At 27.6% G+C, this 72,089-nt stretch overlaps 1 protein-coding gene across 1 annotated transcript; it reads left to right on the forward strand.

Annotated features, from left to right (window-relative positions):
* Nucleotides 1–14,970: 14,970 nt before the first annotated feature.
* LOC129983995 (TBC1 domain family member 9-like) lies at nucleotides 14,971–56,326 on the forward strand. Its single transcript, XM_056093738.1, has 28 exons — nucleotides 14,971–15,099; nucleotides 17,577–17,688; nucleotides 18,393–18,444; nucleotides 19,040–19,120; nucleotides 20,159–20,332; nucleotides 21,652–21,785; nucleotides 21,923–21,988; nucleotides 23,035–23,111; nucleotides 23,967–24,092; nucleotides 26,028–26,160; nucleotides 28,774–28,872; nucleotides 30,233–30,327; nucleotides 32,692–32,741; nucleotides 33,432–33,558; nucleotides 34,094–34,202; nucleotides 35,118–35,307; nucleotides 36,534–36,680; nucleotides 39,709–39,820; nucleotides 39,910–39,970; nucleotides 42,529–42,705; nucleotides 43,381–43,488; nucleotides 44,441–44,551; nucleotides 46,494–46,682; nucleotides 48,428–48,587; nucleotides 49,411–49,536; nucleotides 50,320–50,390; nucleotides 51,104–51,194; nucleotides 54,496–56,326. The coding sequence occupies exons 1-28, from the start codon at nucleotides 15,056–15,058 to the stop codon at nucleotides 54,891–54,893; spliced, it is 3,420 nt and encodes a 1,139-aa protein (XP_055949713.1). The 5' UTR covers nucleotides 14,971–15,055; the 3' UTR covers nucleotides 54,894–56,326.
* The last annotated feature ends 15,763 nt before the right edge of the window (nucleotides 56,327–72,089 follow it).

A 72,089-nucleotide genomic window follows, 5' to 3' on the forward strand; every position in this document is an offset into this window, starting at 1 on the left:
TAACCTTTGGCGGAAATTTAACATTTTTACTGAATCTAACGAGCGATCTTTGGCGATTAATTCCTGACATGCGGTTAATAGTATCCGAAAATCGAATCTGTGCTTCGGCATGTTTTTATCAATCGATTGAAACGAACATTTGGCACACAACTGCATTTGTAGTCGTAAAATTCTATATCTAATTCGAGATATTTAAGTCTTTGCGTTTTTGAATGATCACGTTTTCAAGTTTCTGAAAGTACAGACCGATAGACAATCAATCCATTGTTGGTCTGTGTAGCTGAGTGTGTGTGTTTAATCCAAGGAAAGAAGCTTTCTTGTCTTTTTCTTATTTATTTTCGCACACACACACACGCATATAAACAACACACATGGACGATGATCACACATATATAAGGAAACACATAACATATACATTTAAAATTAGAAACTGCCGCTAACAAAGAGCGAACGAATAATTTGGGTTCAAACTTTGGCAGGCGTCTATACCGGGAATAGACATTAAGTCAATCGCGATCGACCGGTGGACCACCAAGACATTTTGAGGTGACCACCTTTAATAAGACCTAAGATGCGCATTCTAAAAGAAACTAATAATTACATTCATGCATTATCCATTTGTACATGTTGATGTGGTTATGGTTATATATTAACGGCCCGTTTGAAGCAACACTAGGGCTATTTTGGGACGGACCTCGTAATTTTGAACCGCGGTCAGATGACGAGGACGACACCTGAGTTGGCACCCACCTCTCCACACCACACCATACCATACCAGAGGGAGGATGTTTGGTCATGACGGATTTAACGCGCAACAGACCCCCTTACACGACGGTTCATCAGTGGAATCGGGTCACGAACCTGAAACCCTCCGGTCCCGAAGCCGAGACCTTACCACCCGGCCACTGCGGCCCATGTTGATGTGGAAGAAATAACAGAAAATATAAATTATATATTCACTTTATCTCTTAAGGGAAATGAAGTTTTACTGCTTCAAAATGGCAAATTTTAAAAGCACGTAATTCAGAACCTAAGAAAAAACTTTTGGTATCTAATGGACGAAGCAAAATATCTTTATTTAAAAAAGCACACCATTTAACGTTGGTCTTTGGCTTTACCTACCTGCGTGAATCTGCATTTTCAACGATGAATATAATTAAGACAACATATAGTTCCCATCTCACAGACTACCATTTACAATCCAATGCAAGATTAGCAGTTAATAATTATATACCCAGATATTCAAAATTGACGGAAAGTATGCAGAATAAGTCTTTTACTGACTTTAACTACCAGAACTAACTTTAGATTAAAATTATTTATTTTGTAATGTATTTTGAATTGTCCGATATTAAATGTATTATTTGATATTATTATATTTGTGGCTATTATTATTATGTTTTTATCTTTTTATTATTATTATGTCTGTAGTTATGTAGGCAAATACATATTCCATGTTTATTATTAAGTTGTAATAAATATTGTAGACCATTTTTTTTTAACTCAACACATTTATGCCACTGGGTGTACCGCAATACCTTAAAAAAATTAGAAGTAGCCCGTATCCTGGAATAAACTGCCCACCCCTGGTCTACACTATAGATATAAATCTGTGTATAGAATCTTATCCTTCTAGCTCTAACTTATATTCGAACTGCCAGACAGACGGACTTCCTCTGAACAGATTTTACTCAAAATTTGATAGAAATCTGCAAATTTAGTGTAAAGACCGTATCTTGCTCAAAACGATTATGAGTTATCTTTGTCACAGAAGACAATCAAACATTTTCTAAAAAGTAAAGATTCGTCAAAATTTCCAGTTCGAAATTTTTTGACGATTATTTTATTTTCTACTAGTTGCCTTTGGCGACCAGCCTGTTCGCCAATCTTAATGCCCGTTAAATTTTTAATAATTAACTGTTTTATATAATTCCTACTTTAATAGCTTCTGCATTAAAATATTTTAAAACTTCAAATTTCAATTCACTCAGAATATTATAAAGGCCTTCAGTCATAACGTAATCTGTATCTCTCCAATTTTCTTTTAGCTCCCGTAGAATTTATGCTTTAAATTAAAGTGGAAATGATTAATCTGCAATTAATATAATAATATTTTTTAATGAAACAAAGCATTTTTTTTTTTTTTTGTGATATGATTACTGAGAACAGAGTCACTGAGCATTTAAACCTTATGGGCACTAAAGCATATCTTTCTTAATTTATGTAATATCTCAAGAATTTGTCAACAAAACTTTTTCAGATTCATCTTGAGCAGGTATATTAATTAACAATGTTTAATTTTAAATGCCTCAAACACTAAGAAAATAAACAAAATCGTTTAAAATAATCGGTCAAAAACAGGTTAAAAAATTACTTAAAAAGCGATGAAACTAACATAAATACAATTTAATTACAAAAGCATACAACTGACCTAAAAATAATTTAAATCGAGTCCGCTTCCGTTGAAATGTAAACAATCAGAATACAATGCGCATGCGTGAATTTTCAACGCCAGTTACGGTAAGGCAAATGCATGAATTTTTCCAGTTGGGGTAACGTTGTGTAGATACGAAATTTTTAATTTCCTTTAATCTGTTTAATTTTAATTCAAAAGTATTTCAGAATGAATCTGAAAGATCGATTCATTAACAATGTTTCATTTTAAATGCATAAAACATTAAGAAAATAAGCAGAATCGTTTGAAATAATCGGCCGAAAAATGTTAGCCCTAGCCTCATTGCTGTTGGAAAAAAAAAACTGAAGCCTTACTCATTTGGCGGTGGGGAAAATGAAAGAATTTTTTTGGCGGGAAAGTTAGTTTTTAATTAATAATTAAAATTTCCAAAAAAGGGACCCCAGGTGCGCATTCCCGACCTCCAAGGTATACACGTACCAAATTTGGTAGCTGTAGGTCAAATGGTCTTTTCTGTAGAGCACCAACACACACACACACATTGAGCTTTATATATAAGTATAGATATAGATTTACGACATATACGAAAAAGTAATAAAAAATTATAGCCCATAGTTAGATGTAGAGATGCAAGGATCAATGTAAAGCAAAACTACATTCAAAAGACAAGCCGATACAGTAACCGAAATATATTTTTAATTTAGGTCTAAAATTGTCTTTATGAAGCACATTTAAAATTTCTGATGTAATGCTACTATTAAATGAATTTATTCTATCGTTATTTTGTATCAATCCATTTCCAAATAAAATTCTCCATAAACAAAGTAATTGCGGATTTCTTCAGAAACGCGAAATACTTGTGATAAACATTTTCAAATAGTTTTTAACAATATTAAATAATGCTCAAAAATATATTTAGATTCAAAAGTCCTTACTTATTTGATTAATCAGTATAATGGAAAAATTAAGTTGAGCCCATCTGTGAGATTTGGCTGGTTAAAATTCGGTAGTTCTGAAACCTGCAGCCAGAACCCAAAAGTATATTTCTACTCTAGAGTATATAATAGAGTACAGTGGGAAAACAAGAAAATAACATCCCCTTATGAAGAAACCCAGATATAATATGCTTTTTCTTGTTCGAAAACTTTTTTTCCTGCTGTTGAATATGCAGTAGCTTACAATGGCATAGCGAAAGTAAATGGCGGCCCCCTGTAAGGATCCTGATACATGATAAGAATTTCTTCTTCCCCGCCCCGCCTCAAGTCGGGCTTTAAAAAGCATCATAAATGTACAGAGATTGTTTTCTCTAAGGTGATTCCGATCCTTACTTCAAAAATCGTGAAAACCATCATGAGTAAAAATCTGACATAATTTCAAATAAATTAAGATAATAATTTGAGATTCATACATAAATGCATATTTTTTTCGCATAAATGTAAATACTTTTTTTTTTTATAAGAGAGTGGTTTTCCGAATTTTTCTCAGATTCTCCTTGATAAATGTGTTATTCCCTCTGCCCCCCCCCCCGATAAAAATTCTGAATCTTAGACAAAGTCGGGAAATTTCACTGCCCAGATTTTTGTTTTGTTTATAATTTATTTAGTCTAGATTAGTACATGAGCATTTTGTTGCTGGTGTGACTTATGGCACTTTACAAGCCCGATGACATTATCTGTCAGCGATTTAAGCCGAGTGAGCGTCTCTTGTTTTTTCAGTAATGCCAACTAGGGCTAAGAGTACGACGACTTAGCTACCTCATGCGTCACATTCGCTTGCACAACCCCTTTTTATAGGGGGGGGAGGTACATTCACACACACCTCACAGATAGAACACAGAAGAAGAACAACTAAGCCCGAACCGGGACTCGAACCCGGGGCGCCCAGATCACGGGGAAGACGCGCTAATGAACCTTTTGTTCTTCATAGTATTCATAGTTTAGAGAGGAAAGCCGAATGGTTAATCTGTTCAATGTTCAATCTCTTCAATCTGTTTATTTCAAAATTTGAACAGCAATCTACATTTTAAATTTTGAAAACTATATGCCAAACTTTGTACATCTAACTTTTTGCGCATGGTATTGTGTTCTCCTGTACTCGGATATGCAAAGTTCTTACATATGATTTCCGTTTGAAATTTCACAAAAATTTGCAAATTTAGCATAATGCATTGAATTTATTGGAAGATATAAGAGAATATTTCCGGGAGACCACTTCTGTTAGTTAATATCTTACTCTTTTTTAAAATTAATTTTGATTTTAAGAAATGCTTATTGACGATATTGAAGAGGGTTGGTAAAAAGTAATATGAATGATTTTTCATATTACCTTTTAAGAACCGAATTTCAATATGAATTATATATATTATCAAACACTGGAAATGAAAAGCTTGTAACAGAAATAGAATAGCCCATAACATGTTAAAAATTTTGGTAACAAACTATCCCACAGGTGTTTATGAATAATTTTGAGGGAAATTCTCGTCCCTAAAAAACTTTATATATTGTTACGAAATTTCCGGGGTTCGTTTGGATAGTGGGAGTTATATGGTGTGGAGAACTCTCAATCAGCAAGCGGCAGTAGAAAAAAAAACGACGTTTATTAACACGAAGACACACAGGGCAGCACAAAGACGACAACTATATACAACATAGAACACGATTATCTTCAGCCGAGACGTGCAGCATACAACAGCATACACAGCAGCATACAACAAGATTCTACTGCAGACAGCAGCGCACAGCTTAGTTCAGCACTAGCTTGACTCCGTCGCTGCTCTGTTAATCCTTGGAAGACTAGTTCTTCACCGTCGATTCCGACTACTCTACCCTGTCGCTTCCGACTACTCTTCTCTGTCGCTTCCGACTACCCTTCTCTGTCGCTTCCGACTACTCTCCTCTGTCGCTTCCGACTACTCTTCACCGTCGATTCCGACTACTCTACTCTGGCAGCTGCGGCTGCCTCTTTTTATAGGTCTTAGGAAGCGGGGCTAGAGGCCTCTCAACCAATCAGGAACGTTCGAGACGTATCTCGGTTCCTAATGGATGGAACGAGAAAATTCTCGATGTTTCGGGTATAATCTATTTTGACGCCAAAGTCGCCAAATTCGTCGCCAAGCTCCGGGACCTCCGACTCGACACCCAGACTCCGTCCAATACAGATGAATGTAAAACAATCTTTCTGGTGATAAAAGCAACTATGCTGGGAAGCAGAATTGCAGGTTTGTAACAATATATATAATCTTGTGGTTCGCAGCCCAGTAACAAGACCACAATACAAAAGCAATCGCCCTTGTAGCGTAGCTGTTAACTGGCTTATAAGCTTTCACTACAAACTAATAAGAATACAAAGTATTTAAAAGTATATGCTCCATTAATATTCAAATTACACTATATTCTGTTTTAAAATCCACACAATTAATGCGTATTTGCTCTAAAATGAGATTTGGAAAGATAATGAGTTAAAATGTAAGGAATAAAATTTAGAAGAACTCGAAAGTAAATCATTCGAAATTCTGGATTACAATAACCCATTAATGGCTCCTTGGCCCCGAGGGAATCTATGTTCTCTTGCCTTGCACCTTTGCGCAGGAAGCTGAGGACAGGAGCCGTATGGAATAACATTTAAGCTGTATATATAGTCTACATTCTGAGACCCCCTCTTTTTATAATTTGGTCAATTCAATTTTATATTTATCACATTTTTACTTTCTCTTTTACATAGTGTAAAGAAAGTATAATAATCGTTAAAAAAAAAAATCGAACTCGAAATTGTGACAAATCTCCATATGAAGTTCGAGTTCTCACTGAGTTCGAAAAATACATTTTTGGAAAATGTCCTTCCGTCTGTCTGTGACAAATTAAAATTTAGATACGTTTTTTCACCACATTTGCAAATCTCTATCAAATTTTGAGAAAAATCTGTTCAGAGGAAGTAGTCTACCGAATATAAGTTAAAGAGATAACTACAAAAAGAGAGAGAGAGCTAGATAGATAAGATTCGGTACACAGATTTAAAATCTATTGTACAGATACATGTCAAAGTTTGAGACAAATCCAACAACGGATTGACTTTCTGTCGGTCTGGATTTTCAGAAACATTTTAATGCGATACTTCAAAAACGTAAAGACTTAAATAAATCGAAATTGGGTATGGGCTTTGATAACTACAAGTGCAGTTTTGTTTCAAATCTTTGTTTCAATCGATTGAAAAAAACTCAAACTTGATTCTACTCAAATAACTCAACAAACTCAAATCCGATTTTCGGATACTATTAACTGCATCGCCCAATGACTCGCCAAATATCGTACGATAGATTCAGTAAAAATGTTAAATTCACGCCAAAAGTTAATTTTTCATAACTGTTATATATGTTAACTTTCCAAAAATTTATTTGTTTCTATTTATCTGTTGTAATTCCAAACATTCACGTTTGCATCCTACATTATTGTCGAAAACATTCGGCACTTATGAATATTCTAATAACAAAATAAATATAATGAAACATATAGGAACCAGACCAATTATACTTGATAAAATGTTAATATTATTCTAATATTTTATAACCGATGTATTTTATATATTTAATTCATTTGGCATATACTAAAATATAGTTTTTTAATCAATCTACTTGCAGCTCTAGTCGTAAATCTACCAATGCGACTGATAATGGCAAGAAGTCAAAATATCAAATTATGGTCTGAGCACCATTAGCCCACATTACGCCACTGAGCTGAGGACATAATACAATTTTTTCGTCCCAAGTTATCATTAGTAGTTAGCAAAAGTAAATGACGTGGTATTATTTTCTCGGTTTCACACTATGTTTAGTTAATAAAAAATGGATAAACGAACTAATATTTTTTCCCTTGATATTCAACTCTCTATATCCCTATTGCTACGCCACTAGTTGGAGACACAAAAAAAACATACCCAGAGGCAATTTATTAATGAGGCCACTGGATGAAAAATATAAATATGCTTGGCGCTAGTTCTATAAGAGCCGTAGATAATTTTCGAGTTTATTAAATGTTTAAAAAAATATCAGGTTTCCATCTATTTTGCTATGCCGTTGGAAATATGTCTTTAATTTTCTTTTGAATGAACATAACTTGCCAAGCAAATATTTACAAATATTTTACACACATTAACAGATGTCCTTCTAATACCAGCAAAACAAAGTCTAGCCTCATTCTTTCAAGGCTAATATTCTCCGCAAATCAGGAGACGCGCTGTCTCTTTTCTCTTTTCTTTCCCCCAAACTTCCCCTCTCAATGGACGACTTGACGTCATCAGTGCGTTGCTTTGATGCGCAGTTCTGTTGGATGGTGTTTATACTGCGTTTTTAAATTTATTTATATTAAAAAAAAAACGAAGAAAATCAAAAATACAGATTATTTACAAAAAATATGCTGTTTCCTGAGAAATGGACTAATAATAACAAAATATAATAGATTCATCTATTGTCTATAGAAAATTTAATAGGATTGCCCAATATTGGATAGACTTTAGTAGACTCCTATATAATATGTTTGAAGAAGTTACACATTGTATGAGGTCATATTATAGAGAATCGCACAGTATGGCATACTTATTTACTACAAGAATATTTCTTGGCTTTTACAATGAAAAAAACTATTAAATATTTGATGAAAGAATAAAAAACAGCTTTAATTTCATTGTAATAATGAAATGTGTTGTTGCAAAATATGCATAACAATATTATTAAGGAATTGTCAAAATTAAGTTAAAAATTTTGCAATAAATAAATTGATTACAATAAAAATGCAATTTTTAAAATAGTGTAAAAATTCTTTTTAAGCAAAAATATTTTCGAATGGAAAGGGAAAACGTAAAATCAAGAGAATGTACAAAAATTTCAATTTTTTAATTAATAAAAAATGCAATGAGATCGGTTCAAGGTGCATATTTTCATTCTCCTTAAGTATATACGTGCCGAATTTGGTAACTGTAGAGGGGATTTTAGAGGTGAACTGCCAAACTTTGTTTTTAGACGAGTAGAGAGCAATGAACGCGAGAAATTTATATAGTATTGATAAATTTCTTGTACCAACGATTTTCTAGAATGCGTATTTACACAATGCTGAATTTATTGACCATGTAATACGGATGTTTATTGCATTCAAACATAAAAGAAAAAAACTGATCCAAGAAGTAATATAGCACTTTTCATAACGAGTAGTTTTATAACAAGCAACTCAAAATGTTTTTTTAAAAAAATCCTTCTCAATCGAGCGATGTTTCGCAGAACACGATGAGATACCATGACGTCACATGCAAGATTGGATCGCATTTCAGTTTTCAGTCTGTTTTGGGAGTTTATTTAAATCCTCATTTTTGCATGGAAGAAGTCTTCGCCAGATATCGTTGTCGAACGCTTTTCCGTTGAGTTTTTGTGAAACCTTAATCAATAAGATTGTGTCTAGCCAATTTAGAGATGGATAACAGTGACACTGAGCTTTTTGATCTGCATTCTGTATTACAGGAAAAGATTGGCGATGAGATTTGATCAGAAGTGAGGGAAATAATAATCTTAACAAAGCAGCAATCTACCAGTGAAATAAAGATGTTGAAAGCATGAGATACTTTTGCAAAATAGTTGCGAAATCAGGCTATAATATTGTGCTTCATTTTCATCAGATTTCGTAGTGAAGTTAAAGACAATAGTCTTTAGAAGACTTTTTTTTTTTTTTTTTTTGTAATAAAGAAATATAAATTACAAAAAATAAATTACATAATTATAAATTTGAGTATTATTTGGAATAGAATGTATTGTTGTATTTTACATGTATTTCTATGGAAATGATGGTTTTTCTTCACGAATAAGATTCCGGAACGAATTATGCTTGTTAAGTGAAATTCCACTGTATTGTAAAAGCTAAAGAAACGGAAAAGACATTTTGAGGAATAAAATTCATCTAATCTATATATAAAAAAATCAAATGTTCCATTTGTTTGAATCTTATACAATTCCATATTCCTTGACAAATTGAAATGAAATATGTCACATACTTTCCATAATATTTAAAGGGATTAAACGCGCCATTAAAATTTTGCTTGGAATGAAACTAGAAAGATCGTAAGTTTTCTCACCATAATTTCCGAACATACCATTGCAGATAAATTGTTTCTACATCATCTTAAAATTCAAAGACTCAGCTTTTCAATGCTTTTGATTTTATATGCATATAAATTTTACCCGCTTTTTAATCAGTTTTTCAAAATTAATTACATTTTTTTGCCACTTTTTTTTGTCGAAATACCAAACTTGTTTCATTGTATAATCACATTTATTCTATAGTTTACACACTTTTTCCAGTGTTAAATTACTTCCATCAAAAAGTTTCATTTATATCATAATGAATGAAAGCAAATATTTTAATATATACTAGCAGAAATTTACATTAAATAGTATTGTTAAATACTATTTTTGTAATTTTTTTTTGGTTGTTTGGTCTAATTTGATCTCATATTTTAGCACTTATGTACAGCCGACTACCTTGCTACCACTGAAAGAAGCAGTATCGACAAGATATTTTAGCACTATTAAGATTTTAATTCACCCAGTTGATATATCTTTTTTTTTTTTTTTTAGTTCAAGTTCATTGAAAAAAATTGTATTTCGTTTAACAAGTTTGCCAATATTTTAAAAAATGTATGTACGAACTTATCTTCTAAGTCAATTCCTTTTCTAATTATAGATTTTTAGCCTTCCTTTAACTGCGGAATATCTAGAACTGAAATGATGAAAACACGAGAAAAGATATCCATTTCCTTTATCTAAAATTCAGGCATCTCCCCCTTCCTGCCTTTTTCTGCAAACCAGTGTTGATATATCAAAATCTAAATGATAGGTTATAAATATTTCATTAAAAATTATACATAACTTGAACAGAAATCTCCTGAAATAGAACAGAAATGTATGCGATAATAAAAGTACAAAGTCAAAGATACTGCCACAAAAAAAAAAAAAAAAAACATAATTAAAAATATTTTCTAAATTTATGTTTACTTATAAGCGCGTTGCCATTCTTCAAAGCGCACGTTGTATTTTACTCTATGAAAATATTTGCTTGCGCAATTCTTATATTTGTAATTGCAGGAATTCTATTTTTCACACTTGAGTAAATATTTACTTGCGCAATATTTACATTTGTAATTGCAAGAATTCTATTTTTAGTAGCAGTTGGTATGGTGGAGTCATATCCATACTTTGAGTGGATTTTTATTGAAAATAGAATCTCGTACGATCAAAAAATTATCAAAATAGCAAAAACCAAGAAATACTAAGAGATATTATATACATCCTTTCTCATACCATATGGCTTAAAAATAGAAAAAAAAATGAATAACAGCATATCTAATTACCCGAATGATCATCACCTGAGCTTTACTGAATAAGTTTGGATTTCTGAATAAGTAAGGATTGGATTTGGATGACAGTTTCTCCTGCATCCAAGAAAATGACTCTTAACATATTCTTGTACGCTGTTTGAAGAATTCAATCGAAAGAACATACCTTTGGATAAGCTCACTTTTAATCACCAGGAAATTTCATCTCTTAAAGTTTTGATCCAAAAACCTATTTCACATAAGCGCTATCTACGAATTTTTCTTCGTTCACTGAAGCTTTTTCATATCTATTATCTGTGACTCTCTGGCCTGAGGAGATGTGACATTTATTGCTAAAAATCCCAGTTCAGCCATTTCAATCATAATAATAGCAGTTGATACTGTATGAATAGCTTATAAGCCAGTTACCAGCTAAACTACCCGAGCAATTACTTTTGTATCGTGGTCATGTTGCTGGACTGCGAACCATAAGATCTCAGGTTCTATCCTCGCCCATAACAAATCCGCGACATTGGTGACCTCGTACGATGATCCCTCAACCTTCGCACAGCTGTTGTGGCTCCATCTACCCACAGCAAACCAAAGTCATAAGATTCACTTGACACAGGAAATCAAAAGTCGTCAGATTCACTTGACGCAGCAACACAAAGTCGTCAGACTCATTTGACGCAGCAACAGCATCAGCAACCACTCACCCACACACGCTCGCCATAACGCTTGGCGCTACTCAAATGGGTACAGGCGCATTAGCATCAACAGCTAATACACCACCACTCGTTACAACAGCCATATCGTTCGTCTCACCTCCGACTCACTGGAGGGAGAGTCTGTGGTGAATTGTTTATAAGCCAGTTAACAGCTACGCTGCCCGATCAATTACTTTTGTATCGTGGTCATGTTGCTGGACTGCGAACCATAAGGTCCCAGGTTCTATCCTCGCCCACAACAAATCCGCCACAATGCTAAGATTTCTATGTGTGTTATAATATCATGTATTAAATCAAGGGACTATTATCTGATACTTTTAGTTGCTTCTTTTGACTTTGTTTATTTTTTAAAGAGGTCAGTATGAACTAAGAAATTCAATGTTCCTCCAATGGCTAACTACATGCCATTAACTCTAAGAAATCTTTATATACGTATTTGCGCCAAATTTGAGATTAAAACTGTCTTTCATCCGAAATCTTTTGATTAGAAATAATTGCGATCGAGTGTTTTAAAACTTCTCAAGGGGTTCAATATAAAAATTGTAGAGAATAAAGGCAGAAGTACTTTTTTTTTAATTATTTATTTATAAAACAGACAATCGCAAGCGAAGATGGGGATATAACGGTTAGTATCTATTAAATAATATCAATAGTTCAAAAGAAATTTCAAGCAAAACTTTTGTTTTATCCTGTAAAAGTTTAGCAATTGATGATTCGATTTAAAAAATATCATTTCATTTTTTTTTTTTTTTCATAAATGCATAAAATTAGTAGTAGTAGATTTGATAACATAATTCAGAGTACAGAAACGTTTTTTTTTTTTTTAATGTTTTGTATTATTTGTGATACTTTTCAACCTAATTTTGGAGATAAGGAAGTCACAAAATGGAAGTCAGTTCATATATTATAAAAATCAAATATGTCGTGCTGATTAGATTTTGGAATTCATTCAACGTCTTACAGTGTATAAAACAATGTGATATTGCAGTTCAGTGTATGATTACGTTCAATCAGATGACTTGCCCAATTGCATCTGCTTTGTGACTCTCAAGTCATGAGAGTTGATTTCATTCCACTTATTTAAACAATATATAAATAAAATATACAATAGTTAAAAAAAAAACTTTACATAATTTAATATTTTGCATATCTTTATTAAAATTAGTTCTCCCCCCCCCCAAAAAAAAAATGTTTAAATAAACTTGACATTTTTTACATTTTTTGGAACCGAAAATAGCATACCTATTTATAAACACAATGATGATCAATATATGTGGATAATTTAAACCAGGAGAACCAATATATATCAGAACATAAAATAAACTTAAAATTAGCTGCCCTCCAGTTCTTCCCTCGACTTTTTCGTAGATATTCAGCACTTTCTTTTCATTTCTTCATCCCCTGAAAGTATAGCATGTCGTGGAATTGTAGAGAGAAAAGTAGCAAACCTTCGAAAGTTACGGCAAAATCTGCAACTGCAAGTCCTCTCTTTGCCTTATTTGCTCATACAATAACTCACTATGTCAAGTTTTGTGCTTCGTAGTACTATAAATAAACCAAGTGTGAATTTTAGGCACCTACCTTTAAGTCGATTCAAACAAAATTTTAATTAAAAAAAAAAAAAAAACTGCAATTTCTGTTACAAAACAATGCACCAAATTTCACTTATTTCAGTCATTACGTTTTTGAATTATCATATTCATAAAAGTTCAGAAATTCAGACCAACAAATAATCCCGCTTCTGATATTTGATCTGTATTTATCCCAAATCTAATACAGCTCAATAATTCTGATGATAATTCTCTATACCAAATGTCATTCATGTACTATTTTGGATTTCTGAATTCACATGCATATGGATAGATTTCTCTCTGACTGATTTCATCTAAATTTAGATAGATATCTACAGTCTTAAGACCACATACCAAATTTCATTGCTCTAGACGATTATGTTTTTGAGTTATTTCACAGACACAATTTTAAAATAGATTTTTTTTTTAAGAACTCAGGTGGAAATAAAATGTGGAGACTTTCTTCTTCTTTTTTGAATTAAAAAAAAATTATTATATAAAGTACATCAGGGCAAAATATAATTTGCATTCATAAATAAAGGATGTATAGAAATAATAATAATAAAAAAAACTAAAATATATATATATATATATATGAGTAACATAAAATACCTTGCCTTCTTCAGTGAAACATTTCATTGATGTATTAATTTTTATTGTGTTTTAACTTCTTCCTCTGAGTGCATATTAAAATTGATATCAAGAGATTATGATCTCTTACTAGTGGTACAAAAGATTGGTGCAGAAACAACATTAATTAAATAGGAAAGATTACATTGTTGATAATTAAATTATGATATAATTAAACTTGCTTTCAGCAAAAAAAAAAAAAAAAAAATCATAAAAAGTTATTTTTGCATAAAGACAAAAAGGAAGAAATAATTTGGACATAATTTTATAAGCGTATTGGACTTTTTTTATTGCTATACAATTTTACTTTAATTCATTGGTACCATTAATTATTCAAAAAATTAATAATTGAAAAACAAGTGTAGCAAATTAGATTAATCATAACATATAATATATCAAATGCAATTCATATTGAAAACAATCGACAGATAATTACAGATTTTGAAATTACATTAAATTAACGGAAAAGATATACGTTGCATCAAAATTGTTAACACTTTTTCAAAAAAAAAAATCGCTTTTTGGTTTTGAATTTATTTCTATGTTATTCTGATAACTTTTGAGTAATAAAACTTGCCAGGAACTCTATTATATTCTATAAAAATCAAAACATAATTTTTGTCATGAAATTAACAATTCAAAAACACAATAAAAATAACAGAAATACTTCTATTTATATGAATAACCACCTTGAACAGAAATAAATAAATCATATTTTATCGCTGTTACAAATTTTTAACTACCAGCGTAGACTTAGTTCTAAATATTTTGTAAATAAAATTTTCACGTGATTCTTAACACCAAATTATTGTCCCTTCAATAAATTCTCACATATTGTTGAACAACGAGGGAAATTTAAATGGTCAATATGATACTGCTGCCAGATCTCCGACGAATGTTTCTATTAATTTCTTGACAAATATATTTATGCCATTTTTTTTCACCGTGTTTTGTTTCTTTCTAGTTTTAATATGAATCATGTTTCCTCTAAGAACTTCAAAAGTAAACTAGAATTATATTTTAAGGACAATTTAAAAAGAGAGTGGATAAATACTTATAATTTGATATCATTGCTTTATTTCTTCATCATCATTTTGCCACTATTTATAATTATTTTAGGACTCCAAAATTCATCAATAATTCAAGAAAAACGTAAATTTTTATTAAAAATATATTACAGTTGAGTCTTCTTAATTTTTAGAAATTAATCAATAACTGAAAGCTTTTTGTTATTTTTCCTTTTAAATTTGTGTGGGACGGCATCAGTAAAATTATCCTTGAAATATTGTAAACATTGACTGTAAATACAATTTTACGTATGTCACGAGATAGATTTACGGATTTTTCACAGTAATGTGACAACGATGTGGGTTAAACCTCAAGAAGTTGCTTTTGCAAGAACACTATGGTATTATTTGGAAATTAGGAAATTGAATTTCTCTATTAAATAAAATAAAATGTGTATTATTACAAAATGTTATAAATCCACAATAGCATATTCTCTTCCTTTCCCTTTTGAATCTTTTAAACTTTTACATTTTAGTAAAATAAGTATTTTATGTTCATGATGAACTGTCAAGTCTCTGTTGATATTCACTTTATTTAAAGTAGCTAAATAGACCTGCAAAGAAATTATTGTTATAATACATTATTTAAAATTAAATTAGTTTGATTAATTTAATGTTACAAACAAGTTTTATTATAATTTTAATTTTATTAATCATATTAATACAGTTATTTATCTTTTTTGCTGTAAACAATATACTTGAGGAATATTTCTGTATATAATATGAATTTTTAGAGTGCAGGAAAACTGTCTATAAATATTTCACTTAAAATGTTCTACATGATTTTTTAATCAGTAGTGCAGATTATTTACCCCTGCAGTTTTCTTTTGTGTGAAACTAGCTCCTATGGCAGCTAGTTACTTAACTAGAATAAATGATTGTTGAAAATTTCAATTAAGTATTTTAAGTGACTTGCTATTGATGGCTTTTTTTTTGCAAAGTATTTTTGTTAAATATGTAGTGCCTACTATTTTAAAAGCATTACCTCGTTCCATTCATTGTGCAATATATCTCATTAATTTTCTGTTATCTTATCTAAAATTTGAATGTTAAATAACTAAAATGTAGATTTCAAATGAAAGTGTAAATATTGCAAATTTCAAAATTGTTTCTAAACTACTTTTTAGATGAAACCAAGCATTTTTATTTTAAATTTAAAAATAGAAAGCGGAATCATTTAGCATTGAAATTTTCTGTGTACTTCTTAATATTATTTATAATTTGTAATAAGTTAGATGATTACTTAATAAAAATTACCTAGATTCAGCAAAGAAATTCAGTGCACTAAAATAAGAAAACAATTTTCAAGCAATAGGAAGGATATATATTTTTATTTATCCAAATATATCATTTTAAAAGGTAGTAGTATTTAACAATGAACACACTTGAAAAACATTTCGTCATTGCTTATTATCAAAATGAAACTTTAAATATAAATATAAAATTTTTTTAAAGTATATTAAAATCATACTTTAAATAAAAATAAAATCATTTTGAAAAATAAACCATAACTTCGTACTTTCATCTTCAACAATGCAAAAAGAAGTCAGACTGAGATATTAGTGGTAGCAATGAAAATTATTTAAGCTTTGCTTCAACAATGATGTATATTGTTGTAAATTATTAGAAATATTAAAAAAAATTAAAATAGGGAACAGGAAATAAATTATATGAGAAAAAATTATTGTAATTGAATTTTTTAAAAATTTTTTCTAACATGAACTAAAATTTATTATTGTAATGTAATATTTTTGGAAGTTATCATGAAAACGAATACTGAAATTTTACTTACTTTCTATTTAATTAAATTTTTTAAAGAAATTTGCTCTGAGTGTTAATTTTTAACCTCTAAAATATATATGTGCTAAATTTGATGATTCTAAGTCAAATAGTCTTGCCTGTAGAAAATCAACTCAAAACACATTCATCTTTATTATTAGTAAAAATATACGTGTTAATCAGGGAATGAAAAAAAAAAAAAAAATTGTACACGAGTGAATTAAAATTAAATTTTTAAATAGTAAGTTATATAAAGCAGAATCTCTCTATATATGAATGCTTCTGTATGATGCAGTAACTTCCAAAATCTTGTATGAAATATCAGGTGTTGGGTAAGAATTTAAACACTTCACAAACTCAGTTATATAATTTAATCTCACAAGATTTTTAATCTTAGTTCTTACTTTTTTTTGCTTTTAATTTTTGACCAGAGCATTGAAATTATTTTTTTTCACTATCTTATGTCTTAATGAAAACTTTTATTATGTCAAAATTTAAAAATAAGTCAAGAAATTCTTATATAATGAAAAAGAAAAAAAATTTATTACTTTACCAGCAAGTTACAATAAACCATTTTAAACCAAATGAATAAAAAACTTTAATCCTATTTCTACTGACATATTAAAGAATATGGCAAAGGAGACAATCTAGTAATAATTTTCTTGTCACTGCTTGTGGTCATGTATATATTGCATGGTATGAGATGACATATGTTTTGGTATTATTATTGTCATATATATTATATTAAAAATAACCCATAAATCAATTAGCAGTTCTAATTTAACTATTCAACTGGCTGGAACATAGAAAAATGCCACCACGAAATTTCCCAAATAGAATGTAGAAAGTTGTTATTTGTTCAATCGAGTATTGTCATTTTAGGGAGATTCAGGTACTAGATATTTGCAGGGTTAAAATGTAATTTTTTAAAATAATATTTGAATTGTTAGGGGAAATATTTATCCAATATTTATTGGAATTTTGCTATTAAAATGTATTAAGCATTTTTTAACTAAAATTAAATTGTTCGTACTTCTAGGGTTGTTGAACATGCAAATCCTTTCTTCATTCTTCAGCAGAGGAAAGGATATGGTACAAAAGGTTTAGCATCCCTTTTTGTGGGTACATTTGATAGTGTGTTTGATTCAAAGGTGAATATTTTTTCTGGATATAAATCACATGCAGAATTTTTGTGCTTAGTTATGCAAAAATCTTTTTCCTGTGATAACTTTGCTCTGATGGTTAAGTAATATTATTTCTAGGAAAGCATTTCTTTGTAAATATATCAACTTTTGTTTTTATATTTTAGATATACCTTCAAAGCAAATTATAAATCTTGATAGATTAAAAAAAAAGAAAAATCAAATGTTTTCCTAATTCATAAAATTATTTAGCTTTGTAGAGTGTTTTGTATATAAATGTTATTCCAAAAATATTAACATTTATTTCAAATTATCTTATATTAATATCTTAATTTTTTTCTTATTTTGTTATTAAAATGTTTATAATAATTTTTAAAATATTGAATGAAATATAATTAAGGATTTATAAAATTTTAAATATCTTTTATAATACTTTAATTAAGTTTGAATAATCTGATGATAAAAAGCTTAACATTTATAAAATTATGTTTAATAAAGAATTTTTTTTTTATTTACTTTGATGTATTATTTCTTAAACTTTTAAAAGAATGTACACTAAGAAAATATTTAAACATATTTAAAGTCACTGTGGAGAAATAGTTTCCTAGTTTTTCTGATTAAATGAATCTGTATATAAATTAAACATAATATTAAAAAGGATATCTCAAAAAACAGTAATATTCTTTTTATTAATTACTGATGATATTTTATAGCCCCTCCCTTTTCGAATTATCCTTCATTCTTCCTCTTCTGAGAAGAATCCTCGTAAGTAGTTATTGAATTATTAAGATATTGATTATTTTATATTATGAATATCTGGTTATTAATGTTAAATTTTTATAGCTGATGTTCTGTGCATTTTGAATGCATTATATATTTTTATTTCCTTTTGTGTTATTGCATGGTGATCTCGAGGCAATTTCATGCTTCATTTCTTACTGTTTAAATAGTAGATTTTTTTAAAAATCAGTGTTATTATACATAATTTTAATACAGAATGTGAAAGGTTTTAAATTCTTTTTCTGTCAAATTATGGAAAATATGTTTATATTAGTTCAGCTGTAGTTTTGCAAAGCATAAATATTAATGCTGAATGTCATTTTTCTGTTGGTAAAGCTTTCGAAAAATTCAGTATAAGTGTAGAGTTTTATGATATGATTACTAATTGCACTAGGCAGATTTTGTATGTATTTTGACCACAGAATGGAACTGTAATATGTTTGAGACAAAATATATATATTATGTGAGGCATTTACTAAGTTTTTTTCTTAGTTCTTTTTTTTTATATATATGTCTATGAAATTTTCAGACTTGAAAATGCAGATATTTTATTTAATATGAAAATTTAATTTCTTTTTAGTTATTGTAGCCAGTGCTTTTACTAAGAATGAGATAACAGACCATTGGGAGTGGTTAGAAAAGAATGTTGTTCCAACTTTGAGTAAGTTTCTTATTCTAATAAATATAAATTACTATTAATAATTTAAATTGATAATATTTTTTAAAAAAGTATTTGCAATTTCATGATGTAGAAAAGTTGAAATCATAAAAAGAATTAAATAATGTAAAAGGCTAAAAGGAGAGCTCAGTGAGAGAAGAACAGATGCAAGAGGGGGAGGGGTACTCAGAAGCTTTTTGATCCTAATTTGAAAGTAATGCTGCTAAAGGCTGATCAAAATTGAGAAGTTGATTGAGCTATATATGATTGTTTGATAAAAAAAAATTTAACAAAACATATTAGGTAAAAGAATTGAGTAAATTGGTTTATTAAATTGGCTTGTTTATCTTTTTGTGGTCTTGCATTTCTATCTCCTTAAAAAAAAAAAAACTGACCCTCCCCCAACCTTCATCAAAGAACAGTCATTTTGCTGTCGGTAACTATCATATAAAGTCACTGTTATGAACACTAAGTATAATAAATTTATTCTGTAAAATCTAATAAATGTACTGTAAAGCTAAGATGGCATGTCTAAAGTGTATTATATATTATCAAGGAAGGTGTAATATACTCTCTACATTATAAATATAGATTATTTCTGACAGAAGCTGGATCGGTTTATATTTATTTTTATTAGAGAATGATTATATATATAATGAAATGGCAACAATCAGATGATTGGAACCAAAAAAAAATTTATGATGTGTGCATGAAGTTACAAGTATGTTTCTTAATATCTAAAATATATGGTTAAGTATTTTAAAAAGAAATGTCATATGAATAGTTTAATTTAATAGCTGAGTATATGAAGAAGGTTAGGGAAAATAAAATATTTGCTTCAGGTACCATTTATCCTTCCTGTGGCATAGTTCTGTACATGTAAAAGATTAAAATATTAATTAACTTCAAAATGGTTTTAAAATACCTAAATTTCTTGCTTAAATAATTTTGTATTTGTGTCATATTTATTTGAAGTTGAAAGGAAATAAAACAATCTTGCTATTTTAAATTGTATAAAACAATGTTGTGTTTTTAATATAGGTGCTTTTGATAACACTGATGAAATGAGAAATTTTGTTGCCTGTAAAATTGAAAGTTTGGTTGCTCAGAGATCTTTCGACAGTACTCAAGACCCAGATAGTATGCAGTACAAAATAACATCTTTGAAATTCTCTCGCCTTTTTAATATGCCAAAAGAAGAGAAGTTAGTCAATTGTAAGTTGTATTTATATGTTTTTCTTTTATTTTAAAATTCATAATTTATATTTGTCTTGTATAAAGTGTAATAAGACATTATTATATTTTTTATTAGTCTGATGTAAAATGTACAAAATGGGAAAAGTGTAGATTTATATTTGATGTACCTAAATAATCTGAGAAATAAAATTCATTTATATTTGTTTGTTTTTGTAAATATGGCAAAATATAAATGATAATTTTTAGTAGATAATTGATTGGAATATGTATTTAAATTCTTTTTGCACAAATTCTCTTTACAAAAATGAATCTATTTATAAATAATTGAGCTAAATAATTACACACAACAAAAATTGATAATTTTTGTTATTGTTTCACTAATAAATTTGTTCATTTATAGCATTATCCTATTACAGTACGCTTCTAAGTATCCAACCTAATGTGGAGGACAGTTAGGCTGTATACCCCCCCCCCCCGGATAGACCAGAGTTCTATGAACTCATTTCTTTGACCGTCAATACCAAAACCAAAAAACTAAGTTTTTTATACCAAAACTCACTATTATAATACATATTTCCTCAATTCTTAGTGTGTGTACTAAGCTCTTCATTTATCTCAAGCCACGTAGAATGTGAACGCTTCCACAGTCCGATGAATCATAGAAGCAGTCGGCAATAATGTATAGAGTTGAAATAGAGGGCTCTGTACTTGCAGATTATGTACTACATTGCAGGTTTCAAAAATTGCATTTAGAAAAAAGTAGGTTAAAGGATATCAATTGTTCACATTTTAACATAAATTCTGCAATGTTTAACTTAAGTGCAGAAAACATAAACAAAACATTAAAGTAAATCATAGGCCTAATTCTTTAAAAAATTGACTCAAACTGATAAATGATTACACTGAAAGGTAACCTTAAAATAAGAGTCAAAACTTACATTATTTATTTTTTGAAAAGTCCTTAATAGATGACTGCTTCTGCATTTTAGCCCACTTCCAATGCAATGCCTTGCCTTCCTCATTTAATTACGATAAAAGAAAACTAGGCCAGATAGTCGCTAACTGGATACTCGGGAGTGCACTGTATATGCATTTTGGGAGTAAACAAAAGTAAATATGTTAGTCAAAACAGAATGAAGCTGGTTTTTTAAGACTGAATATTCCTCCATCATCGTTAAAAATACTTGTAATGAATATTTATGTATTTAAAAAATTCTCTATTACTGTATTTTAATTTATATTGTTTTTGAAATACTTTTATTTATATATATATATATATATATATATATATATATATATATGAAAATTTTTAATAAAATATTCTTCCCTTTCTCTAGACTATTCTTGTTGTTTTTGGAAGAAAAATTTGCCTTATCAAGGATGGTTATACCTCAGTGTAAATCACATGTGCTTTTACTCTCAGATATTTAAAAAAGAATTCAAGTTGATCATCAGATGGGTTGAAGTTACAGTAAGATTTCAAATTATTTCATCTAAATATGTAATAATAAGAAAAAATATCTTAGTTCTATTCTTTCTTTTTATATGTTTGTCAAGATTATTTTATAAAACAGTTAATCTAAACATTGTTACTTATATTTTTTTAAGCAAATTGAGAAGAATGATTCCTTAGTTTTTCCTGACAGTATTAGTGTACATACTCGAACCAAAAAGGTAATAACTTAAAGCACTATCACAATATTTCTTAATATTATGTTTTAGTTTATTTTTTACATGCTTTAACAACTACAGTAAAATGAATGACAGTGGAAGAATTATTACCATCAACAATGATTTGTATGAATAATGAAAATAAATAATACAGTATGTTTTTTGTGAGATATGCAGTATTTTTTCTGCGAGGTATAAAATTATTTTAATGGCAGTATTTTTATTTAACTGCTGTTGATGCTATTTGATTCATACTTGTGATACATATATACAATCTAATAGATGAGCACTTCTTTAATGTAGTTAAAAGATAGTAGGGTATGAATCTTAGAAGTGATTCATAACAACAAGAATCTTAAACAAATTTTATTAAATTTTAAAGATTTTTCATTGTTATTATATGAAGATGTAGATTTTTCTAGATTTAACTACTTGATTGTAGTATTCAACAGAATATTATCAATCAATGAATATTAAAACCCAACTCTTTCATATAAATTCAGTAAAATACTCATAGAAGGGTTTAAAAAAATGGGAAACTGGTTTAAAACATGCATTTTATAAAATCTATTTCAAATATTGCATTGATTATCTATTATAGAACTTGCTTTGTTGTTTTCATGATGTTTATGAAAGAAAGAAAGTGCATTGTAAAATTTAATAATGAAAATAAGATTTATCTCAGTAAATTAATGTAAAATATGATTTTATTTTATCTCTGCTATTTCAATGTAAACAATAATTGTTTTGCATACTTAATTTTGATCTAGAGAACTTGATCTTAGCTGTTATGTTGCAAGTTATCTAATAGACCACAACAAAGTAAAGTCAAATTTTAGCTTCAATTTGTTTAAAATACTATTAATTTAGTACTTATGATTTCTTTAAATGACTTGTTTATGATAATTACATTATAAAATTTATTATTATTATTTTTTTCTGTTTAAATGATACTTTACAAATAATTTCTTAAAACATATACTTGAGATATTTCTGCATATTAATTTCTTACTTTTTATATATTCACGTTCTTTCATACCATCTTTTAGTTCCATTTCTCCATGTTGTTGAAGTTGGAAGAAACCTTTACGCTTATGCAACAACTTGCTAATCTTGCCATGAAAAAGTAAACATGCTTGCAAATAAATTTTTCATATAATTTGTATTAATTTTTTTTCACTTTTTGTATTCATGTGTTATATTTACAATTACTGCATTTTATACTCATAGAAAATGTGTGCAGTAGCTAAAAGTGTGTATTGATAAAGTATTCAAAATAGCGTTTTTGTTGCATATTATTTTTTTTAACTATGTACTTACTGACATTTTAGTTCTTTATTTTTAAAGTTATCATATAATCAAGATCTTGTTATCTTTGATACTAGATAGTTTTGGATGTGTTTGTATTTATCTCATTTTTCTATTTTTAGTGTCGGATAACATGTTTATTTTTTAATTTAGATAATCTCTTATTACTGGTTATCATATCTGTCATGTCAAAAAGTTACAACAAAAAAAAAGTAAATATTGTAGATAAGGGTATTTGATGATCAATAAATATTTCAAGGACCTTTGAACATAAATTGTTGAACTCAGGAATAAATGTTATCTAAATAAATGTCTAAAGTTTATTTGGTGTACCTTGACCAAAAATTATTCTTGTACCTTTTACTTATCCAAAAATCATCTGTAAAAGCATTATAAAAAATGGTTTCCTGATATATAATTACATTTGGATAATTATTTATAAAATTCTTGTTTTGGAAATTAATTGTAAAACAGTTACATATTGATTTAACTCTCCAGTACTTAGTGATTTCACCTTCAAATTTTAAATATTTTGTTTTAGTTATGGATTTAGGATATATCATGTTTCAATTACCTTTTGGGCTTATTTAATCTATATCATTTTATAGTTTTAGTTATATATATTATTGTTCATCATTTGTTTTTCAGCTAATTTGTAATTTATCCTTACTAGATTGATTTCAGAAGAAAGTTTTGAAGCTGATACAGATCTTGTGAATAAATTAAGCAAGAATGTGCCAAAAAAGCCGTCTTATTTAAAGCGAGATCTAGATGCTCGTGCTCATAGTGAAGCCTATAGGTATTTTAATTATTAATTAATATTTTGACAGATTATTTCTTTTATAATTACTCTGAATTCTGAAGGCAAGTCCTTTTTCAGGAAATGGATTTTTATAATACAATTCAGTTTTTGAGACTCTCTTAAGATAAATTTTTAACTCCGAATTGTAAAATTTCCTGCTGTTAAGTCCTGTTTCTTTTAAATATTATCAATAAGTCTTTTAGTTTAATATATATATATATATATGTTGAGAAATCAATTTTATGAAATAATCTAGAAACAATGCTAAAATCACGAGTTATTTTGAATTTTAGATAGCCATATTTGTTGTAGTTCACAACATCTTGTCTGTGGTCATGTAAATCATTCTAATATTTATCTTATGTTTATGATTTGGTATCGTTAAGTTTTTATTTTAATTAATTAAAAAGCTTTTGTTATTTTTTTTTCTTATGCTGCACTCTTTTTTATTTAAAAAAAATGTTCTCTTCCAATAAGTTTCCATTAAATAGTAATTCTTAGTTATATTAAATACTTGTTGCATTATGAATGAAAACTGTTCAAAATTTCTAAGATGAAAAAAAGATTGATAATATATATAATTTCTTATTATTTTAAAGGAAATCAGGAAAATTGCTAAATATTTCCTCCACCCATTAATCAACATTCAGTTGAAATAGTACAGAACGAAAGAGTTAAAAAATTTATTAACTTTAAATTATAAAATAGCATTACTGAACTGTAAAAAGGGATGATAAGATTTTTGAATTTATATTGTAATTACAGAAACCATTTGTTATATTTCAAAATAATGATGGAATAAAAAAATAAACATAAATAATTTCCAATATATATCGATTTTCACACTTTGTACTATTTCTTTTTTTAAAAAAATAACCTAATTATATCTATGTTCTTCTGCATCATTTAACAAATGACAAATATATTAATGCATTGATCAAATGTAATGTGAAGAAAAGAGTTTCATTAGTAGTGTGTATTATTGAAGTTTTACTTCTGTTATATTCTTATATGAGTGAGATATATATGTAACAATTTTTTTTTTTTATTAATACCCTACATAACATTTTAACATAACAAAAGAAAGGCTTTAGAGAAGGAAACACAAAATGAGTTTTTACTATTTCTGTTTTTTAACTCTATTTGTATTGAATTGTTCAATCACGAAAAATGCAGTGACTGCTTGTATATCTGTTATTAAAAGTAATTGATTGAATACTTGAGGTGTATGTTTTGTTTATTAGAATGGTTCATTTGAAAGAAAAAAGAGAAACTGAACACATTCCATAGTACAAATCTTCCTAATAACGTTGGGCTAATTAAAATTATCTTTTGTACATCAGGCTCCTTAAAAATTTGAGCTATCATTGTAGTTTTTGAATGAAAAAGAATTTTTGCCATCTTTGGAAAAGAAATCTGAGTATTTCAGCATTTTGAAATCTCGAGGCTATTATTATTTCTATTATTTAGAATTAATTATTCAATTTAGGATTAAATTACTAATGAAAATAGTGTTAACCTTCTTATTCCTAAGATCATTTGAGTTCAGGTAAATCAAAATGCTGGAATACGAAAGTTTCTCTTTCAAAGATAAGAAAATTCCCTTTCCCCTCAAAACTTGAAATGAAGTCCCTGATCTTAAAAGGCTTTTATACAAAAGGAGACCCTGCTTAATTGATGACTATTAAGGCAATGAGTGTGCAGGCATAACTTTGAGAATTTTTAGAAATGTACCCAAATATTCAAGAAATCACATTTAATGAAAGAGAGAGGAATTTAGCAGTGATATTCAGGCTTCTTGGGCACCTACTGCAGTTACATGAAATAGGCATTTAGAGCCTTTCAGTATTGATTGAGTTAAAGTGAAGGAATGTATAGTAAGATTTGCTTTCATTTCAGTCTTTGATTTTTTTTTTTTTTTTTATGTTGTAGATCTACATTTAGATTGCCCTTAGATGAAAAATTGGATGGCAGCACAGAATGTTCATTGTGGACGCCTTATAACAAACAGTATGTTTGGGGCAGAATGTTTTTATCTAGTAGCTATATCTGTTTTGAAAGTGAAGTAAGTGTTATTCTCATAAGTTATGTAATAATGCATAATTATTACACTTACTATAATTCATGTCTTCATTCCTAGAAATTTTGAGATTCTTTTTAATCTATTCTCTTACAATGGCACGACTGACACATACATTGAATTGCAGAAATTTAATACTATGGTGATTTAAGGTTACTTGGTAAGGCTTATCTCACATGTTTTATTCAGACAACAGTTACTAATGAATATTTTAGTAAACATAGATAGTAGTAAACTTTAGTAAACATTGGAACAATATATATTTTAAAGAGTTATGCACAAGGACACTCATCCATTATTAAGAAAACTCAGTAATTTATAGTACGTGTATTTTCTGTAGACGGTATAAGGTCAAATTTTCTATCTTGTTACTGGTGTCTGCCTCGCAACACTGAGGCAGACAACAGTGTCACTTTTTTTTTTTTTTTTTTTTTTACACAGCTGTCGAGGTATTTTAATAGCTTTCTGCTTTATACTTTGTTCAAGTGTGTTATAGATGGTTCGGGATTGTGAGATCCATTTACACTCACATTGTAGGTTTACTGGGATTTAATTATTTTTGGCAGAAAAACTTGTCATGCATCTGGAGGGGCTATAGAGAATGCACGTTTCTTGCATTGATAAAAAAATGATTGATGATTAAGGGTCCTTTTCATTGAAGTATTCACCTTTTTTCTCATGGTAAAGCTGCTAAGTTCTCACTAAGAATTTGTCTCTTCTAAACATTGACATTATGTCTAATAGATAATTATATTTTACAAAAAAGATAAAGAAGATCGATGTCTAAAGAGGACATTTTTACTTAACGAAATTTGAAAACTATATTTAGCTAGAATAGGATATCTAATACATAGGGAATTGAATTTTTAGACTATGACAAGGAAAGTTTTGGCTTCAAATTCAGGTTTTAGTGATACAATTATATAAATTGACAAAAAAAAAAAAAAAAATGTAATGTAATAAAAATCTATTGTGCGATAATCAAATTCATGCATTTACTTTTCGAACTCAAAAACATGTTTTAAATATATCAAATTTGTATGTGATTTTATGACTAGAATTTTTATTTCAATCAGGGGGAAAAAAAAAAAAAGAAAAAAAAACTTCTTAAACAGAAATTGATTTTCAGATATTAGTGCCCATTTGCCAGGGATCAGCCACCAAAAAATTGGCTGAGAATCAGATGGTAAATTCAGTAAAAAAATGCTAAATTCATGCCAAAGATTAATATTTCGTAACTATTCTACACCATGGAAGACATTCTTGGCACTTTTATTAAAGAATGTGCAAGAAAGTTTTACAGAGACCACTCAAGCTGGTTTTTATGATTGAATAACATTGTTTACTTACACTGCCAGCTTAACATCCTTACTGAAACGTACTGGTGTGGAAAAAAACAAGCTTTGTCAAAACCATGGCAATGGAGAAGGAAAAAGAGTGAAGAGTGCGGAAATTGAGTGTCCTTGAAACGCCTACAGAAATTACACAGACTATAACAAAAAATAAAAAAAAAAAATTCTGCAAATATAATTATCTGTAATGATACACCTCGTATTTATCATACAATGCTAAGAAGTTTAGTGAGCAGGTATCTGGGAAGCAGTACATACAGCTGAAGAGCTTTATATACACTTGGCAGAGTTCATTGGTTAAGTACCATAGCAACTGGTTGTAAATAGAGGGGTGTACATATACAATCAATTCCAGGCACTGAAGCTGAGTTAGATATCCATTATAGTATTTTGGTTTTGACATAGTCTTTTCTGTGGCTGTACTATAACTATGTTTTGCCTGATGCTTATACTATTATATATAATACCTTTCAAATGTTTGGACTTGCAAATGCATTATGACAGCATTTGCAGGTGCTTGATTTGCATAGAAAAATAATAAAGACTGGTTCTTGTCAGTATTTTGTTACAGAGAAAATGGCCCTTGCGAAACTGACCACCACTTAATAGCACGGTGAGAGTTATCATTGAGAGAGCCAGAAGAGCCTCCACACTATTTAAATTTACAATTAAATAAATGTATTTAATAATTAAAAATGCAAAATTATTTTGGAAATGTTTTAATAGATGTTTTTCATAGTGTTTTCCTTTCAATGTTTTTTGTAAGCATTGAAAATGTCCCAAATAGGAAATGCACATTGCATTATCAAAACATCTGCGGATACTTAATTTGCATAGAGAAATAATAAAAACTTGTGCTTCTTAGTGCTTTGTGACAGAGAGAAAGGTGTCCATGTGAAATTGACCACCACTTTTTGGCATGGTGTGAGGTGTTTGCATGGTGAAGACCCAAAAGAGCCAGCACAGCATTTGAATATGTAATTAGATAAATATATTATATAATTTAAAATTAAAAAATTATCTGGAAATGCCTTAATAGATATTTTTTTTCTGGTGCCTTTTATGTTTTTGTAGGGATTGAAAATGTTCCAAATAAGATGTGTCATCTAATTAAGATGTTAAATAAACTTGTCAGTCAAGGGTTTAAGTTATTAGGGTTAACATGAAATGGAATCTTAGCTGTTTGTATGTAAAGGTTATGAAAGAGAAAATATGATTTAATTAGTATATATTTGTTCCTTTATAGGTCAGACTTTTAGTTTCATTAGTGATTCCTATGCGTGAAATGTCTATTGTTGAAAAAGGAACTCTTAAAAATGCTTTACTTATAACTACCAGAGACAAGGCAAGTGTTCTCTGTCATTGCATTTTCTGACATTTTGAAGTTATTTACTCCTCGTATGTTTGAATTCTTTTAATATATTTTCAGTTTTTTTTTTGTTGTGTTATTTATTACATATATAAAGCTTACTGAATGGTAAAAATCTGTGAATACTTTTAAAATTACAGTTGCCTGAAATTTTTAAACAAAATTTACTATCATTTGTAATTGAATTTATTTTTGGTAGTTCAAATTGAAATAAGTTCAGTTTTACTCATTAAAAAAAGCTTAGTGGTAACCAGAACTTATGAAATCAGTGATCTTTTATTTCTATTTTAACTATAAAATTCATTTCAATATATTGCTTAGTGTTAATTTGTTCCTGTAGTTCTGTGAAAAAATAATAGATCTTAAAAGATCTTCTATGAATTAAAAAAAAAAACCCAGAGTGTATTTGTCAATTCGTTTAAAAAATCTTTTTTAGTACAATAGAATCAATATTTGTATATTTAAACAGCAACAATCAGTACAATTTTTGTCCCAGAACTTTAATATATATATATATATCTGTACTCATGTCAGAATATTCTTAATTTAATTTTCTAATTCATCATTATTTATTCAAAACTATTAATGGTACTTTCTGCCTTTAAAATCATGTTTGGACATTTTTTTTAATGCTGTCACTGAATATGTTCTAAAAACAATCATTACAAGGATATTAAGACAGATTATTGGTTAGGAATTAGCCTTTTTATTACCTTTATTATCATACATTGCAGAATGTTGAAATAAAAACATTTTATTGCTACTTGTTCATTTCTTAGGAATTTTATATTAAATAATTTCAGAACTTTTGTACATTAAAAAAGTGCAGTTTTTTTTTGTTTTGTTTTTTCCTTGCTTAGAATATAAATATCATATTCACTATAAAAGTACATGACTGAAACATGAAAAATGTGTTGCTTCAATTTTGAATAATATTTCTTTAACAATTTGCAAACTTAACTCTCCTCATATGTGTTCCATAATATTATCTTGATGCTAGCCTGTTTAATATGCATTGGAGAATAATTTACAAGTCATTTTAATGGATACATTTTAATGCTTATCATTAATTGAAACATAGCAATTTATTTTATTGATACAATATTTGATTATTTGTGTTTGAATGCTTATGTTCCTTTATTTATCCTAATAATATAATAATTAAAAAAATATTAATCTGCCATTTTATAATTATGTACATTAATATGCTTATATTCTGACCATTAAAAACTGATATTTTAGATTTATTTTAATTATTATTTAAAGTAATTTTATTTTATTCATTGTTATCATTTATAACAATTATAATAGCTAAAAATCCTTTTTTCTGGATTAGAAAAATTTTATTTTTGCTGACCTTGAAGATTTGGAATTTGTTGTGCAAAAGGTGTCTGAACTTCTAGCTAAGGTCCCTGATATAAAATCTCATATGTGAGTATTTTTCTTTCGGTCATTATTTTTTCTAAAAAACTCTATTATTATTTATTAAAATTTCATGTATGTATAAATTCATTTAATGAATTTTTAAAAGTTTGAATTCAATTAGATTTGACTTCTAGTTTCTCCTTTGTTTTGTTTCTCCTTAGAATGTCTGGATGAATTCAGTTTTCTGATTCTCAAAAAATTTATTGACTGAACTAAATCATGAAAGGCATTTTATCTGTCACACAAAAAATCAAAAATCCATACGTTGAAAAAGTGCAACAAATTAATTTAAGGATAATGATAATTTATTCATCATGAATATACAATAGTAAAATTTGGCTGAAGCATACACATAAATAGTAACACATAAGCACCTACCTCAACAGCACAAAGTGCTCATAGAACTCTCAAAATTTCAACATTTCAATAACATACTTCACTCAACTACTCATCTCCCACCTCAATCAATTATTTACTGACCATCTTTCTTTGTGCATGTTTTTCTTAAAGTTTAACAAGGCATTAAATATTCTAGAACAACCGTGAGTTCTAATTGAGTTATCACCAGGAATCTCGAATATTTTAGGTTCTTTATGCTTGTGGCCATGTAATCTCCAAGTTTGTCACCAAGGCCAAATGTCATTGATCTAACTTTCATTCAGCATTTTTTAGAGTTATCAGTAAAATTGACTTCCTTATTAGGAATTATACTATGTAAAGAACTATTTGAACTTTTTCATGAGTTATATTCATCACTTAACTTTTTCTTATTTACTGTTACAATTGTCACTTACAGGTTCTTCAAATTTCTTATGCTCTGGTTATTGGAATTAAATGTACTCATATCTTACAAGTTAAAATCACTTTAATAACACAAAGCACAACACAGACACATGAAAGATACATAAACAGAATTATGTCATAGTGTCTTTAACATCAGATCATACTATACTAAAATTTTGACATCATACAGTGATATAATGAAAGACCAATCAGAGATCGCTTCATCACATCCCTTCAAATTCTCTCTTGCATAAGGGCTGTGATGTCACAGTTGCAATCAAGGACAAATTTGTGAACAAGAAATAATGCAATGGCATCGCAACATTTACCTTAAAACATCAGAATATAACTTTTTTTCAATTTTATCTGCAACTTATCTGTGGTATGAAGAATTTGTGTAAAAATATTAAGGATTTTAGTAAAGCATTTGATTGTGAATGATGATGGAATATTTCTGAAGTAAACTTCAATGAAAAGATTAATATCTGATTGATTGATGACTTTTTTGATTTTTTAAAAAAATTTGAAATGCATTTTCTTTGCACAATGTTTTATTGACATTTTATAAAAAAGTTTTCTTTCTAAAATGCAAAAATTAATGATAGGTTGGTATATTGAGGCATTTCTCCTTCTTATACAATTAGGATTTCACAAATATTTTTAGCTATCTTAACATCTTGATTAAATGTTTAAAGCAAATGTTGTTTAAAATGCCCAGTTTCTGCCTCATGATTTCCCATTCTAATAATCTGAAAATATGCAAAAATCAATAAAATTAAAAATCTAATTACATAATCAGTTAGAGGATTAAATGCTATTTCAAATAATATAAAATATTTTGCCATTATATTTTTAAATTTAAAAAATTTACAAATTATTTTTAAGTTATTGCTACAATATAAATACCAAATTCCACTTTTTTATCACAAAAGTTTACTGATTTTTTTTAAATTCATGAACTGTGCAGGATTTTAGAACTTTGTGAACTATTTGAAGGAATAGGACAATTAAATAAACAACCTTTTACAACAAGAGGTGTTTGCGTGCCTTTTCTAAGATGCTTATTTATGGCAGCACAATCCATTTTCTAATTATTATAAAATTTATATTGATTAAAAATGAAATGTGGTGTCATAAGTTCTATAGTTATAGTAATTTTTTTAATGTTCTGCCAATTCACTTTTATATTCATTTTCTTCTAAATTGAAATGGCATTTTTTAATAATTGATATATACATATGCACGTCTTTTGATTATTATATACACTTAAAGATTTATTGAGAGATGCATGAATTCTGTTCCTTAAATAATCTTCAATGGCCTGTAAAAGCAAAAAAAGAAAGAAAGAAAGAAATCATTATTATTAAAGTGAAATTTGAAAGTTATACTAAGCAATTTAAGTATAAATAAATGAATTTATTTCTAAAAAGTTAAATAGTAAGAAATTTAGAATTAATTTTTATTAGAAAATTGTTTTGTATGTACATATTTTGATTAATTTAAACCATGCTGTATTTTTTTATTTCGATTTGCATAAACAGTTACAAAAAACATTATCTATTTTTATTTATTTATTGCAACTTCTAGTTATGAAACCAAGAATGGAGATAGTATGAATTCAAGCTGTAGTAACTCAAGTAAGTTTAAATATTGCAGATTTATTAAACTATCCTTTTTCAGAGTGATTTCTATTTCTACATTTAAGTGTATTAAATTATTTTTTATTCTAATCTTATTTCAATAAATTATTATCTTTAAGTTATATTATTTTTTGCAGATAATGTTTAAAAATTTTATTGTATGTGTGAGTGACTGAAATATTTCAAAATATGTGCGAGTCTGAAATATTTCAAATCGTGATTTATAATTTCAACTTTCAAAGGGTTTTTCTTTTTTCTGTACTTTTCATAAAATATGTTAGAAAAAATGTTCCATATATATAAGTTAAGAATAAATGCTTATTTATTTAAATATTATGTCTCTTGTAGTTTAAAGTTATTTGTAGATTCATGCTCATTTTTCAAATTCTACAGCAAATTTACAAAGTATTTCAATTATATGATAAAATAACGACAAAGAAAAGAATCGTTAATTTTTTTAATTATGTAAGTCTTTTTTAATTAAATATCTTTTCCATTTAGAAGTGCTCTATTTTTTTAGTTGCCTCAATATAAACAATGGTATTAAAATAAGGTCTTCAAAAATTATGAATTATTCTTACAAATCTCCTTAATTTTGCACTTAATTTTAAATGTTACTATATTTTGTTTTAAAAGAAATAAATCAAACTTATGTCTGCATCCATATTTTTTCCGCATGATCTAAAGAAAAAGAAAAAGCTTGGACTATTCAACCACCTTTGTATACTCTGTTTGAACCTGAAAAACTTATTTCAACTCCTGCTGAAAAAACTAAAGTTGATTTGTGGAATAATCATTTTGCTGAATATGGAAGGTAAAATGTAAGCTTTTATTTCTAAGTTCTAAAATAATGCAAAAAAGGAATAAATTTTTTTTTTAACTCTTAAAATACATGAAAAGTGCTATTTTCTTTATTTTTGGTTAGCATTTCATAGTCGCTTTTCTTGGGTTTGAACCTGATCATAAATCATAATAATACAAAAACAATCAGTAATATAAATATTTAAATATTCAGAGATTAATAAAATTTGAAAATGTAACAAAATTGTAATATAATTATTATAATAATCTAGAATATATAATTCCTTTTGAATGTAATGAATATCTTTATGGGTGCTAATATATTTTGAATTTAGAACTTATAATGTCTGACGGGAGTAAAAATAATTTCATCTCATTTTCACAATTTATTTTTTCAAACTTTTGATATATTGATTTAAAATTTAAGTTCATTTTATAATTTTTATGATATTTAAAAATCTGCTTTCTCATCTTTTTAGTACTCATTTTATTATAGTAACAATGAATGTATTTTGTATATTTCTGAAACATGAATCCTGTTTGTTTAGAGGTGTTTTGGCATACCGAACTTGCAAAGACCGAGAGTTAGTACTGAAAGGGCTTCCTATTAAGTTGCGAAATGAATTGTGGATGCTTTATTCAGGGGCTGTAAATGAGGTATTTTTAAATTTCATCTCTGTGTATTAATGTGTGTTCATTTTTGAGTAATAAAAATTATTGTAATGAATCTTTATATATCGAGATTTAGATAAAAAGCTCGAGGTTTTGTAATTCCCAAGTAAAGCAAAAAGCAAAAATGTGTTTTATCCTTGATTTATTTTGTATTCTTCTTTCGTGGAAATTTTTACTATTTAAATAAAATATTCTTCTTATGTAAAAGAAATAGCCTTTCTAATATTTAATATATAATCTAATATATAATATTTAATATATATTTTCTAATATTTTAATATATTTTCTAATATTTTAATATATTTTTAATTATCTCAAATCTAGTTGTCATAAATATTTATGATTATTTAGAAAATTTATTAATGTAATCAATCCATAATCAATTTTAAACTATGTTTTCTATGTTAACTATGTAGTCAATTTTAAAGTTAATCTACTACATTGATTTAATTGTTAATATCACTAGTAATTTGATTAAATATATTTGCATATCATCTAGTTAAACTTTCAATACTCTGGACAGCTAATAGCTCATATACTGTTATGGAATGCATCAAATAATTCAATGAAGCTATAATTATTTTCAATAGATGCATTTTTTATTTTATTTAGTAATTTTAGCTTATGACAGTTCTTTACTAACAGAACACACACTAGAATAAATATTTACACATCATAGAAAAAAAATTGCAATGCTCAAAAGCTGGGCCTAAATATTTAACATTTTTTTTCCTTGTAGAATAGAAAAGGTGGTGGTAAGGGGGGGGGGAAACTCTGCTCAGTAATTGGATGGATTGGATTTTGGATTTTTTATTTGTCAGTAAAAATCAAGCTATGTTTTTTTTTTTCTTCTTCTTCTTCTTTTCTTATTCTGCAACCTCAAGTTTTTAAATTTTTTAGTTGATTGTGTATCCTGGATACTATGAATGGCTGGTGGAACAGAGTAGAGGGAAGTCTAGCATTGCAGCTGAAGAGATTGAAAGAGACTTACATCGGTCCCTTCCAGAACATCCGGCTTTTCAGTCCGACCTTGGAATTGATGCACTTAGGCGAGTTTTAACAGCATATGCATGGAGGAATCCCAGTATTGGTATGTTATGAAATTTTACTAATAGCTTTTGTTTGCTGTTTAAAATTGCTTATATGTTAATTTTAAAGTTTTTGTTCATTATTACAAACAAAAAAATTGTTCCTAAAATCTACTCTTATAATCTGTCAGTCTTTTAATACTTAGCATAATGAATTTAAAAACCAGAAATATTTCCTTCAAAAATTTAACTTCAACATTTGAATATATTGGTTAATAATTTATGGGCATTTTTCAAATTAGTTTTTTTTAATAACCTAGTTATTTGATAAAGCAATTGATTCAATCATAATTCATTTTTTGATGCATGAAAATCAACGACTGGCTGTATATTGAGTTAGCACAACTTTCATGCTCAGTTTTGTTTCTCTTAACACTTAGCTTAAATTTAGAAAGCAAATTATTTGTAAATCATCAGTTTAATACAGTTAATATCAAAAAGTATATCTAAAAAGTTACTAAAAAAAGTATGTTCTATTAGATAGAAAGCAGTTAAAAATATCAAAATAGATTGTTTTGTAGAGCATTAAATTCTCTTTGAAATAATATCAAATATTTTATCAACATATTTTTGGGGGGATGATTGACTTATTATTCAACTGAATAATTCTTCAATACAATAATCTTTCAGGCATTTTAAGCAATTTCAATTTTTTATTGTTTTTATTGAACGGAATTGTGCTAACACCCTTTTATCAACATTTATGATTTATTTCTTTTTAAAGTTTGCACTTCCTTTTAAATAAATGCTAGATTGATTAGGCAGTTTGGGCATTTACTTTCTTTTATAATCTAACTATCACTTTATTCATTTCACTAAAAAATGGAATTTTTATTATAAATCAAGAGGTAAGAAAACTTATTATTAAATGAAAATCAGTCTAATGATTTGTTGATCAAATCTAATGCCATCAAGAAAAAAATGCATTTTCTCTATTCATATTATAAATAATGTGATGTTATAAACGCAATAAATTGTTTTTTTTTAATATTGTGTTTAATTGAAAAAAAACATTGACAAATAATTTTTTAACTTTAGTAATTTTTTTATTAATGTATAATAGTTAACAAATTTATTATCAGTGCATTATTTAAAACATAAAATTGTGGAGTATTTAATCATTCTATATTTATGTACTTTCAGTTAATACAATCAAATTCAGAAATAACTAATGAATGTATCACTCATATACTTGTAACATAAAATATTACTTTTATTTATTTATTAGGATACTGTCAAGCTATGAACATTGTTACTTCTGTTCTTCTAATCTATGCATCAGAGGAAGAAGCGTTTTGGTTATTAGTGGCTATTTGTGAGAGATTGCTACCTGATTATTTCAATACTAAAGTTGTTGGTGCCCTTATTGATCAAGGTAAGCCAATGTTTCAAATTTTCCCATCAGGTAGGAATGAATTCTATGAAGATTTTGTATAAAATATCATATGCATAAAATAATATATTTTAGGTTGGAAAATCTGGAATGTTTAATCATGCTATTTATTTACACAAATGCTTTCTTTTTTCACCAAGAACAGAAACCAAAAGTCTAAGAATTTTATAGTTGAATCTTCCCAGTGCAGTGGTTATAGAAATGGATAACAATTTTAAACTTTTTGTAAGAAAAAAAAAAGAAATAACTTTCCCTTTAAAAACTGGGGGGGGGGATGGTAAGAAGTAACTAATTTTCTTTCAGAACAATGGATAGAATACAGTAAAATATAGCTACTTTTAGAAAATTACTTTTATATTCAAAATGCCTCAGATTTTTGCTTTAATGAGGAAATTTTTTAAAGTTTTTAAAGATTACAGTTCTAACAAAATCACCTGATTATATTCCTCTAATGACTATGGAGTAATAATTCATGAATTTGTGTAAGATTCAAATTCATTTCTGAACATATCAAAATGGACATCCCAAAGCTGCCTTCATTAAGAAGACACTACCCACTTAGTAACATCCCTCATTTTTGTACATGAAAAGTGTACATTCATACAGAAAATGTGCTCAGTGTGCAAAACATGCAATATCTCTTTATGTTTAATGTACATAGATACTGCTTCACACAGTTTTATTCGAAATGAGATATTTTGAATTTTATATTTGATATTTTAAATTTTTGCAATTTAGGTATGATAAATGCTTATTTTTTGTATATTAGTTTTGTTTATCTTGATTTATAGTTAAGATTTATATTGAATTCAATTTATATTAATTCTTTTTCTTAATTTGCATGCATTAGATTTAGTTTATTTATTTAAAAAAATATTTTAAAATTGTTTATTTTTAATATTTTAAATGAATTTAATTTCTTAGAATGTAAATAAAAATGTTTATGGACCTTCGATATTTATAATTATTGTTAATATCAATTGCATAGGATTTGATTTTGTAAACATCTCTTAAGATTTTTTTACCAGTCAGTTGCTCTAATTGGGCGATGATCCCAAATGAGAACTTCTTGCCCTTCATTGTGCAGATGGAAATTTGTTAAATGATATTTTTAGAATAAAATCTATGTTAAGACCACACAATTAATTCCATTCATTATAATTTTTCATTATATTTCAAGAAATTTTAATAATCTGTGCATGAAAGCATTAAAGATAATTGAAAGTGATAGTACAAGAAAGCTACATGTCATATCGATGTCCCAGTTCAATAATTCTGAATATGATCCTATTATATTTTGATGTAATTAATTAAACTTCCCCTATAAACAGCATCATACAAAGCCGACGGGTGAACGAATTGCTACGAAATTTGGGATATATACTATACACAAGATGTGCTCACAGAATTAAAAAAAAGGAAAAGAGTTTGAGTTTCGAAATGTCCACCAGATTGTGCCTTTTCTGGAAAAACATTTACACACTAAATAACTGAAACGGAATACAGAAACAATATTAATAATCCAGAACAATAATTATGAGTAATAAAATGCAAAACCGAGTAAAGCTGTCATTTCTAGGAAAAAATGTCAAGATTTGCATGCTTGCAAAGAAGAAGAAGCTTTATGCAAAACAGGTTAGGGTAAGAAACGTTTGCAGTTGTTTTCATGTTTTATGTCGATATTACCGGCTGTAATGATGACAGTATTTTGTTGCAATGTTGAATGACTGAAAGAACTCTGTAATGCTTCATGTGCGAAACATCACAACTGATACAATTAGCTGATATGAACTGAACAGTTACAATCTGCTGTTGAACACACTGTCCATCAACTTGAAATTTTGGAGTTGAATTAAGGTGCTCATATGGAACATCTTTCCCTGCATCATCCTGAACACGATTAACAACAGCTTCTCTTGCGCAATTTCGTCCTAGTCTGTTCTTGCAATAATAATAGCTGCAAACTGAACTTTTTTTCCCCTCAAACAGTATACTGTTATTTTTTTCTTAACTATAATTAGTGTGATTCAAGGCGATCAGAAACTAGTCAATAAATGTTAATATAATCCGTTTTGGTCGTTTATTGTGTTAAATTTAATGTTTTTCTGGAAAAAGCGCCCTCTGGTGGACATTTTGGAACTAATTATTTTTCCCCTTGAAATTTTGTGAGCGCATCTTGTGTATAGTCTATATACCAAATTTCATTGCAATCCATTTTCACCCGTTTGCATTGTAGGATGCTGTTTATGGGGAAAGTTTAATTATAACCAACCTGTAATTTAACTCCATTTACATTTAAAAATCACTATGTTCTTTGGAAGGAACTGTATTTGTAGTGATAGTTCAATATTTTCACTGATATTTCTGTAGCTCAAAAATGCATTAAAACATTTGTTAATAACTCCTTTATAGTGATCATTCATAACTTTCTGTGTTTTATCATTAATGAGTTGTCACAAACTTTAAAAAGAATTTAGCATGAGAAGAAATATGCAAATGGATATTTGTGGATTATCAAAGCTAATGGACAAGTATGAAAAATTGAAAGTTTGTTAAGAATTATTTAGATTAATTGCAGATAATATGTTTACCTAAACTGTTGATAATATTGATGTTATATCACAAACTAATTAAAATAATTGATGACATGATTTAGCTAAAAACTGTCACATATACTGTGCATTAAATTAAATTATACTGTGCATTAAAAGAACTTTTAAAATTTTCCCCCCTTTTCTTCATTTTTTTTCCTAATTACTTTAGAATATGATTTTTTATATTAGAGATTTTAATTAAATAGGCAAATACTATGAATTATATGTTTAAATTTTTTCAAACAGTATTTTTGTAAGGTAAATGATGAATTTATTTATTTTTCTTTTTAATATTAAAACACTTTATAATCTAAGATTATTTGACAATTGCATTGAACCATATCTGCTTGGTTTCCTTCTAAAGCTGTTTTACTAAAATTTTTGAGTACATAATATTTATTCTTTCAAATTTATAGGTGTTTTAGAGCATTTAACCAGTGAACATCTTCCTGATGTTCATGCGAAGTTAGTACCATTTGGTGTCTTATCTATGATCTCTTTATCATGGTTTCTGACAATATTTTTAAGGTGAGTTATTTATTCTTTTTACTTTTTAAATCATGGTTTGTTTTTAATTTTGATCATTATTGTCATTAATTGTTTTATATGTTTTTCAGTGTGATACCTTTTAATTCTGCTGTTAATATTGTCGATTGTTTCTTCTACGATGGTGCTAAGGTAAAATTCTAAAATATTAATTTCTTTGTTTTTGCATGACATAAAGAAACAATGATATGATTTCTAATTTCACAATCTTTTTTTTTTTTTTTTTTCTAGTCTTGCAACTTTTTATATCTGAAATATTTTATTTTGACTAAAGGAATTTTGATGTTGGTTTTATAAAATAGAGAGAATTTTTTTTGTTTGACATGAGCAACTTATAAGCATCTGTTGAATATTTTTATGAGCCAAATTATCATGATGGAACTTTTGAGATTTCAATAGTAAATATTTATTTCAATATTGGTCACATGAATGTTATAGAGTTTAAGACATGATATGGTACAGCATATGACACATCTGCATCATCAAAGTATTTTTAAAAATATGTATCTATTTATATATAAAATTGAATATCCATTTACTTGATTCTTTTACATTCCACACCCCTAGAGTGATTCAAATGAAATATGACATGTATGTTTCTTAGCACTTTGATGAATTAAGTACTATTAAAAAATTTCTATGTCCTTGTAATGGAATTTAAAATGTTTAACATTTTTTTCATCTTAACTTCTGAACAAATCAGCACACAAAAAGTTATTCTTACACCATTTTAAAATTTTATTATCATATAATTTTTCTCTGATTTTTAATGTATTTTTCCAAAGTTGATTTAAACAATTTTTATCAATGCCATTTTTTTTTGTTGAAATATTAAACCTATTGCTGCTTAATTGGTACCTATTGTGCGTGTTTGTCAATGTTGAAGTTACTTTCTTCAGACATTTTTACTTTCGCTTTTGTTACATAAATTTCTTTAGTTTGGGTTGAATTTGTTATGTAGTACCGTTTGATCTGTGCTTTAAATTCTGTTTTTTAAAAGTGTTGCAGTTTAATTGGTTGATCTAGTTTGTGATGAAAGAACTAGCAAAGTTCAACAGGTAATAAGGATCAGGAAATGATATCTAAAAATTTATTAAAACATCCTTAATGTTAACTAAAATGATTTTGAGAGATCATTGACCTTCATTGAGCTTGTGAGCTACTTCAACTAAAAGTAATAAAGACATATCCTAAAGGATAACAAGAATCAATGAATGAATGAAAGAAATTTAAAATACATGCCTTAAGTACCCACTCATACTTGTCATCACAACCAATCAAAAGCTTATTACATAATTTATGAATGTTAATAACAAAATGCTTCAGCAGAAGAAATAGTTTATATGATAATTCATCTTATTTTCCAACACTTTATTCCAAAATTTTGTACTGAAAGTTTTTTTCCAACTATTTTTTTTTTTGCTTCTATTTATTGAATAGGATTTTATTTCACTTGATAAGTTTATTTATAAGTTCAAAATCTATTTATTAGATTTTGAATATTTGATATCAAGGTTTTTTTTGTTTTTTTTTAAATAAATGTATAGAACAAATATATGCAAGTTTATATGATAATTCATCTTATTTTCCAACACTTTATTCCAAAATTTTGTACTGAAAGTTTTTTTTTCCAACTTTTTTTTTTTTGCTTTTATTTATTGAACAGGATTTTATTTCACTTGATAAGTTTATTTATAAGTTCAAAATCTATTTATTAGATTTTGAAAATTTGAATATCAAGGTTTTTTTTTTGTTTTTTTTAATAAATGTATAGAACAAAGATATGTAAGCATAGTTGCAGGTACAGCGGCTAATATGTAAAGCCTTCATTTTATTCATATTCTTAAAATTAAGTATTTTCTAGCTACTTAAATTCATTTTGATGGTCATTTAACTTTCTCTTAGGTTTCAGGCTCTTATTTCTGTAAATTTTAATTGTTCAATCTTAAGTTGCAAAATCATGTGAAAATCATCTTCTGGAATATATATGAGCGTTGAATATGTTCTAGCAGGATCTCTTGTCTTTTGCCTTACTGTTGTGAATAAATTGTTCAAGAATTTTTGAAAACTGCTAAAAAAATGAATATTTTGCTTAATGATGAAGACAGCAAGTGAAATTGTGATTTAAAGGCATGCCTCTCTTTTTTATTTACCAAAGAAACATTTCAGATTATTTTATTGAATTAAAGAAGCTACAAAAATTAATTTTCGTAATTTGTACATTGAAACCAATATATATTTCTTATTACATTTTTATTGTATTTTCTTTTTGTTAATATTTTCTATTATAGCAAATAAAGCCAAAAGAACCAGATGCTCAATCTGTTTCTCAGTTTAGTATTATGATATTATGAGTATACACTGAAGTTTTATTTAATACTTTTTGCTTAAAAGTATGGATGTGGTAATTTCTCTTGTAAAATTGTCGATGTCCAAGAAACTTAATTAAGATGTAGGTTTAAACAACTTGTTGTAAATTTTGTGTAAATATTAATGTACACATGTCTTAATAATTGAAAATAATTTGCCAAATGCATATTTTAAAATCATAATAACTAAACAAAATTTAAATGTGTACATCTAGGTTGAGTAGCATATTGTACCTCTCGTTCATTTGAGTTCACTTGTGACACTGTTGACATTTTCAGATATTTCATCATTAATGCATGAAATTTATTATGCTTTTGTAGGTTGTCTTTCAAATTGCATTGAAAGTTTTAGAAGCAAACAGATTTGAATTATTGGCAGCAAATGATGATGGAGAAGCAATGACAGTTTTAAGTGATTATTTAAGTAGTGTGGTTTGCCGCAATGAGGATTCTTCTTTTATCAGTTATCAAAACTTTGTTCCTGAATATGAGAAAAGGGTATGTATAAACTTCTGGTACTTTTTATAATGAATAAATTACTTATATAGATATAAATATACAATGGCTTTTTTTTTTGTCTGTTTAAGAGTGTTTAGCGAAATATTTTTTTAAAAATGTTAAATCAAAGCATATTCTGGATCAGAATTTTTTAATGCTACGGTTCTGATGACGTTAAAGACATTAATAATATTAGTATTATGGAATACATTAATGTTTTGATTATGAATTCTTTGACAGCAAATGTCTCTGTAGTTTTTTTTCTTCTTTTTCATTATAAATCCTTCAAAAAATCATTTAAAATTTTAACATTTGATTCATAAATAAGTAAGTTTATTAAATTTAATTTTGTTTACCTTTAATTATTATTTTATTTATTTTGCCATTTTACTTTTATATTTGAAATAGTAGAAATTCCTTTTTCATAGATATTATTATGGGACAGTTTTAAAATATTTCATATTTTAGACATGAATTAAATAAAGTTTAAGAAACTGTAGATTTATAGAAATAGGTATATTTGCTTTTCTTTGTGTACTTTCCAATTCCTTTTAAAATGTTATTACATACATGAATATATATGGAGAAAATTAATTTCTTTGTTTAAATTGTGCCAGAATTAATCTACAAAAGCTGCTTTGAATGAATAAATTGATTATATCTTTTTTTTTTCAGAGAATCCATGTGTCAAAGCTAATAAAGGATGCTTACGCTCAATATGGTTTTATAACTAATAGTACAATTGAACAATTACGCATGAAGCAGAGGCTGCGTGTTGTTCAGGTATTAACTGTCTAAATGTTTTTCTTGTTCCTTAGTTTTATAGTTATTTTCTATAATAAAATAATCAGATAAGTTATTATATGAATTATTTTTGTATATATAAGCAAGCCTATTTTGTTAATGCAAAAAAAAAAAAAAAAAACTTTTATCATTAGTAGATTTTAACTTTTCTATGCTTTTCAACTATTCATGATTATGCATTTTTTTATCATATTAGTTAATATAGCCAGTATTGCTAGTTTTCAAAACCCTTTCATGTGGATTAATTTTCATACAAAAATACTTTTGTGTGACATATGATAATAAATATAATCATTTTATTGTCTAAATAGTTTTTTAAAATTAAAATATCAATTGATCTAAACAATTTTTTTAAATAGTGACTTTCTTCATAATTTTATAATATTTGCTATGTTAATACTCAAAACTTGTTCATGAATGATGAAGTATAAGAGAGGTTTTAAATAACATTTTGAGACAAGTAATCAAATAACTACTTTTTTATTAATAAAAAACTTGATAATGGTCCCAATTATTAGTTGCTGCAGGCAGAAATTGTTAAACATCTTTTAGAATTTTTCTAATTTGCTCTGTTAAGAGTTTTCTGTATATGTTATTGTCCTTCAACAATAAAAGATATTTCATTTTTCATGTGAAATAAAATGAAATAAAAATTAAAGGAATAAACAATAGAGTAGTTTGAAATCTTAACTGATAATATATTTGTTGCTAATTACATGCAATTGTATAATCAATGGCATTGGTGTTAATCTAATTACATGTTATCAGCAGTGAACATAACAGCATTTAATGTTCACTTCTGATATATATTTTATGTTGATCTTTCATCTTTTTATGATGATTTTTATGAATATGTTTTGTGATTATCTTTCATCTTTTAAAAAAATTCATTGGCTAAGTTAGTAAACATTTTAATAATTTTCTTAAATAGGAACTGGAGGATACAAATCGCAAAAACATAGTGAGAAGTGTATTTTATGATGATTTAGTCAAAGCTGTTTTTTCTCAGCAAGAAGTAGATGATGTTTACACTTTTATAAAGGTAAAAATTTATCTTTCTTCCCTATTTTTAAAAAGTAGAATTCCTGTCTCTGTCTTAATTTGCTTGTACCATTATATTTAATTATAGTATTTAAAACACTGCAGATTGACCCATATGTTAGCAGAGTTATAGCTTATAATCTATATAATAAATGGTCTTTTATGTTTTCAATTGAAATTTGATATTAACTAGGTAATCATTTCAAAATTTTTACAAAAATTATTAAAAAATGTAATCTTATTTGCTGTTTGACTGCTCGGAAAATGCCCTCAATAAAATCAATCAACTATTGTTATTGAAACATTGATTGAGAAATTTAGTTTATTTCTTTAACTGATATTTTAATAAATTTGTTTTGTTTTATGATGCATCTTTTGATGTCTAAAGTAACTTGATTGAATTGAATATTGAAAATATTCCATTCAATTTTTGATTTTATATATATATATATGTAATGATATTTTGACTCTAATTTCAATTTAATCATTTTCAAGATTTTGTCTTAATTTAGCCCATAGTAACTTCATTCTAAAATATTCTCTTATTTCGTGGTCCAATTCCACTGTCTCTACTTAATTAATTCAAGAGAAGCTTTGTTAAACTGCTGAATCAGCTAAAACTAACTTTCCCACACTCGGCGTGAAGAGACAAAATACCGTTGATGAGGCAAATTCTTTTTTAAAAAATCTCCTTGTGTTTCCCCTACCTTGTCCACGCATGTAATGAAAATCCCTATCGAAATCTCATAATACATTAGCACTATGAAGAAATATTTTCCCTATCAAAATCTAAGGTTATATAAGGCAAGGAATAATTTATTGCGGCCTTTTTTCCTGACTTCTGCTTTGTGACGCGCTGTGGTGGACGTCTTGTCTGCGTCTCTGCTTGTAAATAATTATGCTTTCCCGATGGATTAAAAAGAATTTTAAAATGTAAAAAGTCTCTTCACTGTCTTCAAACTGCATTCTGCTTCACATAAAATAAGTCTTACATATATATAGTTTAACCTTTTTGAATTCCAGCTTTGAATTTGGTATTGATAAACTAGACCAATTTTGAATGCAGACTAATTTGTCTTTATATTTTCTTTAAAAAAATGAAGCTAAAATAATTTTTTATAAATTTTCAGGTCATAAATTTGATTAAATATCAAAGAGTATAATTGATTTTTTTAGGAATTTTACTTCTCTATCTTAATAATTAAGAAATGAAAATATTTTATTATAAGGAGAGTTAAAAAAAATTATCAGTATCTTCATTTTAATTTTAAATTATTTTAATTAAATTAAAACTGAATTTATATGAAACAGTGAAGCTAAAATCTTTTCAGATTACTGATTCAATTTCATATCAAAGAATATAATTTGTTTACTTTGGAAATTTGCTTGTTTGTCTTAATAAGAAAAAGGAACATATTTATTATAAGGAGTTCAAAGAAATTATTAATAATTTCTTTTTAATTTTCAAAATTTTAATTAAAGTAAACAATGAGTTTTTATTGAAACAGTGAAGCTAAAGTACTTTTTGAGCCAAAAATTCAATTGCATATCAAAAAATATAATTTATCGGCTTTGGAAGGTTAATTATCCTTCTTATTCACTTTTATAATTTCATTTTAATTTTAATTTATACTAAATTTTTCCAAAAATATTTGTATTTATCCATTTAAAAAAATTTAATTTTTTACTGCACTTCATGATTATTTTTAACCTAAATTTTCAGTTTTTCACTTACTTTGAGATAAAATGTAATAAGTATGTGAATCTCATAATTAGCATGATATTTAATGTTATTAACAGTAACTCCAGAACTGAAATTTTGGGAAAGTTTTACTTTAAGACATATTTATGATATTAATAATTAAACAGAAGCATTTTTTAATTGTTGATTTATATTGACAAATTTTAAAAATTGTAACTAATTTGCTTGTTATTTCTTTTAGGAAGAGCAGCTTCAGCAAAGGTATTGGAGTCCTACAGTTATTTGTAATGGGAATGAAAAGTATGATCCGTCGGTTCCATTTTATGAACAGTGCCTGATAGATTATGATGTTTTTAGAATATTTTTTAACCTCCTGCCACCTTGGGGACGAGGAGAAAATGCTAAAGTTCTTTGTGCTCGCATCTTTCAGGTAAAAATTCATTCTCACAATAGGAAATTGTTTAGTTCCAAACATGCAGAATCGTTAGTGCAAAAAAGAAAAAGAAAAAATAAGTGCATAATTGTTAAAAGTTGTTTTGCAAAATTATTTTATCACTTTCTTAGTATCATAATGTGTTTTTAAAATTTTCATCACCTTTTAAATTTTTTCTCCTTTATATTTAAGCTATTAATAACCCATTGGTTTATATGCACATGCAAATAGAAAAAGCTTTCTTAGATTTCACACCTGATTTTGTATAGTTTAAAGATCTTCCATCTGATTATGTCATGTCCATTGGAATTATAAAATTATGCAATTGGATAAATTGAAGTGACTCACTGACTTTTAAAAATATTGTTTTTATGATCTTGGAGGATATTATGTAACCTACATTGTTTATTATGAATGTCGATATTAAAAGAATTGTACACAGCTTGAAACTAAGTATAGTATTTTTAGAATTAGAAAAGCATATTGCAGTTTAATTGTTAGCAGCAAAGTAAGAAAAAAGCCTCAACCTTTTTTAAAAATTTATGATGAATAAGGGACATTTGATTAACAGTTTGTCATCTAGTGATGCCATATTAGTATCACATAAATTTTTATTTTATAATTTTTTTAATTTTATTTAATATTTATTTAATTATTGTCTATATTATAAAAATTATAATTTCTACAAAATCTCACAAAACCATACCATTAACAGAAGTCTTACCGGTGCCACACAAAGAAATTGCAATCATTCATGTGGACAGCATAGTGTTAATAATGAGATAATTATTATTTTACATCTGTAGATTAGTTTAATAGGGAAAATTTTGTTCACTTCTTAAATGCTCTGTTAAAAATGATTTATTTGCAAGAAAGAATTATTATTGCTATTTTGTTTATATTTTTATACTTTCTTGCTCAAACCATCTATATTCAGGAAAAAATTTTAACTTTAATGTCAAAATGTCAAGTATCATCTTTGTCAAAACATTTTAATGAATTAAAACGCTTTAGTTAAACTACATCTGCTCTCATATTTTATGCGATTGTTATATACTGTCATAAAATGCCATATGTCACTAGTGATGATGTCGTGTCCGCGTTCCCACAGAAAGGGGGTGCAGTAGCTCCTGAGGTTAAGGATATGTCACTAGTAATTCCAATTAGTACATCAAAATTTATAAACTTTGGTATATTTTATTTTCATCATTTTAACAAATCTGTCTTAATCCATCTGTCTTTAAACTTATCATTATGATTTTTTTTATTGCTATTAAATAAGAGAATTCAGGATTCTTAAAGGTAGATTACATTGCAAAAAAAAAATCTATAATGAACAGAATATTAACAAATATTTAAAATAACTTGCTCTCTGAAATGTACTGATTTTCAAATACAATGTTAATTCATAGGAAACTTCTGACTAAGTTCTTTTTTAAAATATTCAATTACAATTTTTATAAATTATAAAAGTGTACCTGCCCAAAATTAATAAATGATCCTGAAAACACATGCATTAATTTGGAATAAAACTTTTAAGAAAATGTATTGGGAAATTATATTTCATCTTTTAAAATAATTTATCGGATTATTTATAATTAGTTTGATTAATTATTTATTCTTGATGAAAGATAAGATTGACGATGGGACATTTTTTGCTTTTATTATTAAAGGAAAGCATTATTAATGATAATAGCTTAATGATTTGTAATAAATTTTGCTTTATTACATTTTTCTTGTAGCTAATTGATGACAACCAAGACAATATGCTGAGCTTTTTAGAATTTCTACAGTTTCTTGCCATAGTTTGTCGTAGTGATGTTGAAATGAAACTAAAAATGTTTTACTTGAGTCATTTAATTAGTTCACCTGATGTAAAAAGTGAAACTACTTCACTTTCTGGTAAGTATGAATCATTAATTATTAATCTCAGTGTGAACTATCTTAATATTTTATATTATTAATACTTCTTTGTCTGTGATTATTTACTAATGCAAAATGCCTGTTAATGAAAATTTTCTTTGTAAGTTGGACATACATTACTCTTATTCTTTTGTCTGTTAATAAATAATTAGAAATATTGCATGATTAAAAAAAAATCAAACCAAATGAAACAAAATATTCTAATGTTTTAATTTCGCAATTTGTAAAAAAAAATTAAAAAAAATGATTTCAATATTTTTAAATTGAACAGATTTTATTGACAGCAAATTTAAGGAATAAAAGTAATTTTTAATATAGCATTTATTTATTATTTTTTATGCACCTCTAGGTGAACCAGAAGAAGCTGCTGAAGCTGAAGAATTCTTCAGTAGTATTGAAAGCAATGCTACTTATTCTTTTGTCTGTTAATTGAACAGATTTTATTGACAGCAAATTTAAGGAATAAAAGTAATTTTTAATATAGCATTTATTTATTATTTTTTATGCACCTCTAGGTGAACCAGAAGAAGCTGCTGAAGCTGAAGAATTCTTCAGTAGTATTGAAAGCAATGCTACTTATTCTTTTGTCTGTTAATAAATAATTAGAAATATTGCATGATTAAAAAAAATCAAACCAAATGAAACAAAATATTCTAATGTTTTAATTTCGCAATTTGTAAAAAAAAAATTAAAAAAATGATTTCAATATTTTTAAATTGAACAGATTTTATTGACAGCAAATTTAAGGAATAAAAGTAATTTTTAATATAGCATTTATTTATTATTTTTTATGCACCTCTAGGTGAACCAGAAGAAGCTGCTGAAGCTGAAGAATTCTTCAGTAGTATTGAAAGCAATGCTACAACTAGTGAAGTGGATTCTGTACAGTCATCTTTTGAACATCCATCTTACTCAAATTCAGTGATTGGTATGCTTATTTTATTATGTTTTTTAAAAAAGACTTCTGCACTTTCCTCATTGAGATAGTGATTTAAGTCTTCTTTGTTTAGAAACTTCATTCTGTAATTTTCATATTTTTTTAGAATCAAAAATTATTTTTGAAAAAAAGTACTTTTTAATGTGGAAAAGTCTATGATATTCTGTAGTTCAAGAAAATGACATTGATGATTTTTTTAAAGTCCTATCAAAATCAAAATTTCAATATCAATCAAATATTTTCTAGACATTTGAATTAAAAAATTTATTATTATGTTTAATAGAAAAACCCAAAGACACTTATTTCTTAAGTCTTTTGCTATTTATCCCTGAAAATTCAGTAATATGAAGTAAACAACTAAATATAAAAACTCGATTACATTAACTTAATCTATTTAGAAATGCTTTATTGTTCTTGTATGTATGATTTTCATAACAGAAATGTAATTCATTAAAAAAATATTTTTTAAACGTTTATAAGCTGATTTTTATTATATTTTTGGTTTTGAATTTGTATATGATTTCAGATTTTTTTTTTTTTTTTTCTTACCACCCACAGTAGTGTTTAAAAGTGCCTTTGTTATAAAATAGAAACTAGTGTTCATTAATTTTTTAAAAAATTTAGTCTATTTTTAATGAATAGGATAATTTTATTTCTTAATCATGCTTTTTGATTTTTTTTTATATACGAATAAAAATGGAAATTTTGAGAAACTTTGTTCTTTAATCAGAGATGTTATGAATGCAATTTTTTAAATGCATTTTATCTTTCTAGAAGTTTACAGTGCTAAAGAGCTTAAAAAATTCTTGTTTAGCACAGATCTAACCTTGCCAAAAATGTGTCAAGTAAGTGTTTTAACGTTTTTGTTAAAATATTATATATTTAATGTATAAATATTTCTCGTTACTAACCATACTGTTTTCTTCTATTTTTTTATTAGTTAATTCTGAATATAAATAAATATTTATATATAAAAAAAACATGTAGCCCCCCCCCAAGTGTATAACATTGATATTTTAAACTCATATGCTATGTTTTTATTGAATACAGGCTAGTATAATGGTGAATATACGAGAATAATATCTATTTTTCTTTTCAATTTTTGCATGCAATTTTTTTTTGTTGTTGTTTGTTTAAATGAGCTTTTTTTATATTTTGGATAAAATACTTGTGTAATAACTTGGCACATTTCTGATGAAACATAGATTTCAGAATTTTTGGAATCATGTAATTTTTCAAGAATTGCTCTAAAAAGTTGGTGTATGAAAGTGAAGAATTAGAATAGTCAAATTTGATATTCAAAGAAGTATTATATGAATTGCGATTCTTGTTTTTGCTTCATTGTACTTTTAGTTACAGTTCTGTTTCGAAAGAGAGGTAATTTTGTATACTTAGTATACTTTATTTATGACTAGTATATTTTATGTTATATTAGTATATTTTAAGGTATGGCCCATAAATGGAAAGTGGCTAGTATATTTTATTTACACACTAGCTACTTTCAACAATACACCCATCTTATTTGTTTTACAATTGTTGACTCTTTTTTCAATTGTAGGAAAAATTTATTGATCTGTGGAAGTCCATGTATGATATGTTTGTAATGCATACAGAAGAACAGAGAATATATCATTGCATAGCAACTTTTGGTAAGAATGGAAAAAAATTGTTTTTTTAATTTACACTTTTGAAAGTATGCTTAATTATATATAAACCATGCTATTAAGATTAGAAAAACAAATCACACAAAAGCTGGATACTAAATTTGTTAATTATAAAACAACAAGCAGAAAATTAAGCCTTAGCTGTTTTCTATAAGTGTAGCTTTTTTTGATTGAGCAAGTTTACTAAGGAATGGGGAAAAGTAGCTGCAGCAATAAAAACTTATATTTTACATCATGCAGACAACTTTTTATATGACTTGAAAAAGAATAACAAATATTTGGAACATCCAAATTCATAAGGATGCTATTCAACAACAATCTAGCCATGTGTTTTAGTGAAAAAAAAAAGTTTAATTGAAAAAATAGGAATTGCCCATAAATATTTTACACATACCAAAAATAAAATTTGAGCTGGCATGTTTTTCATGCATCATAAAAACAATCATACTGGCTTTGTTGTACACACTTTATTGACAGATTTATTAGTAGATTTTTCCACCATTCTTGGGAAAATTTGTAAATCTTTGATTTGAAAAACCCAAACCAAAATACTTTTATTTTATTTATTTATTTATTTTTAAATATATGCTGCTTCATCGTCAATACTTACTTTGACTTCCACAAAATTAACTATTTAAACTACTTACTTAGCAGTTATTTAAACTGAATTTTTATCCTTGATTGTAATTTTATTTGGAGTCAAATTTGTCATTATATTATTATAATTTTAAACAAATTAATAATATTTTGTTATTTTATTATAATTATTAAAATGAAAAATAATTTGTTATAAACAATTAAATGACTGACACTGCTTGATCAGACTTTATGCTTTTGGCATAAAAAGGGCTAATTGAACTAGTTGAATCAAGTAAAAGCCAGATTTGAGGGGAGGGGGTGAATCTAACGCTGTCATTATGAAGGCAAGGCATTTATTATCCATGTGATGGTGATGAATTAACTAGCTATAACTTTTACTCATTACTGTATGTTAAATAATTGTTACACTAGGTAAAAAAAGTAGAAGGACACTTGATTTTGTAACAATAACCGAAAAATATTTTATTTTTACTGAAAATTTTTATTAGAAACATTTAACAAATATTTCAAAAATACAATTTTAACATCAGAATTATGATGTTCAAACATAAAATATTAATGGCAACAAAAATAGTTTCTCTTTTTTGAAACTTTGTAAAAAAAGTAGAAGGACAGCATTATAATGAATGAAAAAATAGTGACTTTAATAAGGAATGGTCTTCCCATTGGCTTTTATAACTTCAAATATTCTGTTTGGAAGTGAATTGTATATAGTTTGAATTTCAGTTTGACAAAATTGTCCCACGAGTCATTCAATGCTTCTTGAAGCTGAGTTTGCAAATCAAATTGCCTTCCATCAGCATAAACTCGACGAACTAGCATTGCCCAGATGTTTTCCACTATATTAAGGTCAGGACTTTTGGCTGGCCATGGTAAAACATCCACATTATTTGTTAGGAACCAATTTTTGATTCCAGTCGCGGTGTGAATGGAAGCTCCATCTTGCTGAAACTTTCACTCTTCACCCCCCATGTCAGAGGCATAAGGAAGAAGCTCGGAATTCAGCACTTGAATGTAGCCTGTATGTTTTTGCCAACCATTTAAGAAAACCAGACTTGTCCTTCCTCCGTATCCAACAGCCAACCAAACCATTAAACTCCCTCCTCCCATTTGTCATGTTGAATAGTATTCGCCTTCAGTCCCCAGACAATGCCAGTAGTGCTAATATCCGTCTGGACCGTCTAAGTTAAATTTCTTTTCACTGGAAAATATCACAGAAGTCCATTCTGTAGTCCAGGACATGTACTCCTTAGCCCACGCTAAACGGTTATCAATGTGAGCTTGTTTCCACTTAGGATGGTGTTTCCGTTTTTTGAAAATGAATTTTTTAGATCTTTTAATAGAGTTGTAAACTGTTTGTTTCGTCACATGATTAAGTCCTGCTTGATTTCTTGCCTTTGAAACACTTCCTTTGTTCTTCTTCAGCACACGAGCAAGTTTTCTTTCATCACGTGGTGTTAATTTCTTCGGTCTACCAGTTTTCTTTTTATTTCCATTTTTATAAGGATTTCTGATAAAGTTTGAAACTGTATTGGGGCTTACCTGCAACAATCGAACAATCTCTCTGACACTTTCACCATAATTTTGATATGCGGAAATTTACCCTTTTTGCAAATCGTTCAAAGGTATTCTTTTAGGCATTTCTGAGAACGGACAAACAACATAACTTTTAAATAAATTAGATTTTTTTGACAGAAAAGGATAAACAAAGTACAAAATCACTATTTAAATAAAGAACAACTCACTAAATTAAATATATTAGCAAGTGTCCTTCTACTTTTTTTACGCATTGGAAATTATATATACTAATTTTCTTAATAATATTAGTGGTAGATGTTTAATTTTTGCCTAAAATGAAAACAAGGGTCATTAAACTAAATCTACATAAATATTTGGTATTTAGGAGAAAATAAGATATATTAATTGGCAAAAAAAAACACTGTCCTTCTACTTTTTTTACGCAGTGTATAATAATAAATTCATTTGAAACTTAGTTGCTATAATAATAAGAATCTTCCACACAAGTTTTAAATTTTTCATTTGCACAAGTTTTTATGATAAGTTTTATTAATATATTTACATTAATACTTAAAAAAAAATATGGCATCTTAGTCATTGGCAAATTGAGACAGTTTGCAATTCTAGGCAGTGTGCATTCTGAGACATCTCTTTTGATGAACTGGTCATTATGTATTTTCACATTTCATTTCATTTTTAATTTAATTAGAATGGCAATGAATTATTATAAATTTTATTAATTTTATGAATATGCTTTCAGTTATTTATTATGACTCATGACTGAACAACAATCATGTTTATACACTATTAATTACACTTTTTAAGCAGACGCTTTATGTTTATAAAGGCTTGTGTATCGAAGTGCTTGATAATCAGATGCGATTCTGTTCAATTATATTCGACAAAATGCTAATATTATCCTAATTTTTTATAACATATTTTACAGATTTATTCATTAGATATTTATGCTGATAATTTTAATTTTATCTTGATGTACTTGCTCCAGTCTAGGTCCAAGAGTCTTAGCCTAGTGTGTCTTATCAGAAATCTGCTTCTGCTATTTGTTGTTTATTTTATTTTTCTATAGCATTTTAAACAATGCTGTTGTGAAAGCATTTTAACATAGGCATATCTGAATAACAATTTTTTTAATCTGAAATTTTCAAAGGTACTTTATTACTACAAATTGGAGAACTTGGTGCTGTTGTACAAACCCTCGAAGAAATGGAACTTTATGACGACAATCATAGTACCAGAACTCAAAGTCTTCCGGTGGAATTGTCCTCCAAGTCGGAAGTACCGGAAATGGCTTCACCTGATAGTGAATCTGACAATAGCCAAAGCATGTCCATCCCAGTTCGCTCTAAGTCAGTCATCGACAAAGCCGCAAACTCTGAATCTGCTGATGATCAGGCACAGAAAGAATGGGCCATTACATTCGAGCAGTTTCAGGGAACTTTGTACACACAACAATTTCTAATTTCTCAGTTTGATTATAGAATAAATCTCTCGCAAGAAATCGATAGCTATCGCAAGCAATGTTTTGAAAAAGTGACAACTTCCTAAGGCACTTTTTATGAAGTCACCAGAAAAAAAAATATGCTAGTCTTTTTGTTTTATCGTGTTTTATTTTTTCTTCTTTTTTTTAAATATTAGTGTTGTCTAACATTGAAGTTTTTAAATATAAGTCCATCTTTATCGTCACGTCCTTGAACTTTTATCTGTTTTGTGTGAGTGATGAAAAACAATATAATTAAATAAAGATAGTAGAGCTCAGGAAATAGGTTATATTTGTTTAACTCTTAAATTTCTTAAAATCTTGTGGAAATATATGAACATTAAAAAGTATTCAAAAGTAACATAGTCTTTTACCATCAAATAATGTTAATGTAGATGTTGAGATGATATTATATAAAAATTAGAAATTACAAATGTGTAGTCATCCACTGTGAAAAAATAATTTATGTGTGTTATGTAGTGGTTAATTGCAACAAAAATTATAAATTTTAAACAAAAATCATAAATTTTAAACAAAAATTACATGCCATGAAAACATATATAATAATGATGATGAAATTTTGATATGAAAAATAAAATTAAAAAACAATCCTTTGGGTGATTCCAAATTGATGCTATTCATTGATTGCTATTTCATAATGAATGTTCATTATAAATATTTCATATCTATAAATATTTTCTTGGCTGAGCTTATAAATTCTAGTCTGCAATGTTATTTTTTATTTAAAATTACTGATTGTTCTTTTACTATGGGTGACTACACAGTTTTTATTTTAATAAAGATAAAACACCCAAAGAAATCTATTATTTTAAATAAAGTGCAAGCAAGATTACATGAAACAAATTTTGTCATAGTAAATGTAAATGATGTAGTGATGAATAATATAATTAAGTAAAGCATATTAAAACCATTGTACAATAACATTTCACTTTTGAAATTCAATAACTTTTTTATGGTAAATAATTTCCTCCCAAATTTTTGAAGTCAATTTTGTGACTTATACTTTCCTGCCATTCATATATTAAATTTGCTATGTATCTGTAATAATTGCTTGGTAGTTTTATTAGCAGTATTTTTCCAGGGGTTCTTTAACCTATGGCATTTGTACCATTAATGGTACATTACATTATTTTTGGGGTTACAGTTTTAAAATACATAAAAATATTCTGAAGAATTTAAAATGATAATCCATTTTGCATTTTGTTTTAATATTTATTTTCCAATAAATATACATTTTTTTTTTCTTTTTCTGGTGCTTACATTCTCCATATGATAAAATATGGTGCTTGATAAGTTTTCAGTTTAAGAAATATATCAATTTTTATATATTTCACTTGACATAAATCTCATGATTATTCAATAATGATAACTTATGGAATTTTTAATTAAAATGAATTAAATACTATTTTATTTTTATCAAAGAAATAAAAATTTTAATACCTTTCTACACATTATATCTTTATGAAACTTGATTTTCAGCCATTCTATTAATTAAAATTAAACTTATGAATAAATGCAACTTGGGTCTTAACTTATGCTTGATATTTACAAAGATAAAACTGAACATATCAAAATTTTTTAAAAAAAGCAAGTTTAAATATTTTAATTCTCAACAATAATAATTTTTGAAGTATTATTATTTCCCCTTTGCTATTATATATTATCTCCCCACTGTTCACTATATTATATTAATAATATATATTCCATTATAATTTACAATTTTTATTTACAAATATAATTGAATACTATAAATTATTCTTTGGTTATAAATACCATTTAAAATGTATTGATTCTTAATTGAATAATGTTTTTATAATGATGCATGTAATGTTCATACTTATTTATGTGGTACAAAATTTAACCCATTGATTGTCAGCGAAATTTATAAATGTTTAATTTTACAGCAGTTTCCTATGAGATATCTTGTAAATGGCAGTGAATGGGTTTAGAAGGTTGAGAACCCTTATACCACTCCCTTTCAAATGTACAGTTTCAGTTTCCATATGGAGCCTAGCAATCATAAAAATTTTGTACATTATGAAAATAACAGCAATTTTTATGTAGATGATTCATAATATTTTATACAAAATAGTTAAGCTCTGCTATCATTTATGCTGCATTATATGTTATTGGACACTCCTATGTACAATTGTAATTTTTTTATTGTCTTTTGGTTTTTTTTTTAATGTTTTATTATCTTAGATTTGAATAGAAGAAAAAATGCATTTTTTAAGTAATGAATCATTCCATTTTTCTTATTGCCATTGATTGATGTGCAGTTTGAAGTTTGATCTGTGATGTAATTGTTTTAAAGTAGATATTTATGTACAAAAATTATCATTATTATTAAAATGGAAATTTTAATGACTAAGACACTTTTTTTGTTTATAGGTTTTTGTAATTTTAGTGTTATTACATGTTTATAAATCGAGAAGAATTGTTGATTACGATGTTTTCAGATTTATATTTTTGTAAATATTAAAATTATATTAAATTTTTGCTGTATTGTCAGTTATCAAATAACTTTATATTTATTCCATAAAATAGACAAGTGAGTATAACTTTTTTCCCCCTTTAACTGTAAACTTTTTCTTCACTGAACTTGTTGAGTGTTAGCACATTCATTTTTCTTTATTCAATACTTTTCTGGCATTCTTCAAAAATTTAGTATGTTTTATGGTTACTTATCTAACTTAATGGAATTATAATTGCTTCAAACAAGGTTTCTTAAACAAGATTTTGATTCCAAAAAGGAATGGTGTGTCCATATTAGTGTTTTATTTTCCTTTAAAACCGAAATTTATGTAGTTAACATATCAAAATAATTTTATTTTCATTTTGTCAATTTCCATGACTAAAAATTTTCTATCCACCAGTTTTTCTGTATAATTTCTGCAATCATAATGAAATGTGAAATATTTAATTAATTAAATTAATTTTAATATTTAATAAAATATTTAATTAATTAATTATATAATTAATAATTTATAATATATATAATATTTAATTTAATTAATAATTAAATATGAAATATTTAATTAATTAATTAAAAAAAATTGCATTGGGGTTATGCTTCTTGTAACCAAGTTTAGGAAACATCTGCCAACCATTAAAATGCTTGCCAAATGGCTGCCATATTGAAAGCCTGCATAAAATGAAATTTCGCTTGAAATGCATTCAGTTTTTTATTTATGATTGCACCTAAAATTTGGGGAATTACAACATTTGGCGAGTTATGGGCTGAAAAAAAATTATACCATGCCATATTGCTTCAAAATAGAATGTTAATATAACTAAAGAATTTGAAATGATGAATAATTTTATTTCCAGAAAAATGGATTAAAAATAGATGAGATTAGACAATCATTGGAAGTATGAAAGAAACCTTGTATGAAGGAAAGTAAATTACTCATTTATATAAATTGATTCAAATTCTCTATATAATATGTTTCAGTTCTGTATTAATAATGATGATCTTAATTATTAAAAGTGAATGATCTTACTAACTGTTTGATCTGAGAAATATCATTTCAACACAGTTATAACATATTGTTAATATTGTATGATTGAGGCAACTGTGATTTTTCTTGTTTTGGAGTATTGAATCTCTGATCAATTTTAACTAATTTTAATCTGAACAAATGCATGCATTTAATTATGTTTTCTTGAATTTATTTCGACTAAATTTAATTAACGACTGATAAAATTTCTTGATTATATTTTTTTCTTGATGAAATGAGTATATATATTTTTTTTTTGTAACAATTTTTATCAGTATCTATGAAGTGCTTTTAAATGAATTTAAATTTTTTAATTGTATTTATGTGATGACTTTTTGCATGATAATTTTTTGAAAAAAATGAATAATATGTTTTTTGTATATATTCACAGAGTGCAAAAAAAATCAAATGATATTTCTATTAATTTTTATTTAATGAAGTTTATTATTTAATTCATTATGAAAGCAACCATTTTGTGCATTATTCTAAATTTTATATGAATATGATGTATTCAATAAATATATTATTACACGTTTATATTGAGCCTTTTAATATAAAATTTGTGTATTTTTGCATAACAGTGCTCTAACACAGTAGTTAAGCAACTTATTGATATATTTTGATGCATTTATTTTTTTATGGAAGCATATATGAGATAACCCATAAAAAATGTACTTTAATTAATATTTAAGTTATTGTGGGAAAATAATTCGGTTTCTAAAGCAGATAAAATTGCGATTTTTTTTAAAAGACGATTTTCTTATAGTGAATAAATATTTTATTGAATTCTATATTGACCATTCTGGTTCAATATCTTTTATCATTTTTTTGGAAGTAACATGATTTTATACTCATAAAATGTTTGTTCTTTGCTGGCAAAAAACTGATCCAGGTGACTATTTACTTCCTCATTAGAAGTAAAGGTTTTACCATCTAAAAAATTTTGTGAAGACCGTAATAAATAATAATCAGAAGGTACAAGATCTGGAGAATATGGTGGGTCTGGCTGTATAGTCTTTCCAAGCTGTAAAAGCTTTTGGCAAGTCTTCAAACTTGTATGAGATCTTGCATTATCTTAGTGGAACACTACACTTTTTCTATTGATGAATTCCGTTTAAGTAAATCATTCAATTTGTCGAGCTGATGACAGCTCACTTCAGAATTGATAACTGTGTTGTCCGGTAGAAGCTCAAATAATTATAAAAGTAGAAAAAAATCCTTTGAAATCTTAACAAACAGCAGCATTTTTAAAATTTTTTTTTATGAATATTGGTCTTTGAAGTGCTTGGATCAATTTATCTTTTTTACTCCATGATCTCTTGCATTTAACTTTGTAGTAGACAACCCATTTCTCGCCCCCAGTGATGACGTGCTTCAAAAATGGATCATTTTCTTGACATTCGAGAAGCAAATACAGACGTCAACGCGACGGCACAGATTTCTTTTCCTAAGAACACGAGGAACTCCTATGTCTTTAAACCTAGAGATTAAACCTAAGCATTTCAAATGGTTGTGTGACAGATGCGTACAACCATTTCCGTACAGCTCATAAAAAAGCCAATAAATCACGCGTAGCTCTTTGAAAAAAGGGGGTAGGGAGTAATTAGTCTAGGTTTGCTAAAACATATGTTATCTGTTGGCAAGAGTATTTGGCGAGAAAATGTATTGGTATTTTAACTAAATTTTGATGCTTAAACACAGGGAAAAAACTTTTGTCTCTATGTGTATATGCTGGCTCTGTACACACCTTGCCGTCTGCCTATCAAATTTGGCAAATATATATTTTGGAGGGTAGGAAAGTGATTTTTTGAATTTTTAATTAGAATTTTAATTTATCAAAAAATAAGAGAATTATTTGATAACTTTCTAAAAATTTACAGTAAAAAATAGTTTTTACTTCCAAATCATATAAATTCTCTGCATTATTCATTCAAAATCAAAGTATGCTAAATATAGTTCTAATGAAATAAAAATCAATAAACTTTAAAAAAATCCGAAATAGAAATTCCATTCTAAAAAAAAAAAAAAATACATCTGAACTTAACTATTACCATCACAAACGATTCCCATTGTTTTAAAATAAGTGGATCATTTAAATGTGCATTTCAGCTAATTAATAGCCCATAAATCAATAAGAGAATTTAACAGTGATAAATTTACTACTATTTGAAATTAAATCTGTTCAAAGCTTTTGAATTTCTGGAACTCAAATAAATAATTCAAATACACATGAAATAAATAATTTAAGAAGCCTGATATAATAAAAATACATCTTATCTTATATTTAAAAATATAGTATTCTCTTTTATGTGAAAACTTTATCTTTTCGTACGTAAATATAAACGGAAGATCTTGACTATAAAACATACATGCTATCTAAGATCTGTATTCTTTTTACAGAATAAAATTAAGCAAAGACTGATAAACCAATAAAATTAATGAATTTTTTTAAAATTTTAAGATAATTTACGTAAGACATAATATTTTTAAATGCACTGAATAGCATATTTTTTTCTTCCAAATATACGTGTGTTAAATTTAGTATCTCTACGTCCAATGGTCGATATTTTAAATAGAATGATAGACGCATATATATACATTCACTTTCATTCTTGGAAGAAAATCTTATTTTGTTAATTAAAACTTTTAGATTAAAGTCTGAATATTGCACACTTTAATTTTTGAATAATTTTAAACGAAAAATTTGGAGATATCTGTGAAATTTAAAATATATGCTTCCGTGTTAAAAGCCAATTTTTAACCCCCCCCCCCCCATCCTTTGTGTGTGTGTGCGTATGTTATTAGGTAATTTTTTATTTAAGTTCCTAAAACAGTCCTTATTTTATTTTATGAATTAAAAATAAAACTCAGGATATTTTAATGGAACATTACAAATGGAAATGGAATAATAATACGTAAGAAAGCATTATTCACAATTTTTAAACTTATCCCGCATTTACTATTTATTTGATTTTTATAATATTGCAGTGTATTGAATACTATGATCTAAGGAATCATTTAAATTATTTTTTTGTACATAGTAGCATTAAAGAATTAATGCTCTGTGAAATATTCCTTCAAATCCAATACAAACTCACCAAACTTTTAGCCTATATTGAGAAAAAAAAAAATAACTGTTACATAAGTATTATAATGCAGTTTTTTTTTATTTAGCAATATACTAATAGGAAATTATTCATTTAATTTTAATTACAAGATTGGAAATTTCTATAATGGAAATACTATAATGGAATACTGAAGATTTAATCAAAGTTTCATGTATTATGAATGAAAGTAAATTACAGAAATAGAAGTGAATGTTCACTTATATAGTTATGAAGAAATAAAACATCTCTTTAAAAACTTCTTTAATGTTACAGCAAGAGTTTCTTCTGCAATGCAGTAAAAGAAGTCTGACTTTATTTTTTTAAATAAAGAAACTAATGTTCTAAATTCATTTGCTCTTAAAATCTTATATGGATCTCGACTGGACTTCTGAAAACCATGGGCTCATTGTGAGATAACCAGACTTTTTCCATAGAAAAATATCTGCAAATTGTGCATTGTTTTCACGAAAAAAATCGCTTAAGAACGTCCGAATCAATGGTAAAATCGAAAGATGCCCTTGAAGTCATTTCTATTAAATATAATTAAATTCCCAAGAGATTTGAATCTACTATACAGGAGCTGTTATGTCAACAGTCCAAAAAAATTATTTAAATAATTCTAATCTGGGGGGGGGGGAGGGGACAAGATTTTTAAATAGGTAAAGTTGGCAGTTGTAAAAGAACCCCTCAGCTCTTGATAATTTTTAATAGTTGTAGAAAGGTAAATAGTTTTATACTTTCATTTAATGACAGTGGGCCGTGCAGTCAAATTTATTCAAGTTATAATCAAAATTATAAATTAATTTTGAGACTTTACTCTAGTAATATTTCTAATTACCATTTACTCGTTATGCTATTTTATAATTCTAAAAAATTTGAAGCTTTACAGTTTAAAGAAATATATTCCCTCCTTTTACAATATTGTTTAGAGTGTTATAGAAAGTTTTCTTTTGTTTTCGATATTTTGCTTAAAATTAATTTTACGTCTTGACAGTGCACTTTTTTTATTTGTACAATATTGAAATGGACTTTTTAGAAAGGGACTTGCGACTTCAGTTTTCAAAATTTACTACTTAAAATTGGTGAATAAAAATTAAATTAAAATCAATAAAAAATTTGGAGGGAAAGGGGGGCTTTGAGATTTGCATTATCTCAGGGCCCCAGGAAGGTTTAAAACGGCCATGAATTCTTTTGAAATTAGAAATAATTATATTGTTTAAAATATTGAAAAAAACGCATAGCTAATAAGTAAACATTTCAATAAAGGGGTAGATGTATACTGTTGAAGAGTATTTTACCAGAACTTCATTCAACACTATTTTTAATGACTTTTTGTACATATAAGAACGATCTTTAATGAAATTAAAGTTTCTGAAGAACATATACTACATATATTAATGTAAAAATCCTTTTTCTTAATTTTGTTTTATATTTAACAGTAGATTTCGATTATAGTTTAATGAATAGTGCAACTAGAAGAAAATTAAATTTGAATTCAGCTAATATTTCCTACAAATTTTCGCAGGTACAAATGATCAGTTAGCAAAATATTAATATACTTCTGATTTAGTAAGCTGCTTATTTTACGCACCTTATACTTAAAATATTTCATACATAAAGTGCAAAGTCGTATAATGAACAAATAATTTATCTTTATCAGAGTACAGATTTTTGAAAAAAATGTAACAACATTTAAATTAAATCTACGATGATAAACAGAAAAGTTTAAATTTGAATGGCGTTCTACTCTGGAAACTGATTTTTTAAAAACAAATACAAATCCCTCCTTACAAATCCTTCCAATTCCACTAACCTCATTTAATTGTACTTTAAATTTAAGAAATAATTTTTAATTGCCTATATTTAAATAACGAACTTATTGAATTAAATAAACGAATCAAGAAGAAATAAATCAAAAATTAATGAAACGCAAACTCTTTCGTTTAATGCAAAACGTTATATTTATATAAAGTAATGCATTTATATCTGAAATCTAGAAAAAATGATTATTACTTCGAAGTGGGTACACTATTTATATGAGCAGAAATATCTTTCCCCAATGTTTTTATCTTACATTTTTAAATATATACATTGAAAAGCAATCCATCTTTCATAAAAAGCAAGTAGAAATTACTCCTATAGTATTAAAACGCATGAAATTATATTAATGAACGTATCGTTAAGTATTCGAAATTGTGTCAAACATCAGGCTAACTCTCGCCAAATCTGACACTTTTAGATAACGTTTAAGATGGTGTAACCTCTTCTAGAACTGAACCTTCTCAGTAACACAACCGCATTGTAAACGAGACAACTGATTGACAGCTTTATGATTCGTACGCAAATGGTTGTACGCATCTGTCCCACTACCTTTCAAATGACCATGAACTGTAGAATTCAATCAATTTAATTTCTCAGTGATATCATAAGTTGTTATTCGCTGATTTGCATCAATTAATGCCTTTATCGTGTCTTCATCAGTTTCAACTAGCCTTCCAGAATGCAGTGCATCTTCAACATCAAAATTGATAGATCGAAATTTTGCAAACCAGTCTTGCCCCTGGCGTTCGGAAAATACATCTTCTCCGTGAAAAGGATATTTTTTTTCTTGCCTTAATAACATTTTTACCTTTCGTATAGTAAAAAAGTAAAATATGCCGAAAATACTCCTTTTCATCCATATTTGAAAGAGCACGAGCCGGAAACTACTATGTGGAATCAATAGAACGTTTTCACAATCAAGCTTTGTTGTAGCTGTCAAAATATGTAATGTCATTGTATAGCTGTGAAAATATGTAATGATCATGCAGTTTAAGTGGGAAGTTTGTTGTGAAAAAATACCATGATGTTCTCATTTGGGAAAAACACATTTTAGACATAAGTTAAACAAGGTGCCCTAAAAAGTAGAAAATGCCTTTATTTCCCTTAACATTGCACTTTTTTTGTATTAGTTACAAAGGATCTGTAAATAACTTGGAACACATTTATGAATTTCTGAAGAGTATTAGTAAAGTAATTGATTGTAAAAATGTTTTTAATATTTCACCCATAGTGTAAAAAATGTCAATTAGTAAAAGTGCATACATACATAATATATATGTTTCATACTTCTGTAAACAGAATTTGTTGACATATTTTGAAATTTGGAAAGCTGATGACAATGTAAATGGCAACAATTATTTTAGAAATACAAATTTATTCAAAATAGAAAAATTATCATTTGCAAATATTTGTGCATTACCATATGAGGGTTCAAGATCTCAATTGTATCAATGGATGATGCCATCCTTGTGTTTTATCAGGTTTGCAAGTTTTCAAATGAATATGGTTTATTTTACGACACACAAAAACAATTCTGAAATAGACGGAAAACACAAAAAACACATATAAATCAAACTTATCAAAACTTACGTCATTTTTTCAAGGTATCTCCTTGAGTAAGAGATATTTAAAATATATTTCTGGCACAATAGCGCCACCTACCTTGTTTCATTCTAACTTGCAGTATACTTATTGGCCCGCGATGAACAATGATTCATCACAAACTTTAAAATTAAAATCAGGAATTACATAATCTATACTTATTATAAAGCTCAATGTGTGTGAGTTGGCGCTCTACAGGCCAGACTGTTTCGCATACAGCTACCAAATTTGGCACATGTATACCTTGGCGGTCGGGAATGTGTACCTGGGAGCGATTTTTTTAATTAATAAAAATTACGTGACATTTTGGCGTTTTTTGCAATAACTTTCGAAAATATTATAGCACAAAAATGATTTTTACATCAAATTGAAGTCCAAACAAATTATCTTTTTAATGATATCAATGTTTTTACCTACAAATTAATTTTCTACTTTTAATGAATTTTTAAATAAATATTTTACCCATATTTTTCAACAATTTATTCCCCATAAAATAAAATAAAAATTTAATCATTTTACACGAGAATGAGAAAAAATTAGCTTTTATCAACGTGTTGCCATCACATTGATAAAAGTTCAAATTCAAATATAAGTTAACGGTTACTGAGAATTAAATCTTGGAAAGTGTAATTTTCAGATCGTGTTTGTATGAAATGAAATAAAAATGAATTATAATATTTTTTGAAAAATAAATGCAAGTAAACGTTTTCTATGAACTTTTCCAATACGAATATAACTAATTCAAAGAAATAGTTTTATTTAAGGCAAATATGGTTTAATATCTACAAGACATTTACACCAATCAGAACCCAAAAGTTAATTTGTAAACCTTTAGTAATAAACTTACATCTGCTAACAAATGGTCTAAGTGAAATAAATAATTATATTCTATGTAAATTGAGTCAATAAATGCTGAAGAATTATTATTTTTAAATTTTTATATATATCATCTGCCATGTGAAGCATATTTAATAAATTATTCTTGAGACATTAATATCTTGAGTAAAAAAACAGTTGCACTCCAATCAACTAAATCATTCATTAAAGCTGACTGATTTATGAAAATTCCACACAAACGGGTGATTTTGGATCACTTCATCAACCGTCTCAAAGAAGCCAATTATCTCCCAGGGTTTCTCAAAAATGATTGGCCTAGATTATGAAAATGCTAATTGTTCTATTACTGCAACTATTAACACAAATATATAAAAGTGTAATTTTCAGCACGTGTCTATAAGAAGTGGAAAAAAATGAAATATGATATTTTCTAAAAAGCAAACGGAGGAAAAGTTAAGATGTTTTACAATATCTATATTATTAATTCAATAAAACAGTTTTATTTAAAGCAAATATGGTTTAATATCTACAAGATATTTACAATCCGAACTCAACAGCTAATTTGGGGCATACATCTGCTAAGAAAACGATCTAAATTAACAAAATAATTACATTTTATATAATTTGAGTCAATAAATGCTCCTATAAATTACGAATTTTAAAATTTTTACGTAGATCCTCTGCCCTTTAAATCGTATTTAACAAAATATTCTTGAGACACCAATATTTTAAATAAAAATTGTTGAACTAATATCAACTAAATCAATCACTAAAACTGTCTAATTTATGAAATTTGAATATTAATCTTCTATAAAAACTGGCGATAAAAACTGACCACTTCATCGACTGCCTCAAAGAAGATAAGCCAATCTTTTGTCAGGGTTTCTCGACAGTGATTTGCTTATGATTATGAAAATGTTGATTGTTCTAAAATTGAATATAAAAACTTCATAAATTTGTCAGATTTGAATGCAGAAAATAGAAACGTTTATTTAGTTATTTAAAAGCCGAAGTGTCAAGATTATTTCGCAGAATAGGATTCCTTAGGACCAAAAAAACTGTGTAAAATTTATATTTCAAAATTTTCTCATGAGTATATTTATTGAATGAAATAAAATAAATTATTTTTATCTGCATCTTTTAAATATTTTGAAAGTAAATATAAAAATTCAATTTTACGATGAATCAGAGAAATTTTTTGTAGAATAATTCTTTAAGATATTATATAAATTACGAAAATTATTCTGCAGTGCACATACAACTTCAATGACGAACGACTCTGCTTTCAATTTTCATATTTAAAAAAAAAGACATGGTTGGTTTCAGTAAAAAATTTTTTTTATATTAATTTCAGTTTAATATTTCCACTTTAATTTAAAGTTGAAATTTTCTGGGCTCTTACAGAAAATTAAAGAGAGAGATAAATAGTACAATGAACAGAACTGTTTAAAGCCTACATAATAGTATGTCTGAATTATATAACTATCAAAATCTGAAACTTAAAAATATTTTGAAGAAAAAGCTATTAAGAGACCAAGTTATATAAAATATCTAATTGAAAATTTTAGCGATCATTAATACTGGCAAACTGGCTGGTCGTCAAAGGCCGCTAGTATACAATATTACTTAAAACGAATATTTTAACAAACAATAAATAGTGTATTATAAAAATAAAATATAAATTTCTAATTCTGGGACAATTATTAAAAATTGTAAAATAAAAATTTTTAATATATTTACAAGTAAATAGAAATAAAATACACCATCAAGAAACTAAAATAAAACCTAGTGGGAGTGATATCACCAAACTTTTTTCACATATTCTCTAATAAACTTGTCATGCCAGAGACGGCTTGCACAACATTAGCATACAATAGTTACGAAATATTAACTTTTGTCATGGATTTAGCCTTTTTATTGAATCTATCGTGCTCTCCTTGGCTAGTGTTTTTGGCGATAAATCTCTAACATGCCATTAATAGTATCCGAAACACATTGTGCTTTAGAGACGTTTTTCTCAACCGATTGAAAGAAAGATTTGATACAAAACTGCATTTATAGTCACAAAACCCTTTATCAAATTTGATATATTTAAATTGTTGCGTTTTTGAATGATCGCATTTACATGTTACTGAAAATACAGACCGATAATCCCTTTATTGGATTTGATTCGAAATTTGACAGGTGTTTTCACTATCGATGTTAAATATATGTGCCGAATCATATCTATCTAGTTCTCTTCTTTTTGTAGTTATCATGTTCATTTATATTCGAACATACGAGCTTCCTTTAAACAAATTTTATTCAACATTTGATTGAATTCGACAAATTTGGTGTAAAGACTGTATACCAAATTTCAACCGTCTAGTTCAAGGTAATTTTGGGTTATCTTTGTCACAAAAGAACATTTTCCAAAAATGCATTTTTCGAACACAGGGAAATCTAAAACGTGGAGATTCGTCAAAATCTCTAGTTTGAATTTTTTGACGATTACTATATTTTCTCTATACTTCGTCTTCGAGAAAGTAAAAATGATTAGTTATATGAAATCAAATACAACTTTTTAAAGTCATTAATCATCAATTTGACAAAATGCCAATGGCGAAAGTTTGCTGATGAGACGTTTGAGTTCATCGTTCATAGTTTTTAGACCCACAACTCACACTTCTCCATTACCATGTCGGGAAAACTTATAAGCCAGTTAACAGCTACGCTATACGAACAATTGCTTTTGTATTGTGGTCATGTTACTCAGCTGCGAACCACAAGGCCACAGGTTTTATCCTCGCTCATAACGATCCACCACATTGGTGACCTCGAACGATGATTCTTCAACCTTCCTACAGCTGTCGTGGCCCCATCTACGTACAGCAAACCAAAGTCGTCAGATTCACTTCACGCAGCAAACCAAAGTCGTCAGACTCACTTGACGCAGCAACAGCATCGGCAACCACTCATCCACAAACTCTCGCCATAACGCTTGGCGCTACTCAAATGCTCAAATGGGTACAGGCACATTAGATTCAACAGCTAATATTTCACCACTCAACAACCATATCGTTCGTTTCACCTCCGACTCACTGGAGGGAGAGTCTGTGGTGAATAGCATATAAGCCAGTTAACAGCTCTTCTACCCGAACAATTGCTTTTGTATTGTGGTCATGTTACTCGGCTGCGAGCTACAAGGTCCCAGGTTCTATCCTCGCTCATACCAATCCGCCACAACCACCTAGACAGAAATTTAATCACTCTATGTACATGCTACTTTAAAGGAGGCAAGTTATCCTCTTTCATAGGCACTAATCACCAACCAAGGCCCCCGCGTAGGGATGGCAAAATTGTTCACCGCACAAGGGCGCCTGAGCCACGGGGGCGCCAAAATTTATAGTACTTATAGTTTTTTTAATTTAATGTTACTTAAATAAAAGTTGTTAATTATACGCTACCAATTTTGCCTGTTTTGTATTTTCTAAGCAATAAAGTGAAATTTTATTTTTATTTTATATTTTAATTTACTTTTATTTTCGTTTCTGCGGGTTGTTTTCGTTTATGTGAAATAAAATTTGATTGCCGATAAGAACAATAAAAACACGTTCCGTGTAGAATTCGTGCTACCACACGGAACGTGTTAAAAATATAAGAATTTGTAACAACATGAATTGGGAATGTTTTGAAACGGCATATATTTATTCTTTATGTGCTGTGAAGCTGTTGCGGCTGAACGTCGTTGTTTAGTTTGCTTTTTTTTTATTTGTAATGAAGGTGGCGGCACCACCGTGTGAGTGTGCCCGTGAATAAACAGGGAATACTCTTATCTTTGCGATGTTTTACCAAAGAGGATATGCCACCTATTGATATTTTAAATGAAAACAATCTTACCGATGTTTATGAAAACAATCTTGGAATAGCTTTACGGATTTCTTTAACCCTTCTAGCTTCGGTGGCTACTGGAGAACAAAGATTTTTAAAACTTATAATTATAAAAAACTACATGCGATCTACCATGGCGCAGGAGAGATTACTGGACTTGTCAATTATATCCATACACAGCGAACTTTTGGATAAATTAAATATAAAGGAATTGATACGAGTGTTTGTAGCTGCTAAAGTTAGGAGAATCCATACTTAAATATATTTTCTAATTCTTATATTTTACTTAAAAAATGTTTAATCCTTGTCTTGTTTTTAAAATTTATGAAATAATAAAAAAACAATAAGATAATTTAAATAATAATAAAAAAAAATAAACAATAAGACAAACGTGTTTTAATATTATAATTTTAAAGCTTTTCAGTTCGAAAGTCAAATTTTGAATTCTATAAAAGAGTATTTCTCATATAATTTGCAGCACTTTATAAGAGGGCAACAGAATCCCATAAATGGGCGCCAAATTTCAATTTGAACAAGGGCGCTTAATACCCACGCGGCAGCCCTGTCACCAACATTCAATTTTGTATGTCTCTTAGCCATTTTGCAAGCTCTTGCAACTGAGAAAGATAATCTGATGACCGACATTTCCAGAAATGTTGAAAAATTTGTCGAATCATTTTCCAATGTGCACTAAATATCTTATTATCGAGTGCATTAGATTTTGGAATGGGCGTGAACGCTATAAGGAAGAGACTAAAGTCAAAAGATCAGACTCATTGGGAAAGTTAGAAGTTGTTACAATAGGTCTGGAATTCAAGTAAAATTCAATTTGAGTTACTAAAGTGAGAATGTCTTCAGAAGTGAACAACAGAACTCCAATAGGAAAAGATGGACAGACGGAGCATTGAATTTGCGTATGATACTTTCTTGTGCCAAATGATTTAGGAAATCTTCAGATGATAGAACTAATACCATAAACCCTTTCAGTTCCCGATCTGCACTACGAAGTTAGTACCGGAATCAGAAAACACTTCGTGTGGTTTGTCCCAAGGGCCATAAATCTTCTTAATGTGAAAAAGGCTTTTTAAAAAAGATCACTCACATCTTCCAAGTGTATTGCTTTAGTAGTGAAATGAATAATACACATAACGATCGGTCTCACTTCTCTTACCTTGCGGGATTTCACAAGGAATGGTCATCCGTATCAAGGGCCAACTTATGAAAAAACTGTGCTTTGCACAACTAGAGCTGCTGGAAGATCAACCATTATTTTAAATGCAACATTTGTGCGATTCTTAAAGCATTCATGCAATTTCTAATAACTTTGCATACAGCATCCCTGCAGTTAATTATTCAATATTTCCGAAGAATAGCAATAGTAGTACATACCGCCATGAAGATGAGTATCATGAAAATGTATAACCTTAGTGCAGTTACATGGTGATTTTAGGAAGAATTACCCGATTTTCAGGTATGTTTGTATATTCTAGCCTACCCCCAAAAAGCAGAATATTTTTGTTATTTAAGAACGGGTTAAAATAGATAATACTGCAACTAGAGCCAATATTTTTTTCCTGTTCTTAAAGCCTAAATTTATTTTTCCGAATTAAGCGTACGATAGCATTGGTCGCTTACTCAAATTCAGGAATAGTTGAAACTCCTTAAACCTTTAAATGTTGAAGAATTGACATTGTACACAATTCTAAAATCTCATGCCACTACAAGTTTGAGCTTATTCCAGGATGAAAATTTTACGAGAATGTCAAATTCATTTTGATTATTAAATGAGGCGCACATTACAGTTTTTCGCTTCTTTTCAAGAGAGAGTTCTATCATGTTTTGAATCTAGAATAAACTCAATTCTTTAATTATTAAATTTATCTTGCATTAGCCAAGGTGGAACGTAGAAAAATTTTTATCGTTCATGAGGTCTCTCTGTTTTGCACTACGAGACATAAGATCTGTGAGATTTTTAGTGTCCTTCCAAATTGCCACTTATAAGAAGCGATTCAATTCTGTATTTCACTAACCCGATTTTCCATGAAAGGTTTCAGTTATTAGTAGAACTTTTTAACCAATGTAGCCCTATTTAAGAGTAACTAAAACAATAGATATTGCATTCCTTGATTTTGAAGATCGTTTACAAATAGTTATTCCTGTAGTGATGCTAGCCACCTTCATTTCTAAACCAAGAAGAGTCAGTTGCTTTATAGAGGCTACTCTGCTTTTGGATAAAACAAAGGATGTCTCCAAAGTATTGGGATTTTGTGAGTATGTTATGCAAGTATATCCTTTTATACCAGCGTAAACTAACACTATTATCATCACATCTTCTATATTAATAACTGGAACACTCAAGAAATGCTTCTAAATATGTGTATCAGTGTTCACAAGTTCCTCAATTTCAGAATACCAAATCGATAATTTATTTCTTAATTCATCGTGTTCAGTCAGTGCGTGACAATTCCATTAATGACGAAGCAGGAGTTGAAACTTTCATAGGTTT

Source organism: Argiope bruennichi, chromosome 9, assembly GCF_947563725.1.
Source record: "Argiope bruennichi chromosome 9, qqArgBrue1.1, whole genome shotgun sequence".
NCBI lineage: Eukaryota > Metazoa > Arthropoda > Arachnida > Araneae > Araneidae > Argiope > Argiope bruennichi.

Bases quoted from the DNA above. Each gene is read 5' to 3' on its own strand.
- LOC129983995 (XM_056093738.1), top strand. From the start codon at position 15,056: ATGTGGGTTAAACCTCAAGAAGTTGCTTTTGCAAGAACACTATG. The intron at 15,100-17,576 runs GTATTATTTGGA...TCGTACTTCTAG, and splicing joins GCTTTTGCAAGAACACTATG to GGTTGTTGAACATGCAAATC. The intron at 43,489-44,440 runs GTATTAACTGTC...TTTCTTAAATAG, and splicing joins AGAGGCTGCGTGTTGTTCAG to GAACTGGAGGATACAAATCG.